Source organism: Cornus florida, unplaced genomic scaffold (assembly GCF_030987335.1).
Source record: "Cornus florida cultivar Cherokee Brave unplaced genomic scaffold, ASM3098733v1 CherokeeBrave_3.0.0_Hap2_Chr11, whole genome shotgun sequence".
Taxonomy (NCBI): domain Eukaryota; kingdom Viridiplantae; phylum Streptophyta; class Magnoliopsida; order Cornales; family Cornaceae; genus Cornus; species Cornus florida.
The window spans coordinates 124,670,916-124,743,004 of record NW_026775581.1 but is presented as its reverse complement, the minus strand read 5'-3'; the positions used below and the strand labels follow the sequence as shown (position 1 = coordinate 124,743,004).

General features: G+C 34.7%; 5 protein-coding genes and 1 pseudogene across 8 annotated transcripts in view; 1 reads left to right on the top strand and 5 right to left on the bottom strand.

The window, feature by feature from the left end:
* LOC132286226 (probable E3 ubiquitin-protein ligase RHG1A) overlaps positions 1–2,905 on the bottom strand; it is a 7,171-nt gene extending 4,266 nt beyond the window's left edge. For 2 of the 3 annotated variants that reach the window (XM_059788498.1, XM_059788500.1), the window contains exon 1: positions 2,276–2,905. The gene's annotated coding sequence lies outside the window, so the exon portion shown is untranslated. The remainder of the gene's footprint in view (positions 1–2,275) is intronic. The other variant, XM_059788499.1, reaches the window with a different exon arrangement.
* Positions 2,906–21,775: 18,870 nt separating this feature from the next.
* Positions 21,776–26,131, top strand: LOC132280763 (F-box protein At5g67140). The gene is made up of 5 exons (XM_059782491.1): positions 21,776–22,061; positions 22,203–22,349; positions 23,221–23,356; positions 25,200–25,298; positions 25,674–26,131. The coding sequence occupies exons 1-5, from the start codon at positions 21,964–21,966 to the stop codon at positions 25,887–25,889; spliced, it is 696 nt and encodes a 231-aa protein (XP_059638474.1). The 5' UTR covers positions 21,776–21,963; the 3' UTR covers positions 25,890–26,131.
* Positions 26,132–26,687: 556 nt separating this feature from the next.
* LOC132280762 (PI-PLC X domain-containing protein At5g67130) lies at positions 26,688–35,440 on the bottom strand. Its single transcript, XM_059782490.1, has 9 exons — positions 35,007–35,440; positions 34,765–34,887; positions 34,510–34,647; positions 34,257–34,355; positions 33,848–34,151; positions 33,520–33,743; positions 33,355–33,441; positions 31,419–31,878; positions 26,688–26,963 (listed from the first exon to the last, which is right to left on the bottom strand). Exons 1-8 carry the CDS (start codon positions 35,136–35,138, stop codon positions 31,699–31,701), a joined length of 1,287 nt encoding a protein of 428 aa, XP_059638473.1. The 5' UTR covers positions 35,139–35,440; the 3' UTR covers positions 26,688–26,963; positions 31,419–31,698.
* A 1,138-nt stretch (positions 35,441–36,578) lies between these two features.
* On the bottom strand, positions 36,579–55,256 carry LOC132284537 (histone-lysine N-methyltransferase CLF). Of its 2 annotated transcripts, XM_059786645.1 has the most exons (17): positions 54,945–55,253; positions 53,498–53,599; positions 53,060–53,385; positions 49,719–49,880; positions 48,649–48,733; positions 47,941–48,087; positions 47,800–47,847; positions 47,635–47,706; positions 46,627–47,357; positions 44,099–44,249; positions 43,747–43,967; positions 43,343–43,474; positions 40,292–40,382; positions 37,736–37,783; positions 37,527–37,655; positions 37,350–37,427; positions 36,579–37,189 (listed from the first exon to the last, which is right to left on the bottom strand). In XM_059786645.1, exons 1-17 carry the CDS (start codon positions 55,014–55,016, stop codon positions 36,998–37,000), a joined length of 2,787 nt encoding a protein of 928 aa, XP_059642628.1. In that variant the 5' UTR covers positions 55,017–55,253; the 3' UTR covers positions 36,579–36,997. The 2 variants fall into 2 exon arrangements, with proteins under 2 accessions (XP_059642628.1, XP_059642629.1); XM_059786646.1 differs by lacking the exons at positions 36,579–37,189; positions 37,350–37,427 and having other exon boundaries at positions 37,736–37,800; positions 54,945–55,256.
* Positions 55,257–57,757: 2,501 nt separating this feature from the next.
* LOC132282060 (uncharacterized acetyltransferase At3g50280-like) lies at positions 57,758–58,869 on the bottom strand (annotated as a pseudogene).
* Positions 58,870–64,955: 6,086 nt separating this feature from the next.
* On the bottom strand, positions 64,956–66,340 carry LOC132284659 (uncharacterized acetyltransferase At3g50280-like). Its single transcript, XM_059786783.1, has 2 exons — positions 66,149–66,340; positions 64,956–66,108 (listed from the first exon to the last, which is right to left on the bottom strand). Exons 1-2 carry the CDS (start codon positions 66,307–66,309, stop codon positions 64,956–64,958), a joined length of 1,314 nt encoding a protein of 437 aa, XP_059642766.1. The 5' UTR covers positions 66,310–66,340.
* Positions 66,341–72,089: the final 5,749 nt, after the last annotated feature.

Genomic DNA, 72,089 nt, shown 5'->3' with positions numbered 1-72,089 from the left:
GCAAACTAAAGCTAAACATATGTGATCTTTTATTTACAAACTGGAAGATGACTTATCTAAAAATTTCATTGATAAAGTAAGATCTCCCCGCCCATCAACCATGGACACGCGCACACACACAAAGAACAAAGATAAAGAATGAAAAAAAGAAAAGGAAACATAGGTCATCAGCCTAATCCTAGCTTCCAAACTACTAGAAGCACAAAGTCAAGAATTTAATTCAGGGAGGGCACAATGAGCATGATCAATTTCTTTTTTCAACTAACAATGAGGCAAAACAGCACGTAAAGTCATTATTCTAAAAAATATATAGTAAAAAAAGTTCAAAAATATAAAATATGAACATTAAGTTCATAAAATTGTAGTGAAATTTTTAATAAAAGAAGAAGAAGAAGAAGTGTGAAAAATGTTATTGCACGTGCATCATATATGAGTGCAAGAATAAAAAAATTTAAGAAAGTGAAAAAAAGAAGAAGAAGAAGAAGAAGAAGAAGAAAATAAAAAGAAAAGAAAAATGAAAGAAATTTGAAGAGAAAATTAGGTTTTTATTGAAGAAAGTGAATGCAAATTTTTTTGAAGGGATCAAAGAAACTTGAAAAGGCAAAAAAGTAATAGAGAAAAGAAAGAAAGTGTTACGGAAATTTTTAGAAGGGGAGAATTTTATGGGGACATTTTGTAAAATTTCAAAAAATTACATACACTAAAGCAATTATATAATTAAATAAATATATATACATACATATATTGAAGAATTATATTGAGCCCAAGGGACAACTTCAAAACTAGAGATTTTAGGGTGGCATTTAATAAAAAATTACACGTACTAAAATAAAAATAAAAAAATTATATATTTATTAAAAAATAATATTATAAAATAAAAAGAAAAAGGAGGAAAAAAAAAAAACTAAAAAGGAAATCATAGGAAAACTTAGAGTTGAAAGAAGAAGAACATCAAAGATAGAAGCCTCTCCATATCCATATATTAGGATTTCGGATATTTGGAAAGTACCAAATCAAATGGCCAAAGGATGTTCTGGAAATGGGGCAAAGAAGAAAAACATCAAAGATAGAACTCTCTCCATGACATTGGTGTCAAACCCCCAATCAAATAACATATTATAGTACTTTTATCCATATATTACAATATTTGTAAAGGACCAAATGTGGAGTGGGTGGGAGTGCAGAGGAACGCCAAAGGGCATTTTGAAAATGAGGCCAATAGATCATCAAGGTAACCACAACTTTCTATGGTTTTAACCCATTGCATAAGAAAACAGGACCAAATATGGTCCCAAATAGCTTAATATCGAGACAGTCATAAGAGATATGGAGTAAATCCTCCCCCTTAAAGAGAGTTTGAATCTCCTCAGGCCAACCTGTGGAATTTACCGGTAGTTGCTTGGTGCATGTGAGACGGGGGACTATATGTACCCAATGGTGGACTATGAGGTGTTCTAAGAGGTCCTATACCACCACCATAGACAAAAGAAAACACACACACATGTATATAAATATATATAATAAAAAATAAAAGAAGTGAAGCATCATCACCCATAATTAGTTTCAAAAGTCTAAACCTAATCCATAAACAAACAATGATTTATGCCAAAAGGCCTTGTATCAATAAGGATCACTTGAATTACAAAAGCTAACATCATAAAGAACATTTTGCAAACTTGAAGGTTTTTTTTTTCAATACAAACTTGAAGGTTGATCGGTAAAAAGTTACAAAGAGAGAGAAAAAAAAAAAAAAATATATATATATATATATATACACACACGCACACACACACACACACATCACAAAATTATTCTCTCTATGAAATACACAAAGAAAAGGGCTTTAATTCATTCTTTAGTCAGCTCATGCCAACTGATTATCAGAGTCAGTTAGGTACAAACACCTTACCAAAAACAACAATTGAAAAAATAAAAATAAAAAAATCTGAAACAAATTGATTAAAAATCAAACACAATGAAATAGACGGGCACAAGATTATCAATCACTTATCTCAAATGTAAAATAGAGGAACAAAAATGGGTTAAAATCAGACATGCAATCCCAAAAACCACAAAGAATCACTATACATACATACATACATATATATATATATATATATATATATATATAAACAACGCATTATCAACCATTGATCTCAGCAGATTAAAAATCAACTAATCAATTCCAAAACACAAAGGATCACTGAAAAAATATGCTTATCGACCACTGTATCAGAAGTAATCAAAATAAACAAAAGGGTAACAGAGATTATACCAAAAGTAAGCGAGAATTGGTAGAGACCGATTGAATGGCAGGGTCAAGTCCAAAACACAAAGGATCACTGCAAAAATATGCTTATCACCCACTGTATCGCAAAGTAATCAAAATAATCAAAATGGTAACAGAGATTAGACCTAGCAGAAGCGAGAATGGGTAGAGACCGACTAAATCACACACCCAATAACTTACACTATTCACCTCTTCTCTCTCTATCTCTCTCTAAATCTCCTCCTATTTCTCTCTCTAGCCCTCTCTTGCTTGAACCAACAAAGCAAAGAAGAGATTGGTTTGTGAAGTGAAAATGAGGGCGAGATGGGGGGATTTATACAGGTTTGTGTAATCTGGAAAATGTGAGCTTTCAAAAGGAGGATTGGAATCATAATTACACTTCCGAAAACAGACAATTAAAGTTGAACTGTCGTCTTAGATGAACACCAGATGTATGGTGAGGCAGAGAGGACCGCAGTGAGAGCCTACTCGTGGCATCTCTCTCACACTGACTCTCTACTTTCTCTCTCTAGAAAATATGGTAACTACACTGCTTCGAGCGTGAGCCGTTATGCTTCTTTGCCTTCGTCTTCATCTCTAAGCATCTCCATTCATACTTATCTTCTCTAGCTTTGGTTCAAACTTTAAATGCACCCACACGCGCTCTTCTTTTCTCAAATGTCTTTTGACTTTAAATTAACTACCATTAATCAGTGTTTATCCAACAAATATATAATATATAGAATAATACAGTAATATATGTTTTTCACTTGTGTCTTTGCAATTCATGAAATGGAGTTATTTTTTCAATGCTTTATATTCATTATTTCATTTCTTTCTTTTTTTTTTTTATTTATGATTGCCAATTATCATTGTGAATTGTTTCTTTGATTTTTTTTTTTTGTACTTGTTGTTTTAGTTTGGCATGGATATGACAATTTATACCATTATATTATTTTTAGAAAAGATGGGTCGTTAATGTGGTTATTTTAATTTTTAAATGGCCGTTAATGTCGTTATTTTATTACCGTTATATTCTTTCCTAGAGAAGACAAGTTGTTTATGCTAACATTTTAATTTTAAATAGTCGTTAATGTCGTTATTTTAGTTTTTTTATTTATTAGTTTTTACCGTTTATATTGTTATAATAGTTGTTATAGTTGTATCATTTATATCGTTATATATAGTCATTATAACTTTTACATTGTCAAGATAGTTATTATAATTTATATCATTATAATTGTTTATTTCAGTTTCTACCATTATATCATAATTATAAGACGACAATTATACTTTTTATTATAATTATAGTTCATTAATAAAAAGTTGTTTGGTGTCGTCTTTCCGTTAATGGTCGTTAATATCGTTATCATTTATACTGTATATATAGTTATTATAATTTTTACGTCGTTATTATAATTTCTATTGTTTATGACGTTGTTATGGTTTATTCAGTTTATATCGTTATAGTGTAATTTTCAAATGACTATTATATCTTTTATTATAGTTTATTAATAAAAAGTTGCTCGGCATTGTCTTTAAGTTGTTGTTCGTTAATGTCATTATCGTTTATACTATTATATATAGTTATTATATGTTTTAGATCGTTAATACAGTTATTATAGTTCATTACTTAATAGTTGTTCGTCTTTAAATTGTTGCCCGATAATGTTATTATCATTTATAACGTCATATAATTATTATAGTTCATGTTAAGATGGATCTACAATATTATGGGAGGGGAGCAATACTGATTTTTTTTTTTTTTCCAGGGGGCAATAGTAATTTTTTAAGGGTATATAATAAAAAGAAAACAAATTACTAAAGTATATTATAGAAAGAAAAAAAATCATATGTGGGTTTATGCCTGGTTCATATTGTTTAAGCAGTTATTATAGTTTATTCAATTTATATTCTTACACCGTAATTATAAGACTACCTTTATACCTTTTATTATAGTTAGTTAATAAATAATTGTTCGGTGTCGTCTTTCAGTTATTGGCTTTTGATGTTTTTGTCATATACTATAAACGACTATTATATCTTTGATTACAATTTTTTATACCACTATAATGGTTTACACCGTTAGACTTTTTTTTAAAGACAATTGTGATACTTTTATTATAATTCGTTAATAAAGAGTTGTTCAATGTCGTTATTATTGATTATTTAAGTTATATGGTATAATTACAAAATGACTGTTACACCTTTTATTATAATTCATAAATAAACAGTTATTCGGCGGCGTCATTCATTTGTTAGTTATTCGGCGGCGTCTTTCATTTGTTGGCCGTTAATGTTATTATCATTTACACCATTATTTATAGTTATTATAGTATTTAGTTTGTTAGTATAGCTATTATAGTTTGTATTATTTATATGGTTATTATGGTTTATTCACTTTATACCGTTATAGCACTGATGTAAAATAACCATTATATCTTTATTATAGTTTGTTAATAAAGATTTGTTTGATGTCTGTCAACAATTAATCATGTATGGGGATTTAATTCCCGACAAACATCAAACAAATCCCAACAGACAAATCTTTCTTCTTTTTTTCTCTACTTTCTCCACTCAACTTCACCTAAATTGTTAAATTGATTATAAACTTTACCTTGGAGACCTAGAAGCTTTGATCAAAAGAGAAAGACTAGTTGTTTCTTCTAAAATAATGCGACATTTTGACTTTTATCAAACATGTTTTTATTTTGAATAAAAACATGAATGCAAAATAACAACGGTTGACAAACGAACCCTAAAATGTTCATTTTTATCTTTAGAGCTTCAAAACCTTCAATTTAGTTTTTATTCTCTAATTTCATCAATTAAAATAGGGTTAACTTCAGTTACACCTCCTGAAGTATGTCCTAACTTCAAGGAGACCCCCCCACGTTTGCAAAATTTCAGTCAGACCCCCTACTTTTTCTGACACACATCAGTCTCCCCCCTCAGTCAACGGTCAAAGTTGGTCAGAGATACTTTGTAATACCCTTAATTTTAAAAAGGATATTCCTGCTATTTAATGGTATTTAATTTATTATTTAAGTGCATTTTATTTGATTATGTATCATTATTTTTATTAGGTGCTTAATTGTTTTCTTTTGTGGTGATTTAATTTATTTAAATGATATTTATTTTTAGTTATTTGATTGGAATTACTTGTTAGTGTTTTAATTATTTAATTGGCATTAGTGTTTTAATTATTTAATTGGCGTTAATGGTTTAAGTGTAATTGGTTTAATTATTCTATGTGTATCTTATTTTATGTGTGTTTTATTTGGTTTAATTGGGTTTACTAATTATTATTTTGTTCAATTAGATTATTTGTTAAGTATTTAATGGCGAATAGGGTAATTAGGTAAATACATCTAACTAGGGTTTTAATTACAGTATAAATTAGGGTTTTATATTATAGCCGTCGTAAGTTTCTACGTTAATTGGATGGGCCGGTTAGGATTGTGAGTTAAACTTAAATGAACCTAGGGTTTAGGAAAACTCTATAAGTATAAGGTAGACGTCTGTGTAGGGTTTTTTTAAACAAAGCACACGTTTTGTGGAAGTGGAGAAGGAAAAACGCAGTTTTTCACATTCTGCCCAGATTTCATCAAACATCCGATCCCGCTTCGTCCATGGTCCGATCGAGCTGAATTTTGGAGGAGAGGTTCACGACTCAGTGACGCACAATCTGAACCGTGGAGATCAGAGTTTGACCTCGGGAACAGTGATTCGTACTCGTGAACAGTAACTGGGTCGCACAGGTTTTTTTTTTCCATTTTGCCCAGATTTCATCAAACATCCGATCCCGCTTCATCCGTAGTCCGATCTAGCTGAAATTTGGAGGATAGATTCATGACTCAGTGTCGCACAATCTGAACGGTGGAGATCAGATTTTGAGTTCGGGAATAGTGTTTCGTACCCATGAACAGTAACCGGGTTTTGGAACTCGCCGGGATTTTTTAAGAAGACGACGTTGAAACTTTGAACAAAAGTTTCTGAGGCAAGATTCTATCCTTACTCTTTCCCTTAGGCTTCATACTCTTTGCACTCTTAAATGATTCCAGGATTAATGAAGATTAAACCAAACTAAAATGATATTTGTTTTGCTATGAAACTAGTAGTTACAGTAGTGTTGTATGCTTGTTCAACCTAGACTAAGCATGTTTGTGGATGCATTGTAGTTCTGTGGTTCACTTTTTCCTTACCGCTGCTAGTATAAATTATTGGAAGGATGGGTCTAGATGATAGCTATCTTAACTTCTGTAATAGCAACTATTGGAACTTAAATACTAGAAGGATTTGAGTTTAACACTAGATCGGTTTTGTGGAACACTATAATTTGAGCATGTCTACATACATACTGTGAATATTGTTTTGATGCTTACATTATCACAGTTAGTATCAACTGTGGAGGTTAGGATTTTGTGATACGTACCCTACATATCTGTATGTCATTTGTAAGGTGTTAAATGGAAGTTTTAATTAATTCTGCCTTCATATCAGACTAAAGGGAACAACTTAAATTGGGCATGTATATGTTGTTGTTTTGACCCTGTTTATCAATGCTTATTTTATCACTGCTAACATTGAATGTTGGATGTTGGAATTTAGTTGATATATACTTGATTTATTGGTATTATTGACTACTGGAGGATTGGAAAGTAGGCACCGGTATGGGACGGTGGCATACTAAGGATGGGTTTGGTTTTTAAAACAATACCATTACCCACCTACTTGGAATAAGGATGGGATTAACTAAAAGTTAAGTCCCGTGGAATTGTATTGTCATGGCAACTACTTGTTGAGCGGCAATACCAGGGGTTTTGGATGGATTTTATATATGTACTGTTATGGTGTCTCGGTATGAGCTTGAGCCTCAGGACCGAAGGCTAGGGAGCGTATATGCATCGGAATGTGTAGCTGGCTACGATGGTTGGAGGTGTACCCTGTTTAGGTATAGGTACATATGCCCACTTCGTGTGCGTTTTAGCATGTTACCTCTATTCAGGTTGAGACCGGCCTGTAGTCCAGTGAGAGTCCTTTAGTGTGACTATATATATATGTATGGACTATTAGGTATTCTTGAATTGTTTAGGATGTACATGCGTATCGGGCCTCTGTTTGGATTATAGTAGTATAGAACTTGCGCGTGGGCCTGACCCACTTCTATTTTTCAGGTACACGACAGTTCCAGGCTTAGACGTGTTCGTGCTGAGCAGAAGTCTCTATTCACTCTTCCGACGATGTAGGGCTCTCTCTATAGTTTTATTTCTGGACGTTTATTTCAGTTGTTCTATTTTCCGTTTGGATGTTTAATAGTGGTCCACTAGAGATGGATTCCCAAGTTGTAAACTGATGGAGTTTTGGAGTTTGGGTTTGATGGATTTTAATAATTATAATATTTTGCGGATTCTATTTTTAGTTCCTTCCAGCTTTAATTTCATTTCTTAATTTATTTTGTATTCCGTGTTCATTATAAAATATTAATTGTTTGATATTTCCTCGGGTTTGGGCCTGGGCCTGATCAACCCGTGTCTCGGATCCGAGGGGTATCACATACTTTTTGCCGACGTCAGCAAAAAATGAGCTTTTAATGCCCAGATTGCCCCTAAACGGTTCTGTTTGTTTACAAACATTAACGGTTATATTTGGTTTCAGGTTATAAAGCAATTAAAATGCCCAGATTGCCCACAAAGTCCATGTTAATGCCCAGATTGCCCCTCAACTCCAACGGTCATGTTTGGCTTCTATAAATAGGAGATAGGGACAATGTTTTTTTGCACTTCTTCTCTTATATTCTCCTATGTAAAGTGCCTCTCTTCCCCTCTTATATTCTCCTATGTAAAGTGATGTCTCAATCAAGCGTAAGTAGTCGTGAAGGTAGAGGCAGAGGCTATATACAGTATAGGAATAAGATTTGTCGCTATGGGGATTTTGCTATAATGAAGGTTACAGAGAATGACAAAAATCGCAACAAAGGAAGGCTGTATTATACTTGTGAAAATGAAACATGTAGTTTTTGGGAATGGTGTAACCCTATAAATGGTTCTGTTGGTGCTGCTGAGGAGTATTCACCTGCAAATCAACTTTTACTTGAGGTTGTTGCTGAATTGAGGTCGCAGAGATAAACTATAGGTTCAAGGTTACAAGTTGTTGAAACAACTATTTTGTATTTGAAGATAGTTGTATTTGTTTGCTTCCTGTTATCTGTTTTTGTTATTTATTTGAAATAAAATTATGCAATGAATATTGACCTATATTGAGTACATTTACCATTGTAGCATCATCAATCTATTATTATTGTACATGCATACACAACCACAAATCAAGCATCATCTATTACTAAGAAACCACAAAAAAAAAAAATAAATAAATAAATAAAACATAAACATTGTGAACCACAAACTTACAAACATAACCATTGTTAACCATAACTTACAAGCCTCAAACAAAGTAAGTCATAAAAAAATCCTCACTGTTGTGTGGTGAATAAAACCCAAAGGAGCCTCCAACTGCTAGTTACTTTGATACCCCTCGGATCCGAGACACGGGTTGATCAGGCCCAAGCTCAAACTCGAGGGAAATATCCAACAATTAATATGTAATACGAACACAGATGACAAAATGAATTTGATAAATAAAGTTTAAGCTGGAAGAAAACTAAATATAAAAACCTTTAATATTAAATATACTTAAATCCCAATAATCCAAAACCTCCATAAGTTAACAACTCGGGAATCCATCTCCAGTGGACCCCTAAAAACCAAACTGAATGAAAGTAAACTGAAGATAAAATCCAAATCAAATATTCTGGAAAGAAATCCTACATCGTCGGTAGAATGGAAGATCTTCTCTGCCCAGCACGAACAAGCTCAAGCCTGGAACTGACGTTCACCTGGAAAAATAGGAGTGGGTCAGGCCCACGAACAAGTTCTAACCTACTACAATCCAAGCAGAGACTCGATACGCATATACACTCTAACCAACTCAACAATAACTATATAACTCGTGTATATATATATATATATATATATATATATATATCCATACTAAGGGACATTCACTGGACTATAGTAGGGGTCTCAACCTGAATAGAAGGCAACATGCGAAAACGCACCCAAAGGTGGGCATGAGTACCTAGACCTAACAGGGTACACCTCAATCTACTATAGCCAGCTACGCATCCACTGCATATATGCACCCTAACCAACGAGTCTAAGACTCAAGCTCCTCTCGCGGTACCATAAACATATATTTAAAATCCGTTCATAACAATCCATAATAAATCTAGTAAGTCGTTCAGCTTATTCAACTGCACAGACTTAACATAGATAAGCAGTACTCCAGCTAGTCATTCAGCTTGTGCAGCTTCTTTGACTTAGCCTAAATATAAGTAGGATTTATTTTTAATCCATTCCCTTATTCCGTATAGGTAGGATATAGCAATTTTGAGCCAAATCCAAACCTAGTATGTCACCGTCCCATACCGATGCATACAATCCAATCCATCCGGCAGTTAATAGAATAAATAAAAATATAACTATCGACCAATCCATACATTCCACAATTGACAATAAAACACTAAGTACAAATATCAATTGTTCCATATTAAGCATGATAAAATAATTGTTAATTAACAAGCTTAATCTATACTACTCTATAAGGTCCACTAATTGATATTACAGTTTATACATGTAAACCAATTAATTCTAATCAACCATAATAGAATATAAATGTTTACAGGTTTATTTTTAGTAATTCTGGAACATGACTAACTGCAAATCATCACTAAGAATTTTAATACCAAAGCTTAAACATCTTGCAGTTCCTCCCATCCAAACTGTAAACCAACTTAGGCCCAAATAAGCATACTAAACCATTTAAATCCACAAGCTTATTTTATAACATTGAGATAGGTTTAATTGAGAATTTTATTGCTAAGAATTGCTATTCTAAGTGTTAAGCAATTCTGCATCCTTTCATAATAAAAACCCAGTAAACTGATTAATTAAGCATTGTCCACTGTCGCATTAAAACAAAGTTGTTTTATTTTGCATAAATCTTCTCTTAAGGATTTTAATCAAGCTTAGACCACCTCTAAACACCTCAGTATAGCTTCCAACAGAAACTGAAAATCCTAAAATCCAAGTTCTGTAGCCCACACAGTCGCAGAAAGATTAAAAAACGCACACCCGAGGGAAGAGCCTGCTCCACCAAAAGAAGAGCCTGCTCTTCCCATCTTGGAGCCAGCTCTACTTAAAAGTAGAGCCTGCTCCAAGACCCCTAGAGCCGGCTCTACTTAAAAGTAGAGCCTGCTCTTCGTCCGGAAGAGCCTGCTCTTTAAAACAGTAAGCCGTCTCTCTCTCTGTTCTTCATCGTTTTGAATTCCGGCGAGTTTCTGATGAACTGACCTTCATACCTAGGGTTCCTAAGTGTTTAAATTAGGTTCCAACTTATACCAGAATCCACTAAATTCATTGTTCAGTTACTAAAATTAATTAAAACATGAATTTTGCATCAAAAGTTTAATACGAGCAGTTTAAGCATTCCGGAGCATCGACTGTTGTAGCAAATCAAACTTGCAACCTAAATTAATTCTAGTGCTTCCCAACATGTTATAAAACTAATTAAAATCATTACTCATCAGTTTACACGAATTAAACAGAGGTTACACAAGGAAGAAATTAAAACAAACAATACACACGTTTCAACTACAAACAGTTTTAAAACAACAGAGGTACAAGAAATCCAGTTTAATTTTAATCCTTAACAGTTCCCTGGAGTTGTGTTAGACATGCAAAGAACACGAGGCAACGGGAAGGAGTGAAGATTAGAACTTGCCTTTAGGTCTCAGTTTGAAACCTTGCACCGTTGCTTCCTAAATTCTCCGGCGAACTCCGACTACTGTAAGCCTTCCTCTGTTCTCTCTCTCTGCCTCCACCGACGTGTTTAAGTTCTAAAACCCTAGGTAAACCTTAATGTATATATTTATAGGATTAAGGTTACCCTAATTCTAGTCCTAATACTAGACAGGCAACTAAGTCGGATAAAGAAAAATAAAACAAAACCCTAAGTTCAATTAACGAAAAATAGAAAAAAAATAAAATACAATTTAATAACTAATTAATTAATTCACAAACCACCACTAAATAAATAAAAACTAATTAATTAATTCACAAACCACCACGAAATAAATAAAAACAAATAAAGTCACACGTAATCAACAAATTCACAACTAAATAAATAAAAACACAATTTAAATAATTAAATAAATTTCAGAAATATCCTTGTTAAATTAGGGGTATTACAGTTACCCTCTCTAAAACCAGCTCACTGTTGTGTTTCTTTCCTTGGTACTGTTGCTTTTGCTACTCTCTCTGTAATTGAATATTATGATTAGAATACTAATGCAACAATAAATTAATATGTATAAGGATAAATATTAGGTAATTTATTGCTTACCCATGGTGGAGGATTAACACCAATACCACTCTCACTTGGTTGTCTTCCACCTCTGATGCCACTCTGGTTTGGTTGTCTTCCAACTCTACTACCACTCACATTTTGTTGAGAACCACCACCAATGCCACTCATATTTGGTTGAGAAGCTCCTCTTGCACGTACATTTCTCCCACCTCTTGCACTTACATTTCTTCCACCTCTCTGAGCAGTTTAGGACTGGAAAAAATTTAAACAAAAAAAATTAGCTAAGTACAGTATTGGGTAATCATATAATTGAAAAATTGTTATAGTGAACATAAGTAAAGACTTATACATGTTGTGTAACACCAGAAATTCCTGCTCCTTCTGATCCTTGAGTTCGAGACCTTATGTTTTCCTAAATTAACAATTATAAGGTATATAAATCAGTAATAAAAGAAATTTATCAAAACATAACAAGTTTAAAATTGACTGAAACACTCACTGCTGCTGTTTGAGCTCTTCCTCTTGCACTTGCAGCCCTCCCTCTTGCTGTTGCAGCTCTTTCTCTTGCTGTTTGAGCTCTCTGGCAAATCCTCCTATTATGACCAGTTTGTAGGCAATACTTGCATGTTACAACTGATGATCTCTTAGGTACTACACTTGCACTTGCAGGGGCAAGTTCACCTTGTTCCCTTCTTCTATTTTTTCTTGGTCTACCAGGTAATCTTCTTGATTTAGGAGGGTATAAGTCAATTGATGGAGTTTTTGGCCACATCTTTTCATCCATCAAAGGATGAATCATCGCACTGTGGGCAAGTAAATATATGTCCTTGCTATAACAAGGATCACAAAAATGCTCAGGGTCCTGCCTATTCCATGAAATAGCACCAGCTGCATGCCTGTAAGGTATCCCTGATATCTGCCATGCTCTACATGAGCAAGCCCTCAAGTTTAAATTAACCACACTTACTCCCACCACTTCATGAACTTCAAACTCCTCCCTCGCAGTAGGACAAACTCTACACCCTCTTGATTCTTGAATGGATTTGTTTAATTTTTTCAAGGCATTTGGTGTCAAATTTCCCTTCCAAGCTAAAGCTTTCTGATACCTTTTCTGGATTCTCACTATTAATTTAACCCTAATCCACTCAAGCATATTCAAGATTGGCCTAGACCTATAATGACCAATCCAGTTGTTGAAGGATTCAGTCAAATTGTTTGTGATATGGTCACTCTTTGATGTCTCACCATACCCTACCCTAGACCATATTTCCAAAGGCCTGTCCATTAGCCAATCACGAGCTTCTGTAGAAATCCCTTTCATGTGATTCATTGCATCATTAAATTCAAGTTCATTGCATGATCTTGTAGCTCTCCAGAAATTTTTTTTCAACAACAACCCAGGATTATCCTTCTTAAAACTGTTAAACAAGTACCTACAACAAATCATATGGCTTACCTCAAGAAATAAGTTAGAAATTGCAACCTTAATACCCTGAAATGCAAAATAAAATAAATTAAAAGTAATTATGAACAATTTAATAATGAACTATGTAATAATGAACAGTTAAAGAAAAAAATTATACCTTTTACATATCAGACATAATTGTCCAATGTCTAGCATGTGCATTTGCACCAAGAATGTCCTTCAAATTATCTAAGAAAAAAGTCCATGTCTCATTCCCTTCACTTTCTACTACAGCATAGGCAATGGGGAATAGACCATTATTGCCATCCAAGGTCACAGCTGACAAAAGCACTCGACCATGTGGACCCTTTAAAAAACAGCCATCTAACCCAATGAATGGCCTGCAGCCTTTTATAAATCCAGACCTCAAAGCATCAAAAGCAATGAAAATCCTTCTGAATCTATTCACTCTATTGAATTCAGCATTATAATAATCCAGTGTGACCAAACTGTCAGGGTTTGTCCTCCTAATTTCATTCCTATTGGAGGGCAGCAAACTGTATGACTTCCCATGGTTACCCTCAAACACATCCAATGCCTTTCTTTTTGCCCTATAACATTGTTGTTTCTTTGCCCCAATGCCATATTTTTCATGCAGTGCAGTTCTCAGACTTTCAACTGTCATTTGTGGGTTTTGTTTGAGTTTCTTAAAAAATTTCTTTACAATCCATGTAGAATTGGCTAATGGATTTTTATCACCCCTCACACAAGAATGATTGTCATTGTATGTTTTTATCATATAAGTCTTATAAGACAGTGGGGAGGCATGGATCCTCCATAGACAACCTTTGGCTTTGCAAACACAAGTTACCCTTGAACTCTCATTTTTGGTCTTTCTAATTTGAAACCCTTCTTGGATTGTATAATCTGTCAACACCTCTCTAAAATGTTTCACATTTTCAAACAATAAATATTGTTCTAGTTTTATAGGTTGTCCTTTAACCTTTATATATTCCTTCCCTTTAATATTTTTATCCCAATCCTTGCTCTTTGATCTATTTCTCTTTGGATATTTCACACCAATCTCTACACTTGAATCAGCATATGCTTCATCATTTGACTCATAATCTGACAGGCCATCCTCACAATCCACATTGTAGTCTTCATCATTGTCTTGAAACCCTACATACTCACCATCTGAGCTATCACTGTCAGTTTCAACACAATCAGTATCACCTTCTGCCATCCAATCTTGATTCTCTTTCCTAAAATCATACACATCATCTTTCTCCACACCACTATCCTCTTCCTCATTGTTTTCATCACCCACTTCCTCATCACTATCTTCTTCCCCTTCCTCACTATTTTCAACATCCACTCCATAATCCATATCCTCATTAGGGTCATCTATATCAGTTGATATATTTAAAGGTTCAACTTCTTCTACCTCAACATACACATTAATGTTCATTTTTTCACTATTTAAGTATAACATATCCAACAAATCAGCTTCATTCTCAACCAACATCTTAGAATAAGAACCAGGAACATCACAGTATATAGAATAAGTAAACCCCAAACCCCCAGGATAATCCTCAAGAACAGCTCTACTTATGTCTTCCAGAAAATCATACAAACCATACTTATCAGGGTCTACATGATTAATAGTTCTACATTTTGACTTGTAGTGCACATGAAAATTATGATAAATATCTCACATCACTGTCAATAATTCAAATAACAAGAAATATAAAAATAAATGGCATAAATAAGGCACTGGCCAATTGAAACAAAGAAATTACAGACAAATTGAACAAATTCATACATTTTCAAATTATAGACATTTTAACATAAATTAAACAAATTCATGCATTTTCAAATTAAACCCCAAAATCGAACAATTTACAGACAAATTGAAAAAAAATCAAGATTCTAAATTTACATACAATCGAACAATTCAACAAACCCAACAAAGAAACTCAAAAACTAATCCTAAACCCCCAAATCAAGATCCTAAATTACAGATATAAATTTAACAAACCCTAAACCCCCAAACCAAAACAATCGAACAAAGAAACAGTCGAAAAGAAACCCATTTTTCCAAACCCGAAACCCCCTATCAACTAAAACCAAAATCAATTTTTAGAAAGACAAAATCAATACCTCTAAATCGCAATTTTTTCTCAATAGCTTCAAATCAAACAAATGTTTCCCCTTCGAACCTTCAACTATCTGCAGATATGTTGTTTAATCAAGCGTATTTGGTGTACGTATCAACCAAAATCGATGTTTTCACATACGAACCTAGGGTGTTATATCTCTCTGTTATCTCTTCTCTCTACCTGTCTATCTAGGGTTAGTCGACAAAATGAATTTCCAAAACCTAAGTTTGGGTTAACGAAGTAAAGTGGATTGAAGTGTTTAGCTACTGTGATTACAAGGTGTTTGGTTCACAAGATAAAGCAAAATTGGGTTAAAGTTATACAAACTTTGGTTTGGTTAAGTGTAAAGAGGAAAACGACAAAAAGGTAATTTAGTCATTTCATTCACTTATTATTTTTTGCCAGCCGACAATGTCTGACAGGGGGTCTGACTGAAATTTTGCAAAAGTGGGGGGGGGGGGGGGGGTCTCCTTGAAGTTAGGCCATACCTCAGGGTGTGTAACTGAAGTTAACCCATTAAAATAATACTATTCGCAAATAACATACACCATAAAATAAGATGCCAAAAACGAGAATTTTCAATGTATATATTGTGATCAATGGTATCTCTCGGGATGGCAATGGGGTGGGTTTGGGACGGAGTTGACTAAACCCTACTTCATCTCATTGGAAAATCATCTATACCAACTCCGCCCTACTCCGGACGGGTTTATAATTTGTATACCATCTCCGCCTTTATGGGATAGATATCTACCCCACATCCCCCATTTAATTTAGTACAAAAAATTAAATTATGGTAAATAAATAGAGGTGAATGGCCTATTAATAAAATCAAAAGTGAAAATTGAAGCAGAAAATAAAAATCAACAATACCTCATTGAGAGATGCAAAAATATAAACAATGAACAAATAAATACCTCTAACATGAAAATGAAAAAAAAAAAAAAAAATTACAAACACAAACACAAACACATACACACACACACATATACATAATTGGGTTCGAGGTTATAGGTTAAACACTAAATCCGACCTCGCCCTGAACCCGATATTGGTTTTAATTTTTATTATCATATCTGCCTCCACTCCATTTAGGGCCCACTAAATCCGTCCCATTTGAATCGTGGTGGGGCAACAAATGGGGTGTGTGGATTTATTGTCAATAAAACATATATTTTTTTTATTAGAAACGCTATCTAGAAATTAAGATTCGAACATACTTGATTGACCTAAAACAATCATTACTAATAATAAATTATAATAAAAAATTATGCGTGGAAATGTAATTTAAACATAAAAGAAATGTAGTACGTATACATAGTTTAATAAAGTTATGTATTGATATAGTATTATCAAATAATGACAAAGAAAAAAAAAAAGAAAAAGTGCAATTAGACTGCGTCAGTTTTGTTAAAAGCCAAATCAATTAATAAAATTGTGAGAGTTTGGGAAGACGTTTTGAAAGTGCTTAGGTTATATATATATATTAAAAAATGAAAAATTTGTTAGTTTTGTGCTACCATATATAGAAACACTTCAATATTTGTGTGTATATATAATGTTGGGAGAATAATAAATTAGAGACACAAAAATGTGAAATATTTTTCGGGTCATTAACATTCTTCTTGTCTTATCCCATCTTATAAATATATTAGAAAGTAATCATAAATATAAATATATATTTATTGGTAAGTAATATTAAGGACTCTTAAACATTTTTATATTGTTTTTAGTCATTTAATTCAGTGTTGTGCTTATTTATTTATATTATATATATGAGTAGATTTGTGGGGTGCACATACTTTGGTCAATTCTGGCCATAAATACAAATATAAACAACTAATATTTTTATATGGGATTTACATAATTTTTCTTTTTAATTTTCATTAATTATGTTTAACTCAAATTAATTAATTGATAAAATATTTATTTTAAAAAATATAATTTTCTTTTCTACATATAAATAGTCTTAACTCACATTAGTTGGTAAAATATTTACTTCAAATACAATACTTTATTTTACTTTATATTCATAAATAGTCTTAATAGTGTAGTATGTGATCTAGAGAACATTGCATTAAGAATAAAATCCAAGTAGTCTTAATAAAATCGCCACTAGAATTATAGTAATCCAGCTTCTAACATAGTATTTATTATTTGTAATCTTCCTCATTGATGATCTCACTTCTCTCATTGTATGTAATTAGGCTTCTAATTTGACCGTTAAAAAGCGTTTTGTTCATTTATTTTGCAGCTTCTAGCGTGTGAGATATTCTTTTATAGTCTTATTGCTCTCAAATATAAGTAAAACTATTTTGTCAATAATTTTTTATTTATTTTTAAATGATAAAAGTTTCAAGTGCAATACACGTGCAATGCACATACTATGCACGTGAATAACAATCAATATTAATATAATTTAATTATAATTTTAAAAAGAAAATTGAAATAAAAATATAATTTTGAAATTAATAATTTATCTAAAAAAAATAAAATTTAAAAATTGAAGTTCGGTAATGGTCTATATAGATATATGTTATCTTACTGTTCACACACACACATTGAAAAAGGGCTAAGATAAATGTAAGAGAACAAATTTGAAAAAATTATTAAATAGTCATCAACCATGTAATGTAATTCAATCCAAAATTTTAAATTAAAAGAAGTTGATTTGTTAGAGTCTAAAAGTTATTAGTAAGAATTCTGAAACATAAATTTTAATTGAATTAATTGCATTTGTGGTTCAAGTTCACTCCCTTTTTTCTCTTTTAATTAAGTAAAATAAGTAAATAGAAAATATTTTTAAAAGGTAAATTAAGAAAAGGTAATATGTGATAAAAAATATTTTTAAAAAATAAATAAATATATGATTGAAACTCAAGAGAATTAGAAATGGGGAAAAACAAAAAGACTAAAAAGTTGAAATACATTATAAAATAAAAAGGTAAATTATTGAGAAAGAGGTTAGTTAAGAAAGAAAGGTAAATTGTTATAATTATTATTATAGAAATTTATGTTTTGATGGTTATATCTAAAGAGTTCAAATATGTGATAGAAACTCTTTAAGAAAAAGGTAAATCATAAAATATGAAAAATAAATAAATGAAACTCTTTTAAAGAGGTAAATTATGGAGAAATAGTTAAATTAAGACAAAGTAATATGTGATATAAACTCTTTTAAAAATATATAAATATATGATAGAAATTTAAGAATTAAAATATATTATAAAACAAAAAATTAAATTATTGAGAAAGAGGTAATTTAAGAAAGAAAGCTGAATTATTATAATTATTATTATAGAAAATTATGTTTGATCGTTATGTTTTTAAAGAAAATAAATTAAAACTTCGGATACTGGGTGAGCTACTGTTTGATGATAACTTTTTTTATACCTTTTTTGAAAAAAATAAAAAAAATATAAATTTTAATTTTTTTTTATTTGAATAGGTAATATGTGATAGAGTTTTACTCTTTTTAAAAATGAAAAAATTGGATAGGAACTCAAAATAGAGTTTTATAAAAACTCTTGTAAAGGATTTTTTGAAAAAAAAAAAATAAAAACTCTTTTTAAAATTAATTTAAATTGGATAAAAACTCCTTGTACTTTTAATTAATTATTAATAATATTACCATATTTTTCTTTGCCTATACTTTGTAGATTCAAAATGTCATTGGTTCATTCGTGAATCACATAAAAACGAGAATATTAACACTATTCTTTTTTTAAAAAAAATATAAACCTGCTAATCAATTTTTGTTATCAACTGATGTAGCACTGACAATAATTAATAGAAATACAATAATAGGAGAAATATAATACATCTTATCTATTACTGACAAATCTATTGGTGTCACGCAAAAACTTGTCAGAGTTTAACATTGAGAGTTCAAAGGGAGGTTTATTGTAAGTTTACTAGTGTAAAGGGTGTCGTGCAAAAAGGATAATACTTGCTTAGGCCATATCAATAGAAACTTCTTACTACAGCGAATGAGGCCCAATGAAATGAAATGTCAACAAGTGCTCTAAAAAATTAAAAATGGATTAGATTCATTTTAAATGGATTAACCTGTTACAACCATTTGAATCTCTATATTTCTTTCGCTCTTTTTAGAGACCCACCAACCTCTTTTTGTTGACCGGAAAAATAAAAATTTTTAGAGACCCACCAACCTCTTTTTGCCATTCATCCTTTTCTAAACCTCACAGTCATCATCTTCTTTGGCCTCCACTCTCCGTCTTCGCCGTTGAAAAATGAAAGGTTTCAATTCTCATATTTGTGACAATAATTAATAGAAACACATTAATAGAAGAGATATGTGGTATATCTTATGTATTACCGATAATATTAGAGTGGCATGAAAACTTGTCACTCTGTTATTGAAAGTTCAGAAGGGTTTATTGTAAAGTTAATAGTATAAAGGGGAATTTGCAAAAATGGAAAATTTCAATATATTTTTCATTTTGTGTCCCAATTTATATATCCTTTTAATTAAGTTGTTTGCAGATTAATTACTTTGTCGCCTCCCGAGTTATGAACTATAAAAAGTATGTAAGTTTCCCTTGAAATAAAATTTTGTTCTCTAAATTACTAAGGACTTGTTTGATTAGTCACTTAAAATGCAGTTTTTAAAAACTCAGAAACAAAAAGCTGTTTTCAAATTATATATATATATATATATATATATATATATATATATATAGTTTTATGAAAACAAACCGTTAACCAAGTTTTTATAAAACAATTATTAGAAACTTTCAACCAAACAGATTTTTATTCAGTTTTCAGTTTTTTTAGTTCTGTTATCAAAATACTGAACCGAACATGCCTAAAAGTTTATAAACAGTTAAGTGGCTGTTTGATGCATCTTAAAATTACTGAATTACCCTTAAAATTGGTCCAAAAACCATCCTGAATTATAAAAAAATATATTTATGTTATCCTGAGTACAAGTGGATAATATCCAATTTTTTTATTTTTTTTATTTTATAATTTAAGGAAGTTTTGTAGAATTTACAAGTGCAATTTGATCATAAACATCCTCATTAGGCACGTAATAAATGTTTAATTAGGCTCATTTCAAAACATGGCACAACAATTTTATATTAAGAAGGATTTATAATTGATCTCAATCTCTCTGTTTTATGTGATCATTGGGTAGGTTTATCATGTGATGATGCTTAATGATCATATGTTTAGTGGTTTGATAGGCCATGTTAAAAGAAGTGGATAATGTTTATGTTATCCTGAGTACAAGTGGATAATATCCAATTTTTTTTTTTTTATTTTTATTTTATAATTTAAGGAAGTTTTGTAGAATTTACAAGTGCAATTTGATCATAAACATCCTCATTAGGCACGTAATAAATGTTTAATTAGGCTCATTTCAAAACATGGCACAACAATTTTATATTAAGAAGGATTTATAATTGATCTCAATCTCTCTGTTTTATGTGATCATTGGGTAGGTTTATCATGTGATGATGCTTAATGATCATATGTTTAGTGGTTTGATAAGCCATGTTAAAAGAAGATATAGCATACTGCACTCTCAATTTAATGTAGTTAAAAGAAGATATAGCATACTGCACTCTCAATTTAATGTAGTTAGGTAGACGATCCATATTAACCGAAAATGGGTTATGTTTGATCCTAGATATAATCGCTTAGGTTCCAACTTTACTCCAAAATTAGTATTCCTTCCGTCCCAAAATAAGTATCATATTTTTCTTTTTTGTCCGTCCTAAGATAAGTGTCCATTTTCCTTTTTCAAACAATATATTTCACATCATTCTAAAAATGTCCTTTGCGTTTAAGTTTCAAACTTCAATATTTAAAACTTAAAAGGGCAATATAATAATTTTTTAGATAATACATGGTCCCACATGTCCCTTCAAAAATTATTACTCCCCAGAAGTGACACTTATATTGAAACGAGGAGAATAAATTTTAACATTTAAAATTTGACAAAGTTGAGTGTAGAATGAATAGTCCTAACGTAAAATAAGGATCATTTTCTATGTAGGTGGACATTCTAGTGCTCTGAAAAAGATAAGAGATTTCTCCGAATAGAGTGTAATCACTAAATTTGACGTTAAAGTTCTTATTTTTGGGAAATTGGTTAAAGTGTTTATTTATTTATCTTTAAAGTGTTTATTTCAAAAGATTGTACTATAATTTGTATGTTTTTTATCTCTAAAGTATGTCCGTTAAAGTGTTTTTATTTTTATTTTTTATTTTTATGTCCGTTGAAGTTGAATATAGGAAAGTATATGTGCTAACAAATTACACAAGCAATGCCAAAGGAAGTGGGACCCTATTCTTTGGCGTAGAGCAGCAATCCTATTCAGATGCGAGTAATTCACACAGAAAATTCAGAAATAAGAGAGAAATTATTAACAAGATTCTCGATTTGACCTTCAAAAATCGTGACGAAATTATGACCACATCCTCTCTCCATCTCTCTCACTGGGTTTGTTTAAAGAGAATCTATATATACATTATATAAATGTATATGAATCTATATACTTTTGTCCCGCCTGGCTCGAAAGCGCCATGAGTAGAGGACTTTCTACGGAACTCTCAATTAAAACTGAAAACGTAGGAGAAGGTGACTTCTTCGTCTCATTTACTACTCTCCCTTTCTCTATCTAAACTTTCCCCCAATTTCTGTTTCCAAAGCTAGTGAGAGAAAGGCAGGCATGAGAGGAGGGGCCGAAGAGGCCGAGATTGACCGCCTACCTATCGACGTCCTCGCCCACATATTTGCTATCATCACTTGCTTCAAAGATTTGGCTCAGTAAGTTATCATCTGATTCTCGTAATCTTTTTGAATTCTATCACTTTGAGCTCATCTTTTTTTGGTTGACCTATTCTCTCCCCATGATTATGTAAATATATACACGTATTTATGTATGTATGTGTGTGCGGTAATATACAGGGCTAGCAGCGTATGCAGGAAATGGAGGAAAGGAGTGAAGCAATCGCTGGGTCGGAGAGAGAGACTGAGCTTTGCTGGTTGGATAATGGACGATGATTCCACCACTCGCCTTGTTCTTCACGCCTACAGTCTCAAGGAGCTCGACATGTACACTTTTCTCCCTCTCCGTCTCTTTTGTCTGTATGCATTTGTATTTTGATGATCGGTGAATTTGTCTACTATATTATTTCATATATTTCATCTTTATATGTGTGCGTATGTTTTTGTGGTCATTTAGGAATTTGAATGGATTATAATAAACTATTAGGGCAGGATAAAATAAAAAAAAATTGACTATCAGGGAGACAAATTAATGATCGCACTGTTTTGGGTGGGTTGTAGAGTTTATGAGTTTCTTAATTGAAAAAAGAAAAAGAATTTAATGTGCTTACCAATATATATGTGATCTAACTAATGGACAGTAGCCGCCGAGATGGCATGATTTTCCAGTGTTGGAGGCCTGCTAGGGCACAATATTGTGGTGTGTATGCGGTTGCTTGAACTTTTGAAAAAATGTTTATGTAAACCAGTTAAACAGGGGCTAATGTCACCATGCCATGGAAATGGAGGGGCTTCATTGACATTTACGCAGAGTTATGAGAGCATAACGACACCGTTAATGGAAATTGGAGCTGTTGCCACATTTGATTGTGTGCCATAATCTCACAGATTTTTTTATGGAATGCCACTGCATTCACCTTGTGTTGATGATTGCTGTTCTTTCTGGAATAACATATTCATAGTTAAAACAGAAATGACAGTCTCATGAAAATTGTATTGATCCCTCTTTTTTTTTTTTTTTTTGGGTTTATAACATAAAAACTATTTGCTTGAAACTAGCTGTAGGTAGTTCTTCAATGTCCTTCTGCATTATACTGAGAATCCAAATTTGTTTAGTAATGTATCTGTTTCAAGAATTCAAGATTTACTGCTTTGATTCATTAATTTTTGGTTCTTCATATGTCCTATTGCTTTTCAGTTCAAGGAGCCGTTGGGGTTGCCAGATAACAGACAATGGACTGTACCAAATATCTTCAGCAAAATGTGTCAGCAACCTAACCTCAATATCGCTGTGGGGTATGACAGGGATCACAGACGAAGGTGTTGTTCAACTGGTATGTCATCTCTCTCCTGTGAAAAGACATACGTAGTACTTGTTTTGGAGCTACATGTGTTTTACCAGTTTTTCTATAGAGAGATCAGTTGTCTGTTTCCAATATTGTTTACTTATGAAATCGAGTAACATTTTGTATATACTTGATAAATGTATTTCTTAAACAACATACTTGCATAAAATAAGTGTTTTACAATATTATGAATCTTCTGTCTTCTTTAAGGACGCTTTGAACGTTTTGAAGGCAGAGCTGAAGATTTTCTGAATTGTATCATTATCTGGATTTGACATCAATGTTAATTCATTACACACACACACACACACACTTATATATATCTTCCAGGAAGAATATCTATATTGTAGTTAATCTGTTAGTGAGCTGATTCACATTAGAGGGAAAAAAGTTAAACAGTGTATAGATTTGTCTGTCCTATTTGTGTTCTTTGCAACAATTAAGTTACCTTTAGTTTGTTCTTTGTGATTAAATTTAAAGACGTTTATTGGAAAATCATTCATTTGGAGAACAGAAAATTCTTTAAGAAAGAGTAATTATAACTTTTCTCATGATTTGATACAATTCAATATGTCGGTCAAGAGAATAAATTGAAGCTCAAAAGAATAAACTGAAGTTTCAATCACCAAGTGACAAGACTAAAATTGGTGAGAGTTTAGGAACTAGAGATGTTAGCCTTTGGTCTAAAAAAGCCCTGGTATGACAAATTTGCTTGCTTAACAATTAGACATAGAAACCAAGTGTGTGTGTGTGTGTGTGTTTTTTTTTTTTCCCTCTTTCCCGAATTGGTTTTCTTTGTATAAAAAAGAGAACTCGAAAGAGTACAAGGACTAAGGGGGGGCATACCTGATACCCCCATGTACAAGGCCACTATGGAGTAGAACCACTTCCAATAGATAGCCAAAACAAAGCAAGAAAGGAAGAAATTACCAAGAGCCACTAACTGAAACTTCAAGCAATAAAATCAAGAGCAAGAAAGTCCTGCAAGGATAAGCCTAGAAGCTGCAGACACTCCCATAAACGAGACACAACATCCTCTTGAGCAGTTTTTCTATACCCTTCATGCAAAGCTTCATTCCTCTGCCTCCAAACAGGCCATATGACAGTAGGCATGAGATATTGAAATAATTTACCCTGCATAGAGGACCCCCTAACATGATCCAAAGACCACTGCACCAATTGAGATTAGCAAGGAAATGAAGGAACAATAATACTCAACAATTAGACATGATAACCAAGTTTGAAAAATCTGTAGGAAGGATCATCAGAAGCTCTTTGCTAATCTAGATTGCTTGAGGTGTTCTGTATTTTTGTTAAGCCCGTAAGGATTCATACAGGCAATTGTTTCTTAGGAGAGAGTATGAGTTACTGACTTGGAGAATTTTTTCACTTTACTGTCATGGTAGCTCTAGCATGCAACTTGTGCCATGGAATGCAAAGGTTTTCTCTTAGACAGTTAGGAACTTTTTTGGGTACAGGACCTCTTTTTATAATGCCCAACGGAAGATTTAATTTTATGAGTTTATTTCCGATACCTGTTGCATGCTTGCCGCTACAGTAGGGCTTTATCTGGTAGGTTAATGTTTATTATTATTATAACTATTGATTTGTTTTTTTATCTCAATTCCTCCTCGTCGTTCAAAGGGCAGGCTATGATACTGTAACTCAAGATCCTTATTGGGTTTATTTTTGTCCAGAAATTTATTATGTGGTTCCATTTGAATGAGTTATTAGTGAATATTATGTGTATCAGACATGTTAACTTAAAAATTTGACATGTTAAAGAAAAAAATGCTTTGCTTTTCTCAGTTGATTCAATTATTTTCAACAGATTTCAAGAGCTACTTCCTTGCAACACCTGAATATTGGTGGTACCTTTATAACAGATGAATCTTTGTTTGCTATTGCAAATAGCTGCCCAAATTTGAAGGTGATTTTATCTTTATTCATTCTCTCATGATAGATACTTTTCATTCCTGTAAATAAAATGTTGCAAATTGCGTAGATCAATGCATGGGGTATGACGGCTTTTCTAGACTGCAAGGTTTATATTGAAAAGGTTTCGTGTCTAGGTTTCATTTGGGGCAGTAATTTTTACGCCCATATTCCTCCCTACCAAATGCAACTATAACACCAGGTTTTTAGCATGAACTGATCTTGACCAAGAAAATGTGTCCCACTCAAATCACTCATCATTTGTTTTTATCAAGATCTATTATGATAAAGATATATGTTAATGACATTTCCTTTCTAATGGAATACGGTATGTATTGTAATTGTAAATGAATCTACTGTTCTTTTTCAGACTATTGTCCTGTGGAGCTGCCGTCATGTTACTGAGAGTGGACTTCTCATTCTTGTAAATAAATGTCGCAAACTTGAGTCAATCAATGCATGGGGTATGAGGGTTCCTTTAAACTTCTTTATCGGTTTGCTCTCTGTTAGTCCAGCTCTTCAGATAAAGCCTGAAGGACTGCTGCTAAATATTGGAAGGATTAATATGTGGCCCATCGTTGGATAAAACCTGAAGGACTGTTGTTAAATATCGAAAGGATTTCTCTGTGGTGTATTTTGTATGGGTGTCACAGTTGTGGGTGCTTCTACAAACGCTCTGTAGTGCACAAATTGTTTCTCTTTGTATTTATCAATCCAATAAACTGCAGGTGGGGGGTACCTTCGAACTCCTACATCTGATGTGAATATGGAATTCTTCGTTGTGAACAATGCTTACACATGGTTAAATTCATTTATCCTTATTCCTTACCATTGGATCTGAGCTTGGTTCATTCTGATCAACCTTTCGGTTCATGTTGATCAACACTGCTGTGTGTTATTGGCTAGGGTAGGATGAGTGATTTTTATTCTTTTAGCCCATATGCGAGTAATTAGATGGGGGTTAGTGCCTCGAGAATTTGGTTTATCAGGGGATTTTTGGTTATAATGTTACTCTAAATTGTTATTGAATTTCAACAAATTATTCATTGGAAATTGAAAAATTAGGATGAAAACTTTGTGAATTTTTTTAGTACAGTTTGTACATGCAATATTTCAGACGAGGAGAACCAGTGCCATAGTTGGATATTATAGGGAAAAGTGGATTTTAAAATGTATAAAAACCTCTTATAGTATTAAAAAATCATTAAAGAGAAATTAAAGTTTGCCAATTGCAAAGATTCGGTGTTAAATTGATGCTTTTCGTCAGAATTTGCTGAATGCAAACAATTAAAGTTTCTATAAGTGATTCGTCATCAGCTTATTTACAAAGCAAGCTTTCATTTCAAGAAAAAAGCTTAACATTATACTTGATAGTTTCCAAATCTACACAAAATGAAATACAACCTATATTTCATTTCCCCAAACACAACACCAAAAAAAATCTCTTTTAAAATAGTTTCTAGTTTCTACAACACTGAGATGCTACAGATCATAAAAGACAATTTTTTTTTTTTGTAACAAAGCAATCCTGGTGCTTTAAAATGTTAGAATAAAAATACAACAGTAAAAACTATATAATAATAGTGGGAGCACCTCTAAATATGCTATGTTGTGCCTTATCCTAATTCTACCTGCTGCTACATTTCAATCGCCCCATAACCTGAGAAAATGCAAACACCAATCAAGAGAAATGATCAGATAAGAAGAATTACTGTTGCAGGTTTTTGGATAAGAAGTTAGCATGTGTATAAATATAAACCCCAATTTTTATTTATAAACTCAATACAACTGTACTAAACTAATTCTCTAATAAATCAGGAAAGAGGACTCCAAACAACCACACTTCTAAGTTCATTAGTATGACACGAATAAGAAGCAGCAAGGGCTATATTATGCATTCTCGAAAGTGGAGTGGCTCCTGGAGGCGATAAAAATACAGAACTATTGTATTGCTAGCAAAAAGGAGGACGGTAATCTAACCATAGAGAACCTCTTTTTAGAGATACAAAATCAATAGAGGTTATCAACTCAAACAAGCTTCAGAGCATCTTTTTAATCCCTAAAAGGTTTAATTTACAGATTGACACGCGGCCAAAACAAATGAGCTAATTTTGTCGTGATGAACTCTACAATAATATGAAAAAACAACTTCAAAAGAGCTAAAGAGTTATACGAGCTATATAATGCAAATTTCCAAGGTATAAAATCTTCCTTCTTCAAGAGCTGCTGTCACATTATTATGGATTTCTCCAAAAGAGGTTAATTGTTTACATGAAAAAGTTGTTCTCTTTCATCAATGACAATTAGCAATGGTGTGCAAACTGAGAAAGACTGTAAAAAGAAAAAAGAAAAAGAAAAAAAAAAGGGCGCCTTGAAGGGGTTGAAGCCTATCTAAAAGTTAAGTTCCGGCAATGGAGCAGCAAGGGGGAAAAGAAAAGAAATAATTGGTTGAAAATAAACAAACTCAACTTTACACCATAAACAACACGGAAAATGAAACAAAAACCAAGTGATTTTTTTGAGAATAAAAACAGTGATTGGTAACTTAGAAGGAAATAAATAAAGAGTTGGATTACAAGGAAATACAATCATGCATCTTTTAAAAGACAAAGAGTTGTTTGCCTAGAAGGCAAGTGATAAAGAGGCTGCTGACCAAAGCTTACATGGGATGAAGTAATTTAAAATGATTTCAAAAAATTAAATTTAAGAGAAGACGTGGTGTATAATACGAAAGAATGAAAACAAGAATTCATGTGGCCAACCCCATCCATATGGGATAAAGGTAAGGATGCTGATGTTGATTATAAGGAAATACATAAGAGTTGAAATTTCGTAGCTTGCCCAAACAGATTTAAGGTATCTCATACAGGAAAAGAAAATGATATTACCTAGTTTTGGATTGTGCCAATGCAGGGTGCTAAAAGGTGTGGACTGAACACATAGCAAACCTCTAGATTGTTTGCATTATGAATCATACACACGAAAGAAATAGAGAATTCCTAAAGCAACAAACTTTTTTCCATACAAAATGATGAATGTTGTAGACACTTCTTTGATTTCCAGGAACAGTATATTAAAGTAAATGAAGGTGAGCTTTATCTAGTAGCAGCATGATTAAGCTGAACCACTGAACTACATTTGGAGTTACAGAAACCGGCCAAGGTACAGAAACAGAGGACCCTATAAGAAAACAAGGACCAGGGTATAAATTATCCAGATTTGACCTGGAAAGTGAAGTGATGACATACTTGAGACACAAAGCAATATCCCATCAAATCAGATCTACCAAGAGTAGAACTTTGCCATTGCCTTCGGAAGCATCAAGAAGAATTAGTATTGCTTCCTAATGAATATCACAAATTTGGCTAGAGGGCAAAAAATGACAAAGACAATGATATTAGCATCACATGTTTCAACTCACTAATTCATTAATAAGGATTTGAGAGTACTAATTCATTGTTAAAGATTTGAGAATATATTTGTTATTATGTGTTTTTGCGCTCATCCATTCATATGGTAAACATGGGGGGATGGAACAGATATCTTGTACAGTTTTCAGTAAAATGTGACAGGTATTACATAGTACAAATTTTAGGGCTGTGGTGAAATGTGCATTCAGGGTACTGCACAAACCATGACATGTAAAGTTTTGCAGTGATAGGTTGGGCAATAATTTCCTGGAGTAGCTCGATAGATAATAAAACAGAGATGAACATCCTGAAGTAGCTCAATAGATAATAAAACAGAGATGTGACAGTTGCACTTAAGAACTACTCAAGGGATTAGATCAGACAATAAAGGCAAGGGGAGCATCTGTAGTTGCTTGTAATGATAATAAAACAAAGACATGATTTGAGACATGGTGGCACGTCAAATAAACAACTTGTGTGTCGAAGTTGGCTATAAAGTATGAATATGGTGGCCAAAAGGAAAGCTAATGGAATCAATGTAGCAGAAAGCCTCGAACACATAATCCACACAGAAGATGTTACCCTCCATGGGATGCTACGCCAGACTAGTAGATGTATTTAAGTTGTCAATACCTAATTTGAGTAAAAGGCATATAGAGTGAATTCAAAGCTCAGCATTTGACAATGATTGACGCATGTTGAATACAAGAGCTCTCACCGAACAGCCTTTCCAAGCATGTCAAGGATCTAACAACTCAAAAGGCATATTGGCAACTAATCACATGCTTTATCATCTTTCAATCAAGTTTCCTATGCATAACACACACACACTGGTGGATACCAAAGTGAATTTCCAACATGTTCAATGCTCATAAACAAGCCCAATAAAAGCACCTTCATGTTTTATAGTCAGTCACCAAGTATCCTTGGGTTACAAGGTGATCCAGCTTCCAGCAGACTTGAGAAACTATCACCTAGACATTAAATAAAGTAGGCACCTGTCACACCCTTGGAAACTTACAAGCTGAAAGTGCGGCCCTCTCTAGACCTCCATCTTAGTGACAACCCTAGTAGATCTCTTGGGTTCCGCCTAGAAAGTTGGCAGGTACCTGATTTTAATATTTTCTTAATAAGTGGTATTAAGAAAATAGATGGAACATATATTTATGTTGTATATTGCACAAGCTTCTAACCCTATTACATTACTTTACGAAATATAGAGATAAACACGCTTCTTGTGGCTAGTGTAGTCTTGGGTATTTGCTATGCGCATGCTTCTCATCTCTTGTTAGTTGTTATCAGTGCTTCTCATTTCCAGTTGTCTCAGTAAGTCCAACTATTCCTTCCAAATACAAATCAAATTTTGTGGGAGTGGATCTTGTGGCTAATGATGCAGTAGCTGTTTGAATTATCATGAAATATCATTTTCCTTGCATGATTTCCAATAACGAGATAGTGGCATGAGTAATTTGGACAATTCATAAGTGAAAAACCAATGGAAATACTAAAATGACCTTCGGTTGATAGATGGTGAAATAAAATGAGATAGAAAGGGGCAACAAGAACTTTTGCACTTGTATCTGCATGTATGGACAGGGGTGATCACTTGGTGCAACAGAAAAAGCTCGAGCTAACAAGCATGAGGAAGTGGTGTTGAGTCTCAAAGTAGTCAGTTTGTGCAAACTAACACTAAAAGTTAGGTCTATCTAGAACATTTTTCACTGAACACCCCAAAAGTGTGGCAAACATTGGAAATGTATTTTTATGCACCTCTTCTCCATTTTTTTTTTCTTTCATTTTTTTGTATGAATATTGTCTTTCATTTTGTTCTCCAAAGCAAAAGAAATTAAGCTAATCTCCCCCTCCCCCCCAATTCCATCAACATCATTTGAAAGTTGAAAATTTCTGCGTGCTTCTCCTGACTTTTGACCAATTACCATTTAATTTTTATAATTCACATTCGGTACTTACTAAGTTTCTCATTTTTCTCATAGTGCTTTATTATGCATTTACTATCTTTTATTGCCTAAAAAAGTTCATTACCCATGTATGTCTAGCTTAAGAACAGTCCTAGGAGGAAAAGACTAGAGAAAAACCCAACTTTTGATATAATTTTGCACAAAGTGGCTATTCCGAGACTCTAACCCTTGTCTTTGCACTTGTAAGGGGAACTTTCCAATTGCATCAAGCAACGACCACTACTATGTTTTATTGCCTATTAATATAAAATGTTAGAGGATTGAGTCTACAGCTTAATCTTCCAGACACCAAATGATCACCAGCAAATCCCAGTCAACATCTCAACTATATCCACTCAGTACCATAATTACAAAGATAAGACATTCTATTTTCAATACATTTCTCATACATAAAGGGCACGGCACAAAACAATAGATAAATAGATAGCGTATAATGATATATACAAAGTAACATAAAACAGTCCATAAATATGCAAATCAGAGATTAAACATCTTCATTAAGCCCCCAAACATGACCAAAAGAAATAGTTACTCTAAGCTTAGGCGAGAACCAGAATCCATGCAACCTAAGAAACCAAGCCCCATCATAGCAAACAAATGAAAGGAAATAATACAAAACAAAATCAAGTGGGATATGTTTCACAAAACGGCAAAAGAAATGATAAAATGTCAATTTCAAGCACATTGCAGGATCCAAGTATCAGCATAAATTCACATAAAACGTACCTGAACCACATGTCAGCTTTTCTTAGTCTCCATTGGCTAGTCTCCACCTCAAATTCTTGTGCAGCTCCTCATTCTTTTGCATCAACACAAGAACTATAAATGGTTCTCCCCTTTCCAATCAAATTTAATAAGTCTCACTAGCATTCCTTAACCTTCCAGGCTTTGAAGAAAGCTGCAGTATACCTACTCTGACTTCAAAATTTACGTACTAACAAACTAGAAGTGCACTCCCAAGGACGTAGCCCATAAACTGACTACCTCCATTAGTTATCTAATTTAGTTATAATAGAAATAACACCAATGCAAAATGAAACAAGCAGAAAACCAAGATATTTGGAAGATGAACTGTTGAGGCAGATCCTGATAACTGCACGGATCCAGAAAAACTTCCAGCAGCGTTGGTTGGTGGAGTGCTATTAGACGCAACAATGTTTTTGCAAACTCCAAAAGGTGCTCCAGCCTGCGCAACCCTCCAACAGACATGGTATTTACTATCAACTTTATATGTAAAGAAGTCAACCTCAAGAATATGGAAAGATATTTTGCACCAAGTAAACTACAAGAATTTAAACTGATTCTATACTATCCATTTCATCACCTAAAAGAATATCTAAATTACGCTGTCAACAAAATAAAGAACATTATATGGGTCATGAAGTAAAGTTTAATCAAATTCTGTTCTGTGGCATGTCATATCAAGGTTTTGTAGAGCTAACACAAAATTAAGGAATATCAGAATTACCCCGGCAGCGGAACCAAAAAAGAAAAAAAGAAAAAAAATAAGGAATATCATAATTATGTCCCACATTCTCTAAATTTCTTGACACTTCCTATTTGGGATTTATTAGAAAAAAATCCTTAGAAAATCATGGTAATCCATGTTTTGCAGAAAATTATATCAGATTCAATAAATTACTTTAAATTTTATAATTTTGATTCTTTAATCAAGATTAAAGTTGTAAGCAGAATCAATTTGCAAAAATTTATAAGACCAGAATGAAATGAGTCAAATGACATTCCTCATCAATCCATATTGACACTCAAGTTTCTCTTGGGTGGGAGTAGAGAAAATGGAAAAGCATAATTCTAAAGTTTTGTGACTACTTGCAACTTCTGACTTTATTCAATGTAATATCCTGAAAATTTAGGCATAAATTTGGAAGCTCAGTAAAAGAACAGATTAAAATTGATTGTTTGCGCTTCCATTTTTGTTTCCTTTGTAATAAGTAAGAAACAGACCTGCACCCTATCTGAGATTTGGACCTCCCCCTTTTGAGAGTGGCAGGAGATATTTGGACCTGTGATGTTGTGGCCCGAATTTGGTGCCGGGTCGCATTGCGACCCATTGGATGAACTTTGTGTGGGCCCAAGCCCACCAAAAATTTGACCCCATTTTTTGCTTGTGGGTCGTGGATCCTAATTAGTATTCTCTTGTATCCCGATATATAATGGGCATTTAAGGCTTGGAGTGCAACATCAAAGAGGCACTGAAAATTGCAGGGAAAGAGAGTGAGGGCTAAAACTTGTAATCTCATATTATTCACAAAATGAAAACTTTCGTTTGATCTCCACCACGGATGTAGGCTTTGCCGAACCACGCTAAATCTGTGTTCTTTGTGTGTGGCATGTTTATTTCTGTTGTGATTCTTGGTTTTATCTTAGGTTCGTTGCGTTTGTTGTAGCAGGACCAATAAGTGAAAATTCTGGTGAAATTTGGACAAATAAGTAAAACAATTGAAGATTTCAAGAAGTCAAAAGTCAGCTGTATATTTTGCAATTTAAACAAAGATGGTCTCCAAGAAAAGATGTTTAATCCATCAACCGTGAATAAAAAAATCATGAAACAAGCTTAGACTGAAAAAGAGTTGATAAACAACCAGATTGACATGCATAATCAAAGATTCAAAGCACCGACTATTAGGATAAATGGACAAACCTGGCAAGCAGTGACAGTAGTACACCCACACAATGTCTGGCCATTCATTCTATCCACAGCATCAAAAGCACCTCCTCCGTCACTCCTCTGCATAATTTCTAGTTAGAATGCTTAACTAAAACCATAGTCATAAATCTCTCATTTCTACACCCTAAATTTCAATACCATGTAGAAGTTTACTGCCAAAAAATTGGGCATCACATTCCCTGCAGCCCTGTAACAGGTGCCAACCATATCAACAAGTGAAGCTGAATGCTCTTTGCAAGCTTCAGCTTGGACTGGCATTGTTGGAAAGTAATTCTGGAAGAAGAGTGAAGCCTTTTTTGAATTGAGTGGTCCTGACTCCTTCCTTTTTGGGCAAGAGCCTTGTACCAACCCAGGATCTCCCGCTGAAACAAATTAGATTGAAAAGATTGCTATTTGACAAAGCAAGTAAAAATTAAATTCACAAAAAAAAATAAAAATAAATAAATAACATTTTTATAGCACTTACACTCATTTTCCACCAAATACTTCCACTGGTAAGCAATTCCTTCATTAGCTTCCTTTGAAGCATCAGAAGTAAAAACCAGTAATCGGTGGTTTTGTTGGACCATATCAGTCAGAGTGGGCCAATCCTGACCCTTCTTCGGCATTTTGGAAACAGGAAACCAGTATTTGTCTAACCCAGCATCAGTAAACACTTTTGTCAATCCTTTTGGGGCATGTACATAGTCTTCAATTATAATTGTTACAATCTGTGAAGGGTTTCCGCTTAAGAATGCCTCCACTTCCTTCAAAGTGTTAATTGCAGGTTGCTGCAAACATTTGAACGCGAACAACACAACACCATTTTACATAATTGTAACTGAAAAGGAAAATATTATGGACACTAATTTGATGAAATGGGGATTATAAATTACAAAGGCGGTGAAGTTGTAACACTGTCCACGAAATGAATGGCAGAGCCAGATATCATTCTCGAAGTCGTACATATCCAACATCAGTCCCCTCACTCCATTCTAAACAAAATCCATAAAGCACAAATACCATATTAGAAATGAATACACACATTAATCCTACCCTTGAAGGTGGGGGAGTTAGCTTATCCCTATGTATATGCATAGACATGTCAATGGACAATAGAATTTAGGTAGGAAGAAAAAAAGAACTTACTCTCAATTGATTAGTTACAGAGTCTTCTTGGTTGTAGAATGTAATTCTCTGAGCACCCGTTAACAAGGGGGCATCAACAATTGAAAAAGAATTATGGGTCACGAGCCACGTGTACTTGTTGAAGGGCAACCCATTAATCTGACCATCACCAATTGCACAAAAACAAAACACACCCATCACCAGAATTGGCTTGGAACAGACAATATAACAACAAATTTTCAAGGAAAAGAAAACAAAAAGGGTGAAAAAGCTCACAATTGAAGTGGGAACAGTAGCTTGGCCTCTAGTGCAGATGGGCTGAGTCTTACCCATTTCCGGACAGTTACCACAGTAGAGACCAGGGCCACAGTCGGTGGCTGCAGAACATGGGTCTAGAAGCTGCGTAATTCTTGAAATTCAGCTCAATTGCAAAGATGAAAACTGAAATTATACGGATCTATATATATAATATAAACACACACATATATATAAAGAGAGAGAATGAGGGAAAGATGAACCTGACAATCTCCATTAGAGCAGGCAGTGGAAGTGATGACGAACACTGCTAAGATGAGAAATAAATTGAAGAGGCAACCACGAACAGAAGCTCTGCATCTGCTCATTGGGGACTCCGAGAAAAAAGCCAACATGGTACTTGAGAGAATTGGGATGCAGATAAAGGGACAGGGGTAGGGAGGACTTGAATCAAAGCAGTGTCAGGTAGAGAGAGAGAGAAAGCAAAAGTGCAGATGAGAGAGAGAGGGTGCCAATTTTGTGTTGCAATCGCGGGCTTTATCAACTTTATTTATTTATTTTTATTTTCTAATTAATCTGTGTCACTGTGACACTGTCAAAGCAAATCTTTCATGGGGACAACGTCGACGACGCAGGTTTGAAGATTGTCTAGCACGATCATACATGTAAAACAGCCTTGGAGGCATCAAAGTTTTCGGCTGGGCAAAAATAGCACGCATACATTTTATACTAATATTAATATTAATATTAATTTAAAAATTGTTGGTGTCTTTTAAACTTTGTTTTAAGCCCATCTTTGTTCGCAAATCACTTTTCAATTGCTATTCACGTGGTGGGGTAGGTGCTTCTGTTCAGCGAATTATACTGTCATGCACTGCTTGTGTGCAGTTGCATGGTGATTAAGGGTACAAAATGCAACACCGCAACGCATGCCATTGTATGAGACTTGGTTTGGTGGTCTTCGTCAGTCTTCTAATTTGAATGTACATTTTGCCCAATGCAGACTTGAAAAGCATGGTTCATTTGGCTTCTGGAAGTAATCATTCCCTAATCGGGTGCAATGTTAAAATTTAAAAAATAAAGACACAAACACAACATGAACGGCGCTAAAAAATAATAACACAGTACTGTATATTATTTTATTTTTTATTTTTACTCATTTTATCCGTTCAATCATAAATAAAATTACTAATTACAAACTTAAAAATAAATATTTGTTGCCTTTTTTTTTTAAAAAAAATTATATTATTTTTTAATGAACCCATAATATATTTTAAATTTCATCAAATTCTATTTTTAAAAAAGAATTACAAAATCACCCTATCATATCCTGAATGTATTCCATTTTTAAAAAAGAATTACAAAATCACCCAATCATGTTTTGAAAATGTTTAAAATATGTCCTTGCCGTGTCCAAATATATATATATATATATATATATATAAATTTTAGGACACTTCTAACTGTCCGATCTGTGACCGACATCACATAACACCCCCAGGTGAAGTGTCCATGCTTTATAACTTCCAACACATAGGTCAAGGTTTCAAGACCGGTAGAGAGAAGAATGAGAAATCAAGAGTTGTGTTTGAGTTCTGAGGTACACCAAGAACATCGAGAGTAGAAGGTAAAAAAATCTCTTCTTGAGTACAAACTTACAAAGAGCAATTTTGTCTGTTAAAAATTCCTGGCAAAAGAGTGCTCAGGTACACCAAGAACAAACATTTTGGTATCCAGTGAGAGTGATTCAGAAACTCTTTTATTACCATATATGTGTGCCTGAGACTCCAATGCGCATGACAATTTCCAGATAAAACCAGGATACACACAATAAATGTGTTAGAAAAAGAAAAGAAAAAAATTTATAATTTAAGCATAAATTTTCAATAATCAGTCACGTTGCATACAAAACAATTTCCCCTTAACCAACCTCCCATCCCATGCTCCGTCAAGACTGGACTTAACAAGACCAAATCTGCCATGTTTCCTTTTCTACGTGTAAAAGAATTTGATGTAAGATACTGGAATTGAGTTACTAGACTTTGAATTCTTTCTGGCTTTGGTTCACAACTTGAGCTTTGGAATAAGCATGAATCGGAAATAAAATCCAATGAGTTAGGTGCGGAGATAGCAATGGCCTCAAGCAACAAAATGATCAAGTCCCATTCCTTTTAGGTAAATGAGAATGATGCTTCTATCTGAGAAAGAATGGAAAAGAATTGAAACGACAAAAGCGATTGAAATGAATTCTCAATTAAGCGAGCTTCTTTGCACGTCCACTCGAAGGAGCAACATCATCTTTCTTGGTACCAGATGCCTCGGGCTTCCTTGCCCAAGCAGGAGCTCTGTCTGGCTCGTAACGGTAATCATAAAAGAGTTCCTCCCCTGCGCAAATTCGTTCTTTGGCAAATATGCCTACTCTGTGATCCCCTGTGACCATAATGACCTGCCACAGGATTGTGGTTGCATGTGAGGAGAATTGAACAAAAATCCATAACATGGTGATTCCTCAGTGTGTCTACTCATAAATTTAAGTCTTTAATAAGAGTAAACTACAAAAATCAGATGCATTTAAATCTGATTAATGAAGGCAGACAAAATGGCACCTTTGCATAGCAATTTGGATCTGGAGCATGATTGGCAAACTTCAGTTTGTCCCCCTTCCTATAAGCATCAAGAACAAACTGCATCCAAAAATTAAAGCAATTGTAATTCAGATTTTACATTTTAAGAATAGAAGAGTTTTTATTCAAATCAAATTGGAAGTCAAATAAGTATCATGCCTGATCGTTCAGATTAAAGAGAAACGAAGAATTTTCACGGTCATAGATCTTGCCACGCTTGTCTGCTTCACGATGTGAGATCAGTTCTCCAGTGTACTCACCAAGATATTCGTGCTTGCCAACACTATTCTGGAGAGTGGCTAAAGATTATCCCAAGGCAAGAGAAAAATAAAGCTTGAAAAAGTGCGTAAATGGTACTAAAATATTACCTTCAAGAAAGCACCCCAACCAGATACATCAGATCTTCCAAGCAAAACCTGTACGTACATAAAAACTGACTAAATTCATTAGAGGATGTTGCTAAAAGAACTACCATGTAAAGATCAGCAACTTTTATTTGCTAATTACTTTCTAGCACAGTATTACTGAATCCAGTGCAACCACATATTGCAATGAATACCAGTACCAACACTTAGACTAAATATATAACAAAAACTTATCCAATAACATTATAAAGCTGAATAAATGAAAAAGACGGCGGGGTAATGAAACAGGTAAAGTAATTAGTTCCCTCTAATAAATATGTAGAGAACTTTTGACTGCAGACCACCACTCTCTAATCTATAACTGAAAGTTGATTAATTAATCTTAAAATTTGATTCCAAACCAAGTGACTTGCAAGATAATACTACTACAATATCACAAGATCAGAGATTTAGAAATAAACCTTTCAATGTGTTTGAATTTACCCGTCCTAATCGTATTATAAAATTTATCATGATTTTTTAATTAGAACAGCATCAGAACTTCGGTTCAGTCGGGGAAAAATATGTTAAACCTATGTTGTCAGTTCACAGAAAGTAAAATCCAACATGTGATTACTACATGATCAAACAGGTCTGCCACTCCAGCCAGTTCTCATTCTATCCTTTGGAAGAATATGCTGCAACTTAGGGAATTTATGGGAAAAAATATTGGTTACAGAATTGGTGATGGTGCTGCTACAAGAGTATTTTTGGACCCATGGTGCCAAGGTCAGACTCTCCTTCAAAGATTCTCTCACACAATATATAGGGAAATTGGATTGCCAAGGAACTCCATGGTCTCCTCTCTAATTAGAGATGGTACTCGGTGCCTTTCTATTCCTCATTCAGCTGCTGCACTTGAGCTTCAGAATTTTATTTTGTCCATTACTCTCCATCAAGGAACTGATCAGATTGTGTGGAAGGATGGTCAGTTCAACTTCAAATCCGTTTGGAATGCTATGAGGACTCATCATTCTAAGGTTTCTTGGTATTGCCCATGTTGGAATGGATGCAGACATAGAGTTTCTACTACCTGTTGCCTCATTTTCATAACAAGATTCTGTCTTTAAGCAACTTGAGGCTCAGAGGTCTTGTTCTCACATCAGTATGTCATCTTTGCTATGGAGATGAGGACTCTGTTACTCATCTGTTTGTTATCTGTCACTTTGCTCAAGGAATTTGGATGTGGTTTGATGCTCTTCTGAACTGGCATATACCAAGCTTTGTGGATTTCCAGGCTTTGACAAACTGGTTTTTACATCACTTTAGTTCTAGTTCAGTCAAACATAATTGACTAGAAGACTGTTTTCTACCTCACTTTGGTATATCTGGGCTAAGAGGAACTTAAGATTTCATGATGGCCTGTCTAGATCTATTGAGGAGGTGGCTAGAACGATTAGGTGGGAGACAATTTCTGTTCTGGTCTATGTATGGAGGATACTCTGCTGCTGGGTTGATATTCTATTATGCTGGTGCAATGCTTGCTAGAAATGATGTGCTGCTTTTCATGTTGAGATTTATTTCAGTTTAGATCTTCCTTTAGCCAATTCTTGTTTTGGCTCTGTTTTGGCTTTGTTCACATGGGTATTCCCTTGTCTTCTCCTTGTACTTATTGTTGATATCAATATATTTATTCCCACTTTACCTAGGAAAAAAACCAGGAAAAAAAAAATCCTGCAATAATACTGAAAAAAAAAAATTATTGAAAAAAACGAAACTTTTTACTAGCTAGTCAATTGTGTGAAAGAATAAAAAATCATAGAGACAAATTTTAAGATTTAGACGAGATTATTCGGTGAAACCAGTACAGCTGTGCTGTAGCCAGCAATAATGAATGATGATCCAACAGAACCAATATATATTCAATTATTCAAAAATCATGGAGTATAACAAAATACGCTTCTGAAGAAAGTTAACAGAAAAACATCTTCACATAAGATGCCACTTCCTATGAACAAAGATCATCCATGACCATCTTTATTCCCAAATATGTTTGATGATGCTTCCTGTTGCTACTAAGGACTTTCAAAGCCAAAATACATTATCTTCATCTCAATGGTCAGTTTAATTCCCAGATTCAAACACAGAGCATTTTCAGGAATCACCTTCCTGAGATCACCAAGGGGACTATTCCTATTTGGAAAAGCCTTCAGAAAAAATATAATGGAAGGTTCATTGAAATGGCCACAGGGGGGGTAAACGCCAAGCTAAATAAAAGTTTCTCCAACATGGGCACTTATGGCAGCAAAGTCCTTCACAAGTATTAAAGGGCTTCTAGAAAGGTACAAAAAGGAAAAAAAGACTCAACCCGGTGCTTTATTTGTATTCATCAACTAAGACACTTGTTTCATATTTTAAAACCTCACGTTACTAAAGTATATCACTGTGCAACAAGGTAATCTTCAAAAACAAGTAATAAAAATGATAGAAACTTCTTATTTTTGGTAAATTAAAATGACAAACTTGCTGTTCTGTGTGCAGAAAATTGGTCAAGAGAAATAAAGAATAAATCATGATTACCCTTTGTTGCTGTTTAAGAAGAAGCTTCATGTTCCTACATTCATAATTATCGCCTCTTTGGCAAGGAACCCCAAGAGTGCCATCACCGCAACTGCAAGGCGAATTAGAATGTGTAATTGGGAGAAAGTCAAATGGACAGGGGGAGCTACAAAGAGTATTGATAGAACAATAGAGACAAATAGAGTGAGTATAAACATATATAGACAGTGGACACTGATAAAAATTACAATCTTGAATCCAACTGAGATATAAAAACGTGAAAATTACTGAAATGCTCATAAATAATGTCAATACTGATTAATGATTCCAGAGTTTCAGAACATGCATATGTACAAATATACATATGTCGTTATGTACAAACAAATATAAATATATATATCAAAATATGACAAGTTAGGGTTCTTCAATCATTATTAAATCTTTAGAGAAAAAAATAAAAGAAAAAGAGATTAGTTTCAACAATTTGAAGCAACATGGCCAGGACTATCAGTGTAATTCCGATGCAATTTGATGCATTTCAATAATAAACACCTGCAGAAACACCTTTAATAAATCATTCTTATTCAAGGATTTATATGAACGAAGAGCAAGTGGTAAAAACATGGTCCAGACAATAGATTTCATAAACACAAAAGGTGTAGCAAAATCTTTTGCAATCTTGAGACCACATAAGGTCATTTCCCAGTGTATGTCCTGCCTATTCTTGGTGCTGGGAATGGAAGACAAAATAGACTTTGATCAAACATGCTTATATTCTCCCCCCCTCCACCCCCCCCCCCCCCCCCCCCCCCCCCCCTCCCTCTCTCTCTCCAAATAGGGGTCACCATTTTTAGTACCATTTTAGCTCAGCCTCATAGCAAATTCTCATTGAAAATTCATGTAAACTTGAGGTTCTAGATGCCAATATATAAAAGCACGAGTTCCATATCTCATTCTTGACTTTGACCTTATTCTTTTTTCCCCCTTTCTGCCTTTAGGCTGTATTATCTTATTTTCAACAAGACCTTTACTAAATACAAATCAAACATTCAGTTATTTACTTCTCTAAGAAGTTTGACAACCATTTTTTTAAACTTTTTTTTATCCACTTTCAACAATGAATTCAGGTAAGACATACCATTAAAATTCTGGAAAACTTCCTCTTACAACAGAATCCAAGATTTCTATACCTCATGCCTTTTTCAAATGTCTCATAGTAGGATAATTTTTTTAGGCACCATTAACCCTCGAGTTTTGTTGGACACATTTTAAAGTGTTAGGTCATCTCCACTGTTGTATCATTTAGCTCTTATTTAATGCCTTTTTCCATAAGGCTCCATGTGTTTAGAAGGGAAGCTTTGGAAAGTGCCTGAGATGGAAAAAATTTCAACTTTTATAACAGTTAGGAAAGCAGGAAAAAGAAGATTTTGGAGACAGTAAGATTCTAGTAATTACTTAATTTTCTCCCAAAAGTTTCATGCAAAGAAGTACAAAAAAGTGTATTTTCTATTAATTTTCATGTTTTCAACTTTCTTGTAAAATTTTCATCTGGCTAAAGTACTTCCATCCTTTCATTGTACTCTAATTTGTCAACAAAAAGAATGGTCCCCATAAATTTAGCTGTCCTCCAAATTCGATATAGCACGATGTGTATCTGATATCAGGGAAGATAAATCATGCAAAAACCAAAACAAATTTGAGATCCACCATTGTTATTTACCATGGTTTATTTTAATAGCAAGACTTCCATTGAATAAAGCTGTTACATATATAGAGTGTAATCATACATCTGATGGATTTTAAGTCACACCATTGAAATGGCCTGAGCATCAAATTGAATGACAGACATTGAACCAGAAGCTCAATTTTTTTTATTTTGAATTAATATAAAACATTTAGTTATTCAAAAGAATAAGGAGAATAAAGGTAACGTACAAAGAACACCCAGTTGTAATGTTTTACATCTACTAAAGGAGCACCATTTTTTGGAAATGGGACTAATGAAATCCATACACTAGAATGAATCTCAAGCATGGACCCCATTTTGGCTCCACCAAATTCGCTGTGAACCAAAATCAAAGTTGAAATCACTCTTCTAACTTACCAACTTCCCTTATTCTAGCCCCAGTTCTATATTCCCAAGTTTCCCTTGGTATGCAAACATTTGGGTCATGACAAACATTCCCTAGTTTTAAGAAAAAGAGAAGCTATTATTCAGTTATCCTTAGTTAAGAAATCATACCGCCTTCTAAAAATAATTGCAACTTCAGACGCATCATTTATAATATGCAGAAACTAGAAAATATCGATTCTCCTCTCCCTCCCAGTTTATGATACATAGAAATATCAATTCCTCTCTCTCTCTATATATAAAAATATATATATTTATATATTCACACTTATTAGTACAAACCCATGTCACTGCAAAAAGTAATGGCCCCACCTAAAAGCCCTCATAAGCTGGACCAACACTATATAATGACCTTTTTATCCACCCTCAAAACTTCTGAAGCTCTTAAAAGTAAGTGTTCTACTTACTGCTGCATTCTTCTTCCAAGGTTCACAAATGTAAAATTAGTCATTTGCTTTTGCATCTCCATTTATGCCAGTAACGAGAGGCTAAATAACAGATACTTCATTTATAAGTATAAAAAATAATGTCACTTATCAGGTTAAAGAAAAAGTAACAGATTCTGTCCAAGAGTTTTTCTCTCCAAGCATCTACAAGCCCATATCCAACAGATAGAAACATGCCACGCTATCCCTTGTTCAACTACCCACTATGTTATGATTTCATGCATAACTTAATCCCAACAGAAATGATGATGATGCTTTTTTTAACCGTTAGATATGGGCTTCGAGACACTTGGAGGGAAAAACTACTGACATGTGCCAAAAAATTGAAGATTGACAAAAGATGTGTGCAATGCTTTTTCATCTTTAGTTGCAGAATGGTTTCATCATTAACCAGTGCTTAGCTGAATGAATTAGATTTTATTTTCAAACTAGCATTTGCTGCAAGCCACCAACATTAGTTCACTGAACTCTAGAAAGAAATGATAGGAAACTCACCTGACCCAACAATTCCTGCAAACATCTGGATCACATTCCCTGTCTGCAGCAAAGCACGGACATTGACGACTTCGACACTGACTTTTGGCACAATGACAGCCTCTAAAACGGTTCTTGCAACTCTTTGGACATCTAAATAAAAAATGAATTCAGAATCAAACAGCTTTAAGAACCCTTTGGACATCTAAATAAAAAATGAATTCAGAATCATACAGCATTAAAGCCTGTGCAGTAGTATATAAACATATAATTTACTCATTCATGACAGTTATAACTGGGATTCTCATTTTTTTTTTTTTTAAAAAGGTAGCGATGAACTCTGCCTCTCCTATATTGGTAGATATTTTACATCTTCACTGCAGAGAGAGAGACACAGAGAGAGAGAAAGAATGATGAAGGCTCACCCGCAGTATTTCTCACAGCAGGTCCCATTTACAAGACAAGGACACTGCTTTCCACAGGCAGATTGACATCCACATGGGTTGTACTGCCGGCAAGGCTGATCTTTCCTCTCAGAAATCCGTTTCCTAATTGAGTGGTAGCCAGCAGACTTCCAACTATACTTTAAGCGACGAACTCTGCCTCTCCTACGCAAAAACCTTGATCTTCTTCTAGGTTCATTACCCTAATGAGCATTTCAACCAAAAAGAATAGAAGTAGAAGCATTCATTAATTAGGTAAAAAGGTCATTAATTAGGTAAAAAGGTTAAGAGGAGTTCATTCTAACATGCCAAGAAATATAGATAAAGTGATTACCGTAGTATCATTGCAGTCAACCTTGCCCTCAACTAAAGAATTTGCACCAACACCTGCTCTGGAGAACAGGTTATTCTCAGAGCAATTCATGTAAAGATATACCTCCAAACATGTCTTCATACCATTCATGAGATTCCGAGCAATTAAACAGCTGTGATGCAAAATAAGACCATCATTAGAAAATCAATGAATTGGCAGAAGTGGGATCCCCTAAAAATAATTTAAGGCAGAAAAAATCAAAATATTCAGCAATATGAACTGTGTTACATGGACTCTCCCATTCCCCTTAACGCAAAACCGTGTTGACATGACATGGGTATGAGTGGGTGATATGTGTTCAATACACGTATTGAAAATTGGACCATCCAGATCCTCTACATATGATGGAAGAAGAAATTTCATGCCAAAGAAGGGATTCTTACATTTCAATAGATGGAGTCCCCCCCACCTTTTTACCGTATTCTGTGTAACTTAAATTATAGGATAAAATGCGAAAAAAAAGAAAAAAAAAAGCCAAACTATTAATTTGTGGCAGTTAAGGACAATCCGGTAGTTGGGTTGATCGGAAAAAGCAAAAGACACTTGTACCCTTAATGAAACTATGTCATTTTGACACTTATATGCTTAATTGTATGATGTGGAAGTTGTAATCTCATAGACCAATGAAAATGCAACAACTCATCCAACACCAATACCCCCTCCCACTTTCTCTCTCTACAACTATCTACACCTTCAAAGCCTATGGACCGTCTCTCTAACCCATTGACCCCTCTTCCATTTTCTCTCTCTACAAAAATCAAGCCTATCAAAAGCCAATTTCTCATATATATATATATATATATATATTAACACAAGGTAGTCTATATATATAGACACAAAAAGAGAGTATACAGAAGGGAAGCGACATAGAGAACGTACACAGAGGCGCACAAAGCAATGTATATTTAGACAGAAGAGAGTACAGAAGGGAATTATATATATATATAGACACGCAGAGAGAGGAAAGAGGGAGCGTTTAGTCTATGTGATGCACGTTGACCATGCTCCGGGAGCACATAAGCGATATGCTGAACGTCGCCGACACGAGCTTTGGCGAGATTAATTTCTGAGAACATGAAAATAGGGTTTTGCAATCAATAAATTTCAATTGCAGTTGGGTTTGCTTGGTGATGCGCGAAAACATATTCATGATTTATGCAATTAGGTTTGCAACACGAGTGATTGAGTGCCTGTAAATTGAATAGATTCATCAAGTGTGATTGGGGATAGAGGAGTTGGCAAGACAGATTCATCACGTGTAGGGTCACTGGTTTCAAGGTATGATCGGAACTAGCCCATGGAAGCTCTCATATCTTTTTTCCACTTTCACAGTCATCATAAAGATCACAAAAACGTTTCCAATTCTCGGAGGATGAAGAACAATTAATTATCCAATTGTGTGGTTTCTCTTCAGGTATTTCCTGATAGAGACCGATTCCAACTAAAAAGAAGATGAACAGTGATATATATACGTGTGTGTGTGTGTGTGTGTGTGTATTGATATAAAGGCGTGTTTGGGTGTTTAAGAAGTGTTTCGGTGTAGTGTAAATGTCACAATGGGGCTTTAGTGTCTTTCCATGCTCATAAGGATATTATGGTCATTAAAACTATATTGTGTGTCATGTGACCAGCGCATGGTCAATTTAACGGTAAGACCCCACCGGAGTCTTGACAGATGGGGCAATCTGCAACAAAAATGCATAGTTCAGGGGGTTAGTTGCAACTTTAGTAGTTTAGGGGGTTAATTGCTAATTTCTCAATAGTTCAAGGTTTTATTTTTTTTGGCATTTTACCCTAAATTATAATTGAGTATATTTAGATAAATTATATTATTATGTACCATATTATGTATTTAAATGTGCAAGATGTGTCCACTAGCCCTCCTTCAAGTTTTGAATAGCTCCATTGACCTAATATTACTAACAAGTATGCAAGATAAGCAAGTTCATTAACTTATTTGTCGACGACCATCTGCCTTGGAAAATTAATGTTAGATAGCAATTAAATTGTTCAAACAATGACCACAGTTATCACACTCATGGCATGCATTGAAGACACCAGTGAAGCCAAAGATAGGAAGAAAAAATCATATAAGATCACTGTCATAAACCAAGACCAATCACACAGTCAGAAAACAATGGTAATCCATTGTAAGAATGTCAAAGCAAGTTCTGAAAGAAACACATGTTGAAGGATTTAAATATTAAAGTGACACCCTCTTTAACATATTAAGCTTTTAGAGTAGATGGTTGTTAACATGACGGTCTCGAGTTCAAATCTCACCGTCACCCTGAAAATTAAAATTGAAAAACATGTGTTGAACCAAAAGAAGTCCACAAGTGAAGGGGCGTGTTTGAAGGATTTAAATATTAAAGTTACACCCTCTCTAACAGCTTAAGCTTTTAGAGTAGATGGTTGTTAACAACATGCATGTTTAGAATCATCTCAACCTGGCTACCAATAACCAAATGCAAATAGAAATAACTGACCTGTTCCTGCCAAAAATCTCCACACCTTTTGCAAAAAGGGCTTTTTCAATAGCTTTCCAGGATTTATCATCACTTACATAATATTTACAGGTGTTCTCATCCACAAACTCTTCTTTCCTCAAGGTGTCATCACTGCAAGTGGCATGTCGTCCACTAATAATGCCATCTAGTGGACCATCAGGAGCTTCACCCTGTACAGTTTTGTGATTGTGCAGGATCGGAAATCCCTTCTTCCTAGACCTTCCAGCACTTGGAGATTTTGCTTTCTGTGAAGAAGAACTAGCATCTTCATTGTCTTTTTGTGAATTAGATCGAATTTTCACATCTCTTGAACCAAGGCTTCCACTTAAAACAGAATCAGAATCAGAAGCCACTGCTTTCTTCTGCTTTTTCCGCATGCAAAATAAAACACGCTCAGCAACTCGTTTGCTATTTCTTTTCCGAGCCCCACATTTTCCAACAAGCTTAGTCTTGGGTGATGATAAAGAGCCCGGGGTAGAAGGGGTGTCTTGTATGGGTCTAATCTCTGAGTCACTGCTTTCTGATATGTTTCTTGCACTTGATGAAGCACTACCATTTTGGCAGGACTTTGCCCTCCTTCGTACAGATGGTCCTGCAGAATTCCTCCTCGATATCTGAGACCCAACAGCATCAGATGCAGGAACAGGTTTTTCGTCAAAACCGACTTGTATGGGCGAGCTTGCTGCAGCGTTAGATTCTGACTTTAGGACCTGACAAGAATCAATTAGAAGCTACTTCATTAGTTAGTATGCAAATGATTCAAGGAGATAAATTCCCTGCTACACTTACCAAAGTAGTCATAAACCAAACATATTTAATGAAAATGCCAAAAGGGAGGTTAGGTGTTCAAGTCTCAGAAGAGACAAGTGTGAGCGAGTACGAACTAGGAAAAATAAAAATAAAAGGGAGGTGCTAGGTTACAGGATTCAATTCTTTCTTTCATTTGAAAAAAAATAAAAATAAAAATAAAATAAAATAAACATATACCAGTTGATAACAATGCTGGCCACATGGTACATTTTTATCATCTGGATAGCACCATGGAAGTTGTTTCTCAGCCTGAAAACAGTTAGAATAATGAATAAAGAAGGATCCTGGAAATTTCCAGTATTGTAATTTTCATAAAAATAACTAAATACAAAATCAAGTTACAGGGAAGACAAGATCCTGTGAACACCCATGCAATCTACAATCAAAGACCTGCCAATAGAAAACAGAAATTGCGAGAGAGTTAGTTATGGGACAATAGCACCAAATAAATAAGAGAATGAGAGAGTAGGCAGCAGCATTTACAAGACAGCGACGACAAAATAGATTGTCAAAAGAATCCAGAGCGGCATCAAGATCTTTATCAAGAAATGAATCCACAGCCCCTTCAGTATCCCCATTCTTGGAGACTGCCGCAGCATTATCTCCCTTGATAAGAACTTCGTATCTTGCCTGTATAAGATGTTTGATGGTGGTTCATATGTCTGTAAAGCCAGCACAAAATAAATGGGAAACAGCTGGAGCAAAGCTTAAACTATGACCAGTTTGGATAATTAGATAATGGGAAGGAGAACTGACAAGCAGTGCACGAATAGCAATAATTAACAATAACATTTAGTAGTAGTAGTACTTAAAGCTTGGGCTACCAAGTGTGGGAATGTGTTAAACTTTGAAAACAGTCGCTTTGAGAAAACAAATGTCAAAAGTTAGGTTTACACCAGTCTACTCTTGGCATTAATTAATGGAAACCACACTGGGTAAGAATAATAACAAGAACAATAATAGTTAAAGCTCGGGCTGCCAAGTGTGAGAATGTAGGTTCAATTTTGTAATCAGACACATTGAGCTAAACAAATGTCAAATGTTAGGTTCCTACCAGTCTACTCCCAGCATATTTAGTTAACAGAGACCACATATGGTAATTTCCTTTAACATACTAAAAAACTAATTCTACATACAGAACTAACACACCAAAATTAAGACCAACCAAACATTCTCATTACAGGTGGATACCTTAACTTCAGAAGGCTTTCTAGAAAAACACTGCGCCAGCATATCCAACACAGCATCAGATAAACCAACTTCTTTGATGGTCATTCTAGCAAAATCCCATTAGAAAGCACTGTAAGAACATATACTATTTTCCATTTTTCCATGTAAAAACTTCATAAAAACATGTTCATAAAAACATTCTGATAATATATGCATTATTATCTTCAACAAACATATGTCATGCGTATATTATTTCGATAAGGTATGTAAAACCTAAATGATACATATAGAAACAAAATGCTGAGTGCAGCACAAAATCTCAGCGAAAATTTAAGAAAAAAGGAAGCAAGATCATATATGATGACTGCAATGCATGCGTGCAGCGATGCATTGGCACCAATATTGTAACTTGTAAGGTACTTCCAGGGAGAAGCCTGGGAAGGTGTTCAAATTCCTTGAATTATGAACAAAGATTTCTTTTAAGAGGGTAATTCTAATGATCAAATTCACAAGTTATTCAGGGACTGTCCTTGTAAGTCATGTCATTGTGATAAAAATCAGGTCCCACTGTTTGTTTTAATGAAATGAAGAAAATTCATTTGAGTTGAAAGAGAGTGAGGGGAGAGGTAAAAAGGTAAATTATTGTTCCAAGTGATAAAATCAAATAAATGATACTTGGGGGAAAAAATCAAAAAATTTATCAAGAAAAGATAAATAAATCATTGAAAGCACAAATATATTTTCATAATATAAAATGACAAGCAGCACAGACAAAAGCGTAAGAATGGTAAAGGCCCAATAGCACAAGTTCATCAGTGTTTAAGGAAATATGCACATGCAATGGATGGAAGTGTGTTTTGCCGAGTGAACATTGAATAATGCTAAAAAAAGAAAAATCATTGCTTTGATGAGAAGTATCTCTCAGACTTTTGCTTCTATAAAAGAAACAAAAAAATATCATGCACATGCAATACAGAATACATAGGACATATTTGAAAGCTTGCAGTGGAAGTGATTCTGAAGCTGTAAATTGAAAAGCATTTAAAGAACAGTAGAAAGACAAGTGCATTACATAATTTAGTTATACTAACCGAAGAATATAATCTTCAGAATCCCCAAATTCTTTTTTTTCTTCTTCATCATCAATTACTTCTTCCTCACTGTCACTGCAAATTAGAGCTTCACCGCCATTTTGATCATAATAAATTCTCCTCCGACCTACTACTGACTGATCCTCTGTCATTCTTTGATTTCTGCATCAATTTTATAATAATATCAGTAATATCTCAAAAAAGCTCAAAATAAAATATTAATGAACATGATGGACATATTATCATTAAATAACATTATTGAACAAAACTTAAAAGAGTATTTCCAGAATTGGGCCAAACTCATGCCTAACTAAACAAAGCCTTGTTCCAGCTCCCAACCACTTGAGGTCTACTACATGAATATTGTTTCGCAATTCTGTTATGTGCCATAACTTTAGTTAAAAAAACACATAATGGCAAAAACCATATAAAAAATCTATTTCTAATCCATGCAAGCTAAAACTCCATGCTTTTCAATCAGTTGCGGTCATACAATACATGCCAATGAGCCACTTGAATCAAACATCTTGATTACCAAGCAATTAAATGATGTAATTGAGCATTTAAAGTATTCTCATTAATTGTTTTCAACTTATCACTCAAATACAGCTTGAAAATAATAGTAACAGACTAACAGCAACCTGTGAAATTAAATGAATGGTGACACCTTTAAGATCTAGAGCTCATAAAGAGACAATGTGGCATGTGCTACACTCGGCTGCTAAAGACATGTCTCTCTGAATTTAATATGGAAAATGAAGAGATGAGGGGCTCATATCTCCAAAGACATTAGGAGTCAAATGTGTGAGGCTCGGTGGGCGGGAGCAGGCCTGTGAGAGGAAAGGCTCTGGTGTGAGCTACGTGTGCTCACAATTCCCACATTGCCTGGGTGTGGAAGAGTGAAGTGCTATATGTAAGTTCATCACTCTTTTATGACACAACGCGTTTTAAAGCTGTGATGATCATGAGCCTATCAAAACTCTGGAATTTAGCGTGCTTAACCTGGAGTAGTACCAGGATGGGTGACCTCTTGGAAAGTCTTTGGTTTGGGGGAGCCAAAAGCGGACAATATTGTGTTTGGTAGGGTGAGGGCCATTACAAATGGTATCAGAGCTTGACTCAACTAGAAGTGTGCCGACGGAGACGTCGGACTCCCAAAGGGGGTGATATTGTGAGGCTCCGTAGGCAAAAGCAGGCCTGTGAGAGGAAAGGCTCTGGTGCGAGCTACGTGTGCTCACAATTCCCACATCACCTGGGTGTGGAAGAGTGAAGTGTCATATGTAGGTTCATCACCCTTCTATGACATAACGCGTTTTAAAGTCGTGATGGTCGTGAACCTATCAGAACTCTGGAGTTAAGCGTGCTTAACCTGGATTAGTACCAGGATGGGTGACCTCCTGGTAAGTCTCTAGTTTGGAGGAGTCAAAAGCGGACAATATTGTGTCGGGTAGGGTGAGGCCGTTACAAAATGCATGGTTTGATTGAGTGGACATTGCAACTTCCAAAAGGAAAATAACAACTCAGATGAGATACAGCCCAATGCTCAAGTGCAATGAGAAAAGACATAAAACACTAGGTTAGATATAAGGGGATATAGCATTAGCACAAAAGCTCAAGCCTCAAGCATGTCCGTCATGGAATCCAGCGTAACCTAAATGGTCTAAGTTGTCTCACACACACACACAAACACTTTTAGAGGGGCTTTTGTGTGTTAAACTGCCTTCCAATGGAAAAAAGACACCCAGACATCCAGAAGTCTTTGATAAAATGATCACATCTCAAAACCCCCGTGAAGGGATCCCACCCAAACCAATTCATCAAGCCCTTCCTCATCCGCTATCCAAGGGTATAGCAAAGCCAGAAACTCTACAATATCCTTCAACTCCCAATTTGGAAGATGTCGCTTTGAGCTGCACATCCCATGTCACCCTCCAGTTATCAAGATGATAACAATCAGAAACTGAAATCTGCTTGTCCATTGCAATCCTAAATAGTCTCATAAAAGTGCACGTAAGAGGTCTATCGCCACACCCAGTATCTACTCAAATTGAACAAGTCTCCAACTCGTCACCTTGAACCAAATATGCTTTGAAAACTAATTCCAATCCTTTTGAATGAATTTCTGAACTCCCAATCCTACTGGAGAACTCACCTCCCTAGAGCTACATATAACCCTGTCCTCCCCAATTTTACTCCCTATGGCCCTCCCCAACTTTACTCACAATGGACCTCCTCCATGATTTGGTTCCCTCCACTCCAAAACTCCAAAGATATTTGCCCAACAAAGCTTTGTTGAACGGATCAAACCTCCTAATACCCAGCCCCCCTAACCGGACTGGGCTGCACACCTTTTCCTAATCCACTAATGCCGGTTTGGTTGGAGAAAAATGGAAGAAGAAGAAAAGAATGGAAATAGAGGGAAAGGGTATGAGAGTTAGTAATTGGTTTTTTGCCCTTATATTTTATAACAAGTGAATTCCAATTTTGCCCTTATCACTCACAAAATAAAAAATCATTTACTTCTTTCTCTCCACTATCTTTCCCAAACACTATATAAGGCTAATACTACCGAACACACTGAGGGGTTAACACTGTCTTTCCTTCCTTTTCTTTTATCTCATAACTAATGTTATTCTTTCTTTTCTTTTTCCTCCTATTACACCAAACCACATCCTAAATGAATCTTATATTCATCACTCATGCATCCCCATAGAAATTATTTTTATGGCTTCTCAATCCTCTTCACAGCAGAATAGGAGATCTTAAATAAGGATAGAAAGTAAGTTGGAAGAATCGAAAGGTACTCTTAATTAGAGTTATATGGCCACCTTTGGAAAGATATTGCTCCTTCCAACCTGCAAGTCTCCTCTCAAACTACTACAAAATTGAATCCCCCCCCCCCCCCCCCCCCCCCCCTTCTTCAAACCCCCAAAAAATAAAAAATAACCAACAGACTTGTGGCCTAGCGGTACAAGGCTCCTATTTTCCCAAAGGAAGGTTAGGGGTTCGAACCTCAGTGGAGGCAGTGTGTGAGTCCCAACTAGGAAAAATAAATAAATAAAATAAAATTCCCTTCTCTTCCTCCCAGTCTTCCCTCCTACTAAACAGAAGAGTATAACTTAAATGGACATATAAGCAATAACTAAACAGTTATTTCTGAAATATTTTATAATGATTATAGATCAATAATATGTATCAGGTTCAGAACTTTTATTATCATGTGAAATGAGGAATCTGAAAGGAACAACATTACATCGTACAAGCAAGCAAAGGAAAAAGAAGTTATGTTTAGAGACCAAAACAAAACTGTTTTGACTGAAAACATAGTAATCTCAACACACCTATCCAAGAAAATCCAAGTTGTGTAAGGAGGTAATCTTTTCACTTCTGCAAGCTTGATAGGGCGAACAACATTCTTTACTGCAATACTAGATCCTAGAAGAATTGCTGAAGATGCATGGCCATCTTCTTGGGAGCTATTGCTTTCTTTGTCTCCATTATTTATATCATTACCATTTTGCATGTCAATTGCATCTTTCTGCCTCTTTGTCAATAAATCTACACTTTTATCAATGCCGATTAACTTACTGTTTTTTCTTTCCAATGATAATTTATAAAGATGGTTGCTGACATCAGCCAGTTTTAGCCTGTTATCTTCCATTCTTTTCTGAAACCAAAAAATAACAATACATAAATAAAAAGAAATAAAATTTAATAAACATGCTATAATACAGGACTAATATTTAAACTACCAATAACAATTGCAGGTGAGAATGCACCTTTATATATAAACAGCGGTCAACAGCAACTTGTTTCTTGAAAGAATCAATAACTGATAAAATGTCCATGGGAGATACACTTGTTTCTTGCAGCTCCGCCATCTACCAAAATAAAGACAAATTAACCTACTTGACACTACAAAATGTACTCCCTCCAAACCAAACTGAGTGTCTTCTTAAAAACAAAAATAATAATAAAAAAATATAATAAGCTCAAATTTCAATAAAAGGTGTTAATGCATTGGCTTTCCGAAATTACCTTTAAAAAAGGTCAAATTCTAAAGGAAATAATTCATTTATTCCAAATTGAGGGGTTGTATGGAGAGGTGAAAAATAAATTATTCTTTTGACTTTTCAATAATTGGTCACATTTTGGGACAGACAAACTAGAAAGCAAGACAAATTAAATAGGGAAAAAAGAGAGTATGCAATTCATTAAATAAAGCAAGTAAAAGTTGAAAGAAGATAAATGGAAATTGATGAAGTCCCAGTGGTGTTATAATTAATGCAAAATATGAGAGGAACAATTATTTACCCAGAAAGAAAAAAAATGTAGCAAACAGAAAATTAATTTGAATTTTATTTTTAGACAAGCAGAGGGAAGAAAAATATTAGGAGTGGAAATCTTAAATAAAGAACTTGACGAGCATAAGTAAAGGACAAAGGAAAAGTCCAGACCCAAAAGATAGTTGTATCCACATACTTGAGCTTAAAACTTAGAACATGTATTTGACACTTTCTAAACACCAGCTTTAAACATAGCACTTACAAATAAGTGAATTGAACTTAAAAAGTGAAAAAAGTTTCACTTTATGGAAGAAAGTTTTCAACTGGTTAATGCCTTCTAGTACTTCCACTGATTTCTGTTGCTTTAAATTTCCAGTCTTGTACAAGTGAATCGGCGGTGGGCACAATAAAGGACAACCACTCGTGTCTTTCCCAGTATGTGTTCGTCTATTTTTGAAACATTCTCCCCGATTCTCTCTTACACAAAATCCTAGCTGAGTTGGGGATGGTTCAAATAATATACCAAATTCATCGCCATTGCACTAATATCCCCTCTATTTTATCCTCACAACCGAATAAAAGCTAACCCAATATCAGCTATTTCAAATAAATTCGGTCTGCCCAGACCCCCAACCCCCTCGCTCACCCAATTTCAGCATTAATCATTGAACCCAACACCTAAACTTATCTCTTTGACGTACAATGCAGCAGAAAATTAGACTCGAAAAGGTTTCATATTTGATTAGATCAACGAGTCACCAAACAGTCAATTGCACAAAAAAAATAAATAATTCTTCATTTGCCTGTGTATATATATAAACATACCTATAAATTATAAATACAAATCAACAACAATGAAGCTATGAATGTAGCTGGAAACACGACGATTCGAGTGAATTGGAAGCGTAAGGTTATGCATTGACAAAATAAAACGAGGTACCGTGGGGTCGTTGGGAGGTTCTGATCTGCAAGCGGAGGCGGAAACAGAAGGCGACGCCTTAGGCGACGACATTGTCGGTGATTGTAAAGCTGTGTCGATTTCGAATCAGCAATGGAGTCTCGGTGAAAGATCGGACACATGCGAAGGCAATGCAATAGATAGATGCACTGATACAGTAGGGTTTGTGGAGTTGGGAATTTGGCGGGTCCGAATTGAAACCCTAGATTGGGAGGGCCATAAAAGGACACTTTCTGTTCTCGGCGGTTCAGATGAGGATTTATTTAATTCCTTTTTTGGTTGGGTCATTGGTGTGAGAAGTAAATAAAAATTGGGGGGAAAGTGAGTACGTGGCCTTTGCTTTTGAAATATTGTACACGCTCCTGGTTTGGACGGTAGGCCAGCTAATTTCTATCAAAAACAGCCAATGTTAATTCTCTCAATTCATAACTTAATTAGGTTCGTTTCTTGCCAATCAAAAATTAGACCCATATTATAAAAAGTGAGTTTGAAAGTAATTGTGTGTTATACATGTGAAACAGATACGGGATATGTTCAATAGTGTGTTCTTTTAAAAAAATCTCATGGGATGTCTTTTTATTTTTTTGTTAATGAGTTTACAATACAAATAAGAATTTGCTTAATTGAAAAGAATGTTCTATTTTTGTTCAGTGAAACTAAAGCATACATTCGACATTGAGAAGTTGGATGAGGTTTTGAGTGATCAAGCTCCGGATTCGAAGTTTCTAATAATAAATTAGAAATTTCATCAACTTCAGACAATGAATATCTTAGAATTATAGGAATTTTAACACGGAAACGCGTTTAATTTGGTAACATATCCAAATTATACGCTTATTATGTAATTAATATGAAATAGGAAATTAATTTATGAGTCTTTTATTTTTTTCGACCACAATGAATATCAAAGTTCATAGAAGGTATTACTTTATGAATGTAAAAAATGTTAAATTTTACTTGTTTCTTAACGGTTATCAAAATTTTGAACAACTCAAAAAACCTTATATGGTATAATGTGAATTGAAGTGCAATGGGAGGACCTAAATTTGATGCCAATGAAACTGCTGGTACACCGGGGCTAGGGGGAGTTAACTCCTTAAAGCGTCTCCAACACTCTCTCAATACTCAAAATATAAGAGATTTATTTTCCGATACACTCTAATGGTGTGTTATACAACCTCAAAATATAAAATTCTCAAAACTTTTTTCATACATGGCAGAAGGTTAAAGTGTTAGCACAATTGGAACAGAATTGTTAAAATATATCATTTTGGATGAAATGTACTACTGGAGCAAAATTGTAAAAATATAATATTTTGGCACTATAGATCCTTCTTTACAATGAAGAAATAACATTTTGCATTAGAGATGCTTTTAATTTGTTCAAATCAGCCGAGTCCCACCCCTACTGTTTATTTCGTACCATCGAAACAATATAAAAAGGTTATTAATATTATTTAATTTCTCATTTGTCTAAACTTAAACTTGCAAAATAAAAAATACTATTCTAGCACCCACTAATTCGCTTTAGATAGATGATGATACCTAAGAGTGCCACTTGAGCAGGCTAACTTAGTCTAAAAAATTTGAAGTTCGGACTTTTAAGTTCGTTGGTATGTTAGTATAAGCTTAGAACTATTATTTTCTTTGATAAAATTGAGTGTTCGAGTTTTCATTTTTCTGAAAAATAAAAAAATAAAAATCTCCAACTCTGATTTTGGGATAAAGGTCCGAGACTACAGTAGGCAAGGAGTGTAAAGAGGCTGGGCTCTGATATATTGAGCACCAGTCTCTCTATAGCTAGTCAGGCTCTGGGCTTGCGCATATTTGTTATATATAAGAATGTAGTCCAACCCAAGTACACGAGAGTATATTTTGGTTAAAAATGGGGCGCGTTTGTTTCGAAGTAAATTATTTTTGAAAAAATGTTTTCCGGTGTACAGAGGTACTCGACCATCCCGATTCCCGACCGACTAGCCACCGCCAAAAAAATCTCAATCAGATTCAAACGCGACAGAGTATGTTCTCAGAGATTTTTTTACAGGTTCGAACACAATTATCTCTCACATCTGTTTGTGTTTTGTTAATCCATTTTTCACAGATTCAAACGAATACACCTGTTTCAATTGAGGCATTTTGATTGTAATTAGATCTTCACTGTCTTCTTCTAGTTGGAAGATGTTGTGGTTGTGCCGTAGAAAATTATTTCACGATAAAGATGTGAACCGTGAAATTAGGGTTGATAAGCCACGAAGAACAAATCTAATTGTTAGGATTGGGACTGCGTTGGAACTGGGATTTGGATCAGGGATTGGTTTGGAAAGTATGCTGAAAACGTCATTGCATCTAGGTTTGCATCTCCGTCGCCAATGTAAATATCATATATACACACACACACATATACATATATACGAACTCTCCGATTTCATTAAAATTCTCATTGTAAAGTATTTTATAAAGGAAATTAATTTTGGATTTGAAGCCAAACACGAGAAATAAAAATGTAGGAGAAAATAGTTTACAATAAAAATGTTTTATAGACAGCTTAAATCTCGAACAACAAATTACCAAAAAAGAAAAAAGTACACAACCCAAATTCACACAAGAACTAGACTCGATATCACAAAAAAAAATTCCACATTAATAATTAACAAAGCAAAGCACTTCGTAACACCTCAATGTATGTATATATATCACGTTGTGACAACCTCCATCAACTCTGTATCATCCTCCATGGCATGCAGCATCTCGGGGAGCAAGCAAACTTCAACATGAATTCTCCCTTCTTCTGTCCCCTAAAAAAATATTAGCTTCTCATCATGCTTGTTTGTCTCCCCACTTCGTACGGCCACCGGTTTTCCCCAATCAATGTCACTACTGTACACATTGAACCGAGGTGAACTGCTCGTGATCAAAGCATTGGTTGTAACGGCATCCCATGTTGGTAACCTAGGGTTTTCCACCCAACACTTCAAGTAGTCCCCCATTTCCAAAATACTCTTGTGGCAATGGTGGTGCAACCTCGGCCTAACACCAATCGCCAACGTAAATTTTGCCTCTTGGTCAGCAAGGACAATACTGCTTCTACAGCATACTATGGATTGCCATAGAATAGAAGAGCCATAAGTGCCTGAAGAGAGGAGATACAGGTTGTGTTCATTTCTGCATTAGCTTTTGATTTGAGTCCCACAATTTTTTCTCTGGTAAAATGAAAGACCCTTTCTTCAAGTTGTGGAAGAAAACTTATAAACCCATCGTTGAGTTGTTTGTCAGATAAAGGAATACAAATGGGACAATCAATATCATTAGGAATCCAATGCTTGAAAACGGGATGCCGCGATATCTTGTCAAAACCACGGGAAATTTCCAACCATGAATTGAAGAAATGCCAAAAAGATGAGCCATCAACAACTGCGTGATTGATGGAGCAACCAATAAAGAATCCATCAACAAGCTCAGTCACTTGCACTGCAAATAAGGGCTTGGAGACGCCTTCATCCTTTTGAACTCCATTTAAGGGAAAAAAGGAGCGCACAACGTGAGGCACATACACGGGCTCAAGGATGTTGGCCACGGCATAAATTAACTGTGCCCCAACATCATTGCAGTGTATGAAGCAGGAGGTGTTGTTATCAGCGTTTTTGATGATGGCGAGGCGGCCAGCGAGGGGAGGGAAGAAGTCTAGGCTGCGAGAGAGGGAGGCTTCGAGGTGATCAATGACAGTAGTAATGTTTGCTAGTATTTATTTTTCTTGTGAAGGTGATGGTTTGAGGAAGAGAAGTCCCTTCTGAATAGGGCCAAGTAAAAGTAGCCGGACATCCCATGGAGTGAACTCAATACGTATACTGTCAGTTGATTTACAGTGACCTGCCGGTTGGACAATAGTGGTGAAACAAATTTCTGCCATCTCACTAGCTTGATCTCTCTTACTATTATTGTTGATGCACAAGAGAAATATACACATGCAAACATATTTATTTACTATCACAAATTTTACATCGAAAACTAGCTAGCTTTTGGTAACGTCCATAAACTGTTTCTGCAAATTATCAATACGAGTGTTTGGCTTTTGTAGATATAAAATGGTACTTAAGTAGGAAAAAATGATCAGTTAGGCTGGTAGGTTTCAACTAATGGGTTGGTACATTGGTTGCTATAGTGGACAATGCTTATAATATTTGAACACTTTAATAGTGAAGAAATTTGAGCTCAATTGGTTTAGTAGGTTTCATTGGGGTCAAATTTTATTCTAACTTAATCTTCATTTAACTAGGCCTTTGCTTATACACTTGGTAAGTTAGCACCGTCACTTTATTGTGCTTCCTGCATTTTGCTAGAATATTGATCATTTGAAAGTTTGGAAGGGTAAAGGGGTTAGAGAAAAGGTACTTAATCACTCCCTTGCTACTACTATGTTCCTCTTGTCGAGTGAAAGAAACTCAAGCCTGTTTGCTTAAAAAACCTCCACTGCCTATATTCTGTGCAGAACATATGCTTTGCTATTAGAGCTGAGTTGAGCTCTCTAAAATTTAAAAAGAATGTTGAGTCCAGGGACATGCTTCAAGAGTGGAACATCTCTTCCTAGTCCTTTGCTTGGATATATACTATCTTGTAGTGAAGTTATGTTGTTGATTGTTGCTAGTTAGGTAGCCTTTTGCTTTATGTTTGTGCCTTGTTTGATGTTTGTTGCCCTTTGGTATCACCTTAAACTACTGAATAAGGAAAGTTTGGATTATATGATGTGTTTATTTATTTATGAGTTGTCATTTGGAGGCTGAAATCCGAATCTTCGAGAGGGGAAGTGAGAGGGCCAGAACAATTTTCCTATATATATTATTATTATTATTATTATTTTGAAAGTAAAGTCTGAAATAAAAGTAGTAACACGTGTCATATGGTGTGCAAATTATTCTAAATCTTCCTATTTGTGCGTATATATGTAGATGTAAGCACATATTAGTACTTTCTGGTGGTATTTTTGGTTGAACAATAGTGGCTTGTGGTTGTGGAATATTACATTTTCAAAAACTGTCTTAGATGAAGGTGGTTTAATTTCTATATATTTCTTAATGTTGATGTAGCATGTTATAAATTTTCATATTTACCTTGATTGAGTAATAACACGAGGGTGTGAAAACTGAGTTCCTTTTAGGTGTAGTTAATTAAAAAGGAAAAAGGAAGTATGACAGGAAGTTTTCCTTTAAACAGTATCATTTTGGGGCACTAGCTAGTGCTCTATATATCTAGTACTCACCATAATAAATAAACCGCCCCACTTTATTTCTTGATCATTCTTTAAAACGGATAGGTCCACGTATGACATACCAAGCCCATCCAAAAAAAAAAATCACCCGGTCCCACATAGATCACAATCCTATTATGGCTATGCCAATATCCAGCAATAGAAAACTCTATTGCTATCACCCAAACTTACAGGTTGAAATTCATCAGTTGAGTGATAGCATTTGTTCCCGCTTGAAGGTTTTAGATGTTAAGCTCAATCTTTGAAAGTGGTTAGAGTTGTATTTCAACACCAACTTTGACAATTCTTGAACTGTGATCCAACTCCCCATCACCCATTTTTTTACTTATTGTATGTTTTACTACCCTTGTTTGCATGTTTGTGCCTGAGTGTCGAAAGAACACTCCTAGGTTGATCATATTAAAAATCAGAGAAATGATTCTAAACCCGAAAGGGAACACCGAAAACACGAGCCAAAGATCATTTTTTTGGTGCTTCTCTTTAATTAGAATAGCACCTCTCTAAAAATTATAGCTGTCAAGTTCTTCTAGAGAAGGCCAGATGGGCACAAAAAAAATATTTCTAAAACATTTAAGTACTATTTAACCAAATTCACATTTTCTTTGTTGCTATTGTTATTATTATCTTTATTAATATAATTATATCACTAATTTACTGCTGATGGTACTACTGCTGTTGTTATCATTATTTTGTTATTTCTTTAAAATAAACAAAACAAGGTTGAATATTTTAATTTTCTTGGAAAGATGTTTGATTACAATCTTGAAATACAATTTTGTTGAGTACATCCCAAATTAATCCGGATTTTCTCTGTAATTCATTGTGTGGATCACAAAATTTTCACATCAAGTAGACCTTCATAAAAAGAACAAATTAATTGGTGTGCTCAAACCCCTTTTATTTTATATGTATAAATATATATATATATATATATATATATATATATATATATATATATTTGTTTCCTTTCATCATATAAGAAACTCATCAATATATCTCTGGGCGTAAAAAAATTGTGTTAAACACAAGCTTCTCTACAACGCCATTTCTTGCAAGCTCTGTCTCTGACTCTTTCCCACATTCATACTTTTGATCTCAAACCACTTCTCACTCTTAGCTGACTATTTTCCGTCAGTATGTAATACAACGATTCCTGAAAAAGAAACATGTTCTTATCCCTCCCCTATTTTTGCCAGCGGTCTTAAATTGGGGATTTTGGATTGTGTCATTTGGTAAATGATCCTTTTCTTTTATTCTTTTTATATCCCTGCGTTCTTCAAGTGTCTTATGGTTGAGGGCTTCGAAGTACTCTTTGACTCTTAGTAACAGAATGAAGAACACCATTTTGGTGTTGTGGGGGGGGTGTAATGACTAACCTCTTTTTGAACATGGCCTTTGGGCCTGGCCTGCTATATATTGGACTTGGATTATTTTTGTTTTTACACTCATTTGGGCCTCCATCCCAAATGGATTGGGTCTGCCACATGAATTATCTTTTTCCATTCTTTACTGTTATAGATACAACAGGAAAAACTTATCTAATAATCTTCGATTACTAATAAATTGTTCATTGGAGGAAATAGTACAGTTATAAACCAAGATAAGGCATTCCTAATTTGTCACATAGTTGCTCTGAAATAATAACCGATATTAAGGTAAATTCATAACAAAATAATACAGAATGTAAAGTTTTTATTTTTATTTTTATTTTTTTTCTTTTCTGAATTCTAATATGAATAAACATTATTGAATCAAGTTTGAGTGTTTTGATTTCAAATTAAATATTTATACTTTCAATATCTATTGCATACAATTTGCACATTTTTATATTTTTTTTTGTAACTTGTTATTTCCTAGTACTTAGTAGGTTATTAAAATTTTGAACAACCCTAAAAACCCATATGGTATGACGTGGATTGAGGTGCAATGAGTTCTTCAGGACTTGAGTTTGATGCGAGCTAAGGTATTAGTACATTGGGTTTGGCGTGGGCTGACCAGCCCGCTGGAGTCCTGCCCCTGGTCTTCATTTTCTTTCTTTCTATTTATATTATTGAGACAATATTATTTCCTTTCTCATTTGTCTACACACATTGCAAAATAAAAACCACACACAGTGAGCCACAAGTCTCGCTCTCCTGACTTCGGGATAAGGTGTCCGACTATATACCATATAGTTTAGTAGGCCACGAGTGTAAAGAAGCTAGGCTCTGATGTATTGTGCACCAGTACTATCTATAACTAGCCAGGCTTTGGCCTTGCACATATTTATGCTCTGTGATAAAATCAACAAGTCATTGAGTTCAACCCATTTGCAAGCCTAAACGTTTTGGGTCTACAGCTTCTTTATTTCTATTTTATAGATGGAAGCAGGACACACGGTTTAAAAAATAAGGGTCCATTTGTTTTGACATAAATTATTTTTGAAAAAATGTTTTCTGGTGTTTTGTGCAGGTACTCAACCATCCTGATTATCGATTTATTAGCATCGCCCAAAAAAATCTCATTCAGATTCAAACGTGACAAAGTATTCTCAAAGAGTTTTTTACAGGTGCGAACACAATTATCTCAATCTTGTGTGTGTGTGTCGTAGTCCATTTTTCATAGATTCAAACGAGTATACCTGCTTCAATTGAGGCATTTTGGTTGTAATTAGATCTTCATCGTCTTCTTCTAGTTGGATGATGTGGTTATGCCGTTGAAAAACAATGTCTTGGATGATAAAGATATGAACTGGGAAACTAGGGTTGCAATGCCATTAAGAACAACTGTAATTGTTGGGATTTGGATTGCATTGGAACTGGAATTTGGGTTAGGGATTAGTTTGGAAAGTAAGCTTAGAAACATCATTTGCATCTAGGTTTCCCATTTTGAGTTTTCCATTTCAATCGCTCCGTCGCCAATTTACAATATTATATATATGTATTTATATTTCGGAGAAATAGTATGAACTCTGTGTTTTTCATTTCAAATTCTCCCATATTTTGAAATAAAGTCGGGCCTTTTGATTGTAAAAGATTTATAAATGAAAATAGGGTAAACTGCATAAAACCCCCCCTAAACTATACTCTCTCTTCCTAGAAACCCCCCTAAACTTTTATTTTTACAATTAACCACCTGAACTATCTAAAATTTTGCAAAAATCACCCACTGATGAATTTCTGATTATTTTTGCGGCTAAACAGGCGTGTGGTATCACATGCCAGGTCTTTAAATTTATAATGACGAAGCTACCCTGAATACCATTATAAGCTATTAAATGTATAAAATCAAAATTCCCAAATTGATACAATTCCAGAAAAGGGAAAAAAAAAATAAAAATCAAATTGAAACCACCACCAAATTCAACCCCAAATCGTGTCTGTTGGAACCCAATATTCATTCTCTAGCAAATCGCCATATCTTTTATGTATCTTCACCATTTGATTCTGTGCAAGCCACTCAACAATCACAAACCAAACCCTAAGTTTCATTCACAAACCCTAATTTTTGTTCTATTGCTCAAATTTCTTCGATTTATGGCGAGAAATGAAAGTTTTGTTGAACACTGGTTGTCAGAGGAAGTTGGGTTTCTGCAAATTGAGAAGCCAATAGGATTTCGACAGTTTAATGTGAGAGACGAAACAACCTGATAGCGTTAGTGTGGAAGTAGGCCGAGACGTTGAACAACGAGACGAATATAAGATGAATCGGGGTATAGTGCGGCAAGGGATGGTGTTGAGGAGGAGGTGGTTGTTGTTCTCATTGCCGTTGATCCTCTGTGACCGTTATCGGAGGAACGCATTGAGGTACTAATTGGTCATCTCCTCCTCCCCCTCCTGCAGTGTATTTCTTCTCACACAAACACAATCACTGCTCACTGCCGTGTTTACTTGGCATCAACGGTGGAGTAATCGACGAACAAACCAATTAATGGCTTCACTCGCGCGGCATTGCCGCACTAGTCGTGTTTGGTAAATGAGATGGGGAGAGGTGTTGCGTGGTAGAATTAGGTTTTTTTTTTTTTTTTTTTTTTTTTTTTTTTTTTTTTTTTTTCAGAAGGTGAGAAATTAGAATTAGGTTCAGTTGGTGATAAGGTGATGTGTTGTCCAATCCTTATTGGCCTTTAAGTTTTTTTTTTTTACACCTCAGCAACAGAAGTTAATAAAGAATCCAAACAGGCCCTTCAACTAAAGTGTAAATTAGTAACTTTCTTTTTCCGGTGCCGGAGACCCAACTGTTGTCCTTAAATGCAACTTTATCATAGTTCAAGGGGGCATTTGTTAATTCAGGGGGGTTTTGTGCAATTGGCTGAAAGCTCAGGGGGGTTTTATGCACTTTACCCATGAAAATATTTTTAGATTTGAAGCCAAACACCAAAAAATAGAAAGGCAAAATTCATTAAAAGAGAAAAATATTTTACAATATAAATGTTTTATAAATGGAGCCTAAATCATGAACAACAAATTACCTCCCCCAAAATGGGTACACAACCCAAATCCACCTTGGATTATCTCTGTGATTCATTTTATGGATCACAAATTTCTCACACCAATTAAGTAGACCTTATATAAGAACAAAGTAATTGGTGTGCTCCAATCCCCTTTTCCTTACATATATATAAGAACTAAACTCATTCGATATCACAAAAAAAATCTACATTAATAATTAACAAAGCTAAGCACTTCATAATATATATGTTTTTATATATATATATATATATATATATATATATATATATATATATATATATATCACACGGTGACAACCTCCATCAGCTCTGCATCATCCTCCATGGTATGCAATGTCTCGGGCAACAAGCAAATTTCAACATCAATGCTCCCTTCTTCTGCCCCCTGAAAAAATGTTAGCTTACCATCAGGCTTGTTAGCCTCACCACTTCGTACCGCCACTGGTTTTCCCCAACCAAAGTCATTACTGTACACGTTGAACCGAGGGGAACTGCTCGTGATCAAAGCGTTGGTTGTCACGGAACCGCATGTCTGCAGCCTAGGGTTTTTTATCCAACACTTCAAGAAATTCCTTATTTCATCACCTGTTTGCGAGGCAATTAACTTGTTCATTTGCCAAGCAGCCCAACCTTGTCCTTGCTTGAGTAGCTCACTGGCTTTGGTGGTCATGGTCTCAAAGTACACCCCGTTTCTAAAATACTCTTGTGGCAGTGCTGGGTGCAACCTCGGCCTAACGCCAATCGCCAACCTAAAATTTGTCTCTTGATCAGCATGAGCAACTGTACTTCTACAACGTATTATTGATCGCCATAGAAGAGCCATAAGTGCCTGAAGAGAGGAGATATGAGTTGTGTACTTCATTTCGGCATTAGCTTTTTCTTTGAGTCCTGCAATTTTTTCTTTGGTAAAATGAAATACCCTTTCTTGAAGTTGTGGAAGAATACTATAGAACCCATTGAGTTGTTTGTCAAACAAAGGAACACGAATGGGACAATCAATATCATTGGGAAACGAACGTTCAAGAAAAGGAGGCCGCGTTATCTTGTCAAAACCACGGGAAATTTCCGACCATGAATTGAAGAAATGCCAAAAAGATGAGCCATCAGCGACTGTGTGATTGACGGTGCAACCGATAAAGAATCCATCGGCGAGTTCAGTCACTTGCACTGCAAGTATGGGCTTGGAGACACCTTCGTGGTTTTGAGCTCCATTTAAGGGAAAAAAGGAGCGCACAAAGCGAGGCACGTACACAGGCTGAAGGATGTTGGCCACTGTAATACTAGGAGCCACGGCATAAATGAACCGTGCTCCGACATCATTGCAGTTTATGAAGAAGGAGGTGGTGTTATCCGCATTTTTTATGATGGTGAGGCGGCCAGCGAGGGGAGGGAAGAAGTGTAGAGTGCGAGAGAGGGAGGTTTTGAGGTGATCAATGAGTAGTAGTAGTACTAGTGTTTGCTAGTAATTCTTTTTGTTGTGAAGGTGATGGTTTGAGGAGGAGAAGTCCCTTCTGAATGGGGCCAAGTAAAAGTAGCCGGACATCCCATGGAGTTAACTCAATACGTAAACTAGCAGTTGATGATTTACGGTGACCTGCGGCCGGTTGGACCATAGTGGTGAAGCAAATTTCTGCCATATCACTAGCTCAATCTCTCACTATTATTGTTGATGCATAAGAGAAATGTACAAATGTTAACATATTCATTTAATATCACAAACTTAACATAGAGTACTAGCTAGCTCTTGGTAACGTTGATTAATAAAAATTCGAGCCAGGCTGGTGGGTTTCAATTATTGGGTTGGTACATTGGTTTCTATAATGGACAATGCTAATAATGTTTTAACATTTTAAATAGTGAAGGAATATGAAATCAATTAGTTTGGTGGGTGTCGGTGGGTCAAAATTTATCCTAATTTAATTTCCATTTAACTAGGCCTTCGCTTATGGACTTGGTCAAGCATATTTTGGTAGAATATTGATCATTTGAAAGTTTGGAAGGGTAAAGGGGTTATAAATAGGCTCTCCCTTTCTAGCACAATGTAACTTGTCGAGAGAAAGAAACTCAAGATTATTTGCTCTAACCTATTTCTTTGCCTGTTGCTTTCTGTTTTGATGCTTCTTGTTCCTTTCTAATAAACTATTAAGATACCCAAAGAAGAAGAAAGTTTGGTTGGTCACCTTAAACTTATAAGGAAAGTTTTTTTGAAAGTGAAGTTTGAAAGAGAAGTAGTGATGCATGTCATCTGGTGTGTGGACAGTGACAGTGAACTGCACACAGAACTACAAACTGTCTTTAGATTTATTTTTTTATCCCGACAATAACCCCTTATGCACCCACATGTCCGTGTGAGCTCTCGATCGTACCCTTTGGATTTGGCAAGGACTGAGGAGGTATAACTGAGCTAAATATTGTTCAATTGCTATGCATTTCTTTATTTGATGTTGATGTAGCACGTTGTAAAAATTAAATTCTTAATTAAAAAAGAAAGTATGACAGGAAAGCTAGTTCGTGCCTGGCTTTATCAAGATTGCCCACTTTATTTCTTGATCATTTTTTAATGCTGATAAGTTGGACATACCAAGCCCATTTAAAAACCAATCATCCAGCTATAACTTGGCCCCGCATGGATCACATTCCCATTGTGGCTATGACAATGCTCACAATGTCTATCAATAGAAACTCAAATGTCGGTGAGACTTTGGTTTTATTTATTTTATTTCTTTCAAAATTATATATATATATATATATATATATATATATATATATATAAATATTGCAATGATTTGGTTTATGTCAAGATCTTCCAGCGAAGCCCAGATCGGTGTACTATTTTAGTCAAATTCACTTTCTTCTTCTTCTATTTATTTATTTATTTATTATCTTCATCATAACGATATCACTAATTTCTTGTGCTGCTGGTACTCCTCCTATCATTATTTTGTTAATTCTTTAAAATAAACAAAATAATGTCGAATTTTTTAATTTTCTTGGAAAGATGTTTGATTAAAATTTTGAACTACAATTTCGTTGAGCACATCCCAATTCTATCCGGATTTTCTCTCGATTCATTGTGTGGATCACGAAATTCTCACATCTAGTACCTTCTTCATGTTAGAAAAAATTAATTGTTGTGCTCAAACTCCTTTATCAAATAACAGACTAAAATTGATTGTTTGTACTTCCATTTTTGTTTCCCATGTAACAAGTAAGAAACAGACCTGCACCCAATCTGAGATTTGGACCTCCCCCTTTGAGGGTGCCAGGAGATATTTGGATCTGTGATGTTGTGGCTAGAATTCAGTGTCGGGTCGCAATTGTGTGGGTCCAAGCCCACCAAAATTTTGACCCCGTTTTTTGTTTGTGGGCCGTGAACCCTAATTAGTACTTTCTTGTAACCTAATATATAAGGACGTTCAAGATTTGGAGTGCAAAATCAAAGAGACTGAAAATTGTAGAGAAAGAGAGTGTGGCTGAAATTTGTAATCTCATATTATTTGCATAATGAAAACTTTCGTAGGATCTTCACTGCGAATGTAGACTTTGTCAAACCGCTAAATCTTTGTGTTCTTTGTACGTTGTTTATTTTCTGTCGTAATTCTTGGTTTTATCTTAGATTTGCTGTATATGTCGTAACAGGACCAATAAGTGAAAATTCTGGCTAAGTTTGGACAAATAAGTAAGAACAATTGAAAATATCTAGAGTCAGGTGTATATTTAGCAATTTAAACAAAGATGGTCTCCGAGGAAAAGATGTTTAATCCATCAACCGTAAATAAAAAAGTCATGAAACAAGCTTAGACCCAAAAAGAGTTGATTAACAACCAGATTGACGTGCATAATCAAAGATTCAAAGCACCGACTTTTAGGATAAATGGACAAACCTGGCAAGCAGTGACGGTTCTACGCCCCTCACAATGTTTGGCCATTCATTCTATTCACAGCATCAAAAGCACCTCCTCCGTCACTCTGCATAATTTCAATACCATGTACAGTAGAAGTTTACTGCCAAAAAATTGAAATTGGGCATCAAGTCCCCTGTAACAGGTGCCAACCATATCAACAAGTGAAGCTGAATGGTCTTTGCTAGCTTCAACTTGGACTGGCATTGTTGGGAAGTAATTCTGGAAGAAGAGTGAAGCCTTTTATTGAATTGACTCCTTCCTTTTCGGGCAAGAGCCTTGTACCAACCCAGAATCTCCTGCTGAAACAGATTAGATTGAAAAGATTGCTATTTGACAAAGCAAGTAAAAATCAAATTCACCAAAAAAAAAAAATTCACATTTTTATAGCACTTACAATTAGGGGTGCACGTTCGGTTCGGTACCGAAACCGGTTACAATGGTTCCTTAAAAATGGAACCGGAACTGGATACGGAATATGGAACCGAATCGTAATTGAACCATGAATATTAGTTCGGTTCGGTTCCTTAACTATATACTTTTTTCCTGTGGTTCTGTTACTTATTTGAAGTCTTTGAGCCCATAGCTAAAACAATTAAACAAAATATATTTTAAAAAAATTATCCTTTACCTGATGCACTGATATATATCTAATTTGCAGAGACATCTATACACACACACACACACAAATTTCACTGGAACAAAAGTTGCCAACCAAAGGAAGGTTCAACATACAAACAGTCAAATTGTAGAAGTTTTAATTAAGCATCCAAATGGAAGGCTCAACAACATAGTCAAGTAGAAGTTTTAAAGCAGTAGTCATTACCAAGGACCACGTGTTACTGGTGTATGACAACAGGGTAATTAATAATATATTATCTCAGTTCAAAATGAGTGTCAGATTTTTTTTTTTTTTTTTGTGTGTGTTTTAAAATAAGTGTCTCCTTAAAAATTACTACTCCTCATAAGCGACACTCAAATTAGGACGGAGGGAATATATAATTAAATATATAATCGTGTATATATATATATATACACATACGGTTTCTAACTATTTTTACGAGTCTGGAATTAGAACCGAATCGTAAGCTCATTGTTCTAGATTTTTAGAATCGGGACAGGAATCGAAACCTGAGAAGCAGAGCCAAAGCTCCCGTTCTGTTTGGTTCAGTTCGATTCTTCTTCTTCTTTTTTTTTTTTTTTTTTTTCTCCACCATATACTTCCACCGGTAAGCAATTCCTTCATTAGCTTCCTTTGAAGCATCAGAAGTGAAAACCAGTAATTGGTGGTTTTCTTGTACCATACCACCGGTAAGCAATTCCTTCATTAGCTTCCTTTGAAGCATCAGAAGTGAAAACCAGTAATTGGTGGTTTTCTTGTACCATATCAGTCAGAGTGGGCCAATATATTATATATATATATTGTCTCCTCTCATCATATAAGTAACTCATCAATGTATCACTGGGCTAAAAAATTTTCACATTTTCACACAAAAAACATTGTCAAGCTTCAAATCTTGTTTCCTATCAGTAAAATTTTTGCTCTTCCATCTTTTTGTAGAATCCAATTGTCAAAAGACACGATTATGAAAAAAAAAAAAAAAAACCACATATATCGTGCACTATGCATATACGATTCAACATATTATATGAGCAATACTAAGCATTTGAATTTTTTGTTAAAAAATATATTAAGTATTTGCACATTTTTATTTTTATTTTTTTGTAGCCAGTCTTTGCTCAACCATGAGATTGTGTTTGACACTTTCATTTCAAGTCTCAAAATGATGTGATATTGTGAAAATTAAGAGCTTACTTGTTTTGTCATTCCAAAAAAATAGTTTTTAAGCTTCATCGCCATTTCTCGCACTCTCTCTCTCTCCTCATTCATACTTTTGAACTCAAACTACTTCTCACTCTTAGCCGACCTATTTTCCTTCGGTATGTAAACACTCCCCCGTCCCAATATATATGTCCAGCACGAGGAATCTAACTTTTTATGGTAGTGGAGTTTTAATAGTTTTTTATTGTATTGATAAGAGTGAAGTTTCAAATATGTTTACTAAAAGACAAAATAGTGCTTCGTAATTAGTGCAGTTGTTTAGTTAAAAGTATAGTTTGAGAATATTATAGAAAATAATACATTCAATTTTGGACTGGGACATGTTTTTTGGGACATTCCAAAATAGAAAGATGAACAACTATTTTGGAACGGAGGGAGTACAATGAAAAAGAAACATGTTTTTATCCCTCCCTTATTTCTGACAACGTTTTTAAATTGGGGATTTTAATCTGTCATTTGTAAATTTTTATTCTTTTTATATCCCTGAGTTCTTCAGGTGTCCCATGGTTGAGAGCTTCGAAGCACTCTGACTCTTAGTAACAGAATGAAGAACACCATTCAGGAAAGAAAAAAAAAAACACAGAGTTACAGCAGTTGTAACGACCTTAGCCTCTTTTTGAACATGGCCTTTGGGCCTGGCCTGCTATATATTGGACTTGGATTGTTTATGTTTTTTCACTCGTTTGGGCCTCCATCCCAAATGAACAGGTCTGCCACATAAATTCATAACAAAATAATACAGAATGTAAAGTTTTTATTTTTTTTTCTTTTCTGAATTGTAATATGAATAAACATTATTGAATCAAGTTTGAGTGTTTTGATTTCAAATTAAATATTTATACTTTCAACATCTAATGCATATAATTTGCACATTTTCTTTTTTGTAACTCGTTATTTCCTAGTAGCCAGTAGATTATTAAAATTTTGAACAACCCTAAAAACTCATATGGTATGGCGTGGATTGAGGTGCAATGAGTTCTTCAAAACTAGAGTTTGATGTGAGCTAAGGTATTAGTATGTCGGGTTTGGCGTGGACTGAGCCTTGGTCTGACCAACCCGCTGGAGTCCCACCCCTGGTCTTCATTTTCTTTCTTTCTATTTATATTATTTCATTTCTCATTTGTCTACACACACATTGCAAAATAAAAACCACACACAGTGAGCCACAAGTCTCGCTCTCCTGACTTCGCCATAAGGTGTCCGACTATATACCATATAGTTTATTAGGCCATGAGTGTAAAGAGGCTGGGCTCTGATGTATTTTGCACCAGTACTATCTACAACTAGCCAGGCTTTGGCCTTGCAGATATTTATGCTCTGTGATAAAATCAACAAGTCATTGAGTTCAACCCATTTCCAAGCCTAAACATTAGGGTCTACAGATTCTTTATTTTTATTTTATTTTATTTTATAGATGAAGCAGGACACGCGGTTTAAGGGTCCATTTGTTTTGATGTAAATTATTTTTGAAGAAGTGTTTTCTGGTGTTTTGTCCAGGTATTCAACCATCCCTATTATCGACTTATTAGCATCGCCCAAAAAATCTCCGTCAGATTTAAACGTGACAAAGTATTGTCAAAGATTTTCTTACAGGTGCGAACACAATACATTTTTCGTAGATTCAAACGAATATACCTGCTTCAATTGAGGCATTTTGATTGTACTTAGATCT

Coding starts and splice junctions, on each gene's coding strand:
- LOC132280763 (XM_059782491.1), top strand. CDS start 21,964: ATGAGAGGAGGGGCCGAAGAGGCCGAGATTGACCGCCTACCTATCGAC. Junction 22,350..23,220: donor AGTCTCAAGGAGCTCGACAT/GTACACTTTTCT, acceptor ATTGCTTTTCAG/TTCAAGGAGCCGTTGGGGTT. Junction 25,299..25,673: donor ATAGCTGCCCAAATTTGAAG/GTGATTTTATCT, acceptor GTTCTTTTTCAG/ACTATTGTCCTGTGGAGCTG.
- LOC132280762 (XM_059782490.1), bottom strand. CDS start 35,138: ATGTTGGCTTTTTTCTCGGAGTCCCCAATGAGCAGATGCAGAGCTTCT. Junction 34,888..35,006: donor GCTCTAATGGAGATTGTCAG/GTTCATCTTTCC, acceptor AGAATTACGCAG/CTTCTAGACCCATGTTCTGC. Junction 31,879..33,354: donor CTACTGTCACTGCTTGCCAG/GTTTGTCCATTT, acceptor AGGGTTGCGCAG/GCTGGAGCACCTTTTGGAGT.
- LOC132284537 (XM_059786645.1), bottom strand. CDS start 55,016: ATGTCGTCGCCTAAGGCGTCGCCTTCTGTTTCCGCCTCCGCTTGCAGA. Junction 37,784..40,291: donor TTCTTAAACAGCAACAAAGG/GTAATCATGATT, acceptor ATGTACGTACAG/GTTTTGCTTGGAAGATCTGA. Junction 37,190..37,349: donor ATCCAAATTGCTATGCAAAG/GTGCCATTTTGT, acceptor ATCCTGTGGCAG/GTCATTATGGTCACAGGGGA.
- LOC132284659 (XM_059786783.1), bottom strand. CDS start 66,309: ATGGCAGAAATTTGCTTCACCACTATGGTCCAACCGGCCGCAGGTCAC. Junction 66,109..66,148: donor CTCAAACCATCACCTTCACA/ACAAAAAGAATT, acceptor ACTACTACTACT/CATTGATCACCTCAAAACCT.